Source organism: Orbicella franksi, chromosome 12, assembly GCF_964199315.1.
Source record: "Orbicella franksi chromosome 12, jaOrbFran1.1, whole genome shotgun sequence".
In the NCBI taxonomy this organism is placed as follows: Eukaryota; Metazoa; Cnidaria; class Anthozoa; order Scleractinia; family Merulinidae; genus Orbicella; species Orbicella franksi.
Window position 1 is genome coordinate 2435523 of NC_138156.1, and position 72089 is coordinate 2507611.

General features: G+C 38.1%; 3 protein-coding genes and 1 long non-coding RNA gene across 7 annotated transcripts in view; 1 reads left to right on the forward strand and 3 right to left on the reverse strand.

Annotated features, from left to right (window-relative positions):
* Positions 1-16629: 16629 nt before the first annotated feature.
* LOC145463136 (uncharacterized) lies at positions 16630-19179 on the reverse strand. Its single transcript, XR_014041294.1, has 3 exons — positions 18878-19179; positions 18472-18546; positions 16630-17853 (listed from the first exon to the last, which is right to left on the reverse strand). It is a non-coding gene; the product is annotated as an uncharacterized LOC145463136 (long non-coding RNA).
* Positions 19180-26596: 7417 nt separating this feature from the next.
* LOC145464216 (uncharacterized) lies at positions 26597-55145 on the reverse strand. Of its 4 annotated transcripts, XM_081448029.1 has the most exons (9): positions 54843-55145; positions 54158-54400; positions 38555-38702; positions 32266-36962; positions 31561-31798; positions 31330-31406; positions 30673-30889; positions 28368-29810; positions 26597-27976 (listed from the first exon to the last, which is right to left on the reverse strand). In XM_081448029.1, exons 1-8 carry the CDS (start codon positions 54873-54875, stop codon positions 28369-28371), a joined length of 7095 nt encoding a protein of 2364 aa, XP_081304155.1. In that variant the 5' UTR covers positions 54876-55145; the 3' UTR covers positions 26597-27976; position 28368. The 4 variants fall into 4 exon arrangements, with proteins under 4 accessions (XP_081304155.1, XP_081304157.1, XP_081304156.1 ...); XM_081448031.1 differs by lacking the exons at positions 54158-54400; positions 54843-55145 and adding an exon at positions 47509-49932; XM_081448030.1 differs by lacking the exons at positions 54158-54400; positions 54843-55145 and adding an exon at positions 41940-47499.
* Positions 55146-61787: 6642 nt separating this feature from the next.
* Positions 61788-71352, forward strand: LOC145463039 (lysophospholipase D GDPD1-like). Its single transcript, XM_081446742.1, has 11 exons — positions 61788-62293; positions 64038-64080; positions 64627-64687; positions 65035-65109; positions 65440-65485; positions 65601-65725; positions 65831-65920; positions 66164-66297; positions 68574-68624; positions 69249-69300; positions 69879-71352. The coding sequence occupies exons 1-11, from the start codon at positions 62158-62160 to the stop codon at positions 70062-70064; spliced, it is 999 nt and encodes a 332-aa protein (XP_081302868.1). The 5' UTR covers positions 61788-62157; the 3' UTR covers positions 70065-71352.
* A 77-nt stretch (positions 71353-71429) lies between these two features.
* The window catches only part of LOC145463038 (uncharacterized), a 2706-nt gene continuing 2046 nt past the window's right edge, over positions 71430-72089 (reverse strand). Inside the window, exon 1 of the mRNA XM_081446741.1 lies at positions 71430-72089. This exon is cut by the window's right edge and continues 2046 nt beyond it. The gene's annotated coding sequence lies outside the window, so the exon portion shown is untranslated.

Below are 72089 nucleotides of genomic sequence, written 5' to 3' on the forward strand. Positions count from 1 at the left end.
GAATTTGTCCGAAACTTTATTCAAGTTAATTTTGAATATTTGAAACATTTGTTGACATGATCACAACATGTTCTCAGAATTTCACGCTTTCTTCATTGTTTCGCTCGTGTGTTTTTTTTTCGTTTTGCTCGCCGTAGTAAAAAGCGCTACCATTTTTTGTCGTTTGTTGTATATTGACATGCAGAGCCACCTTGAAACTGAATAAATAAATTTAGAAGAGGATATTGGGTTTTTGGATTGATCTTCGTTTCCTGAAAACACTAGAGTTATATTCTTTTATACATTTCTGTACGGAAAACGTTCGGCTTACATTCAGTTTTTTCGTAAGGGGAATAAGCGCAGTAAGGTCAATCAGAACCGAATATATCCTCTTGGTTAACTTTCAGCGAGGCTGTAATGAATTATGTCTGGTATCAAGCAACTCTTTTATTATCGCTTTTTAAAAATGTAGGTCTAACTGTCTGATTTTTCAAATTGATATACTTGGCTTTCATTTGTACTATCTGATATTTTGAGTTTAAGAAATGTAACTTAAATTGTCAGAATATTCTAAAATGTTGAAGCTGCTATCTGGACTGATTAACATTTTACCGAAAATACTCACGAATAGATTTTTTGCTTTTCGAAAATTTGTAGCTCCAATTGTTTGATTGTCCTGAAATAACATTGCTTTCGTCCGCAACTGACAGACAGTATTCACTATTACATCTTTGATTTTCAAAACTTTGCTCCAATTGTCTGATTCATTCAAAATTTTATCGCCATCGTTTTTATTCACTATTACTTATCAAGAACGTAACTCTAATTCATATAGGCTTTTGTTCTTGGGCCATCGTAGTTTAACGAGGAATAAAACACAAATAGCGGTGATAAACATATTAAACTTACGCATTTTAATAACTTGACGTTTCGTATGCTACGCAACATACATTTTTACATTTCATATATAGTTTTCAAAAATTGTAACGGTCTTTATTCTACTTTTGAAAATGTATGTTGCGTAGCATACGAAACGTCAAGTTATTAAAATGCGTAAGTTTAATATGTTTATCACCGCTATTTGTGTTTTATTCCTCGTGTAACTCTAATTGTCTCATTCTTCTAAAACTATATCGTTATCGTTTGAAACGGACAAAAATTTTCTCAACTTCACCGTTCACTTAGGGGCCAAACCACCCCCCTAATGTTTCATGAAGGCTATATTTGCTTGGTTTATATATTTCTGAACCAAGTTTGGCAGATGAGCTTTCTTTGTCCTCCAGTTTATTTTAATTTCGAAGTTGTGACAAAATGTCAGATTACGACGTCATAATTGATGACGTCACCAAAACGTGCTATAATTTTTTGTAAAATATGATAAAAAGATTATGTCATTGGAATGGCCTTGACTTGAGGAGTAAAATGCCGGAAACCGTTTTTTGCTATGATGATTATTTTTTGAGATATGGTAAATGAAATATTTTTTTGCTGTCCCCCCCCCCCCGGAATTTGCTTAACCATACTGTCCTTAAGTCAGTCTCTTTGGTTTATTTTTTTTTCAGTTTTATTCTAGGAAGGCTAATAATCTAGAAAAATAGAAAGCTTGATGGTCTCAAAAATCGTATGGTTTTAGAAATTTGATTTTCGGCTCAGTTAAGATCGTATTAACAGTAAAAAACGGGTGACGTCACAGGTTATGACGTAACAAAACTAATTTTAACGCAATAGTACTAGAGGATATTTTTTAATTCCGATTTTCTTCTTTATTTTTGCTTTAGTCATCTGGCACATCACATGTGCAGCATAGCTGCATTTGCTGGAACAAAATTACGGCTCCAATTTGGGGATTTTTCTCAAGGGGGGGACCCCATATTTTGCAGAGTTATTTTTCATATATTTTTTCATTGTAAAAAAAATGTATATTAAAAACTTCAAAAGTGGCAAAAACATGACGTCATCACTGTGACGTCACAATTTTGACATTTACTGACATTTTTCACGTAAACATAACCGGCAATAGGTCTCCTGCTCATCTGCCAAGTTTGGTGTAGAAAGAGTCAATACTTTTTAAGTAATGCGAAATAAATAGAGGATATTACACGGTGGCGAGAAGATATGAATTTTATGTTCGAGTGGCAAGAACAATATAGATATTGTTCTTGCCACGAGAACATAAAATTCATATCTTCGAGCCAACGTGTAATGTTCTTTTTATTATATGGAGAAACCAATTCAACAAAAGCAAAAGGCGGGAATCGTGACTTCATTGAACGATACGACACTCACAAAGGTGACATACGGAAAATACGCCACTCGGGTCCCGGATGAAGTGGCGTATGGAATCTACGAGTGGTTTAGTTCCCGGTAAAACACTCTTCTCCATATAATAATGTGAAATATCCAAGAACGGACGAAACATTTTGGGGGTGGTTTGGTGGCCCCTACGTGTTGCTGTTGTTTCTCAAAGATGTTAGTTCAATTGTCTGATTCTTCTAAAATTTTATTTCTTTCTGACAGATAGTTTTACTAAAAGCCATGGGATATGTATAGTGATACATTTCGATGCTTGATAACCAGACATTAACCTTTAACACCTCGCTGGAAGTAATTTCTAGAAGACAACGAAGCAAGACATAAACAGTTTTTTTTAAATTGGCCTGTAATTTGTCAAGTTTTGCTTTTGCATCACGGCTAAAAGCGGCGGAAGTTCTAAACTTTTTCAAACGCTAGGACTAGATTGAAGTTTTCGCGCTTTTTTTTTATTATTTCGTAGGAGTAATCGGGTTCATGGCTTGCCTTTGCTATCTCCTTGAAGTATATTGCGTGATGATACCCCGTTGAATAGTTAAGCTGTGAATGACGGGCAGCTGGAAATCTTTTTACAGAAGTGAGACGAGCCAGTTAACATGTCTAACACTGATATTTCTGCACAACATTGAGAAAGCGGCGACATTTTAGAATCGCTATAGTTTAGAGAATTTATAGTTTGGGTTCAAATTACCCAGTTATATCTACTTTCTTAAATATTTCGATTTAGAAATGTTTTCACCCTCTCATTGTTGTATAGAAACGTTGCGGTTGTAAGAATTTTAACTTGCTCTTCTTATTTTTGTAAATAGGTTTCTAGCTGCTCGTCGTTTTACGGCTGACTATTCCACAAGATATCATCATGGAATATACCATCTTGGACACAAACAAATATTTACTGGATTCAAACTTTTTTTGTTAGTTTGTGTTCAGGATGCTATATGCTGAATGTTTTTGGCCCGAAAACTTCAATGTGGTATCCCCTTAAAATTTTTGTCAAAAAAGTTGTCAGGGGAAACGCTGTGCAAATTTTTTCCAATTTCCCGCAAAAAGTCTTATTATATATATAGGGCAATTTTTTTATGACACCTCTGTAATTAATTCAATCGAAATTCAATTGATTAATTAAGTTTTGTATTAGAACAATAAAAGAAAATAAAAGAATTGAAAGGAAACACTTGTTCTTTATTGATATAAAGATTACAAAAGAACTTCACTCTTTATTTAAGTATTGCATTTATTAGACTACAAACACATATTAAAATTAAGGATGAAAAATGATTTAAATATCATCCTTAACGAATTTTTAAAAAATGGGCGCATGCGTATTTTGGGCGCCGTAAGTTTTTTGGCGGGAAAATTAAAAATTTTGAAAACGAGTAAATTAAGTATGGAATAATTTTTTTGAAAAAAAAAATTGGTGCAGGTGTATTTTAAGCGCCCGCATTTTTTCTAAGTTTTTTGGCGGGAAAATTAAAATTTTCAACAAGGGTCACCTTGTTGAGCATTTCGAGACAAACATTTACTGAATATCGTAATAAAGCCTTGAACACAACACTAATCAGAGAAAATTTAACAACAACTTGGAAAATTTTTCTATGCCAGCTATTCTTGGTAAAAAAGTTTTCACGAAAACACTTAATTTGAAAATAGCTATACCAAACATTTTCATAAACGAAACGACGACAGGAAAATATTGTCAAAAAAACGCACTGTATAGCTGAAATAAACAAGTTGACAAAATAAACTTGATTTGTCAAAATTTTGTTGTGAAATTGAAGCGTTAATACGAAGAATTTTCGCAATTACGGCTGCAGTTTCTTTCTGAAGCACCCCCTGTCCTGAAGAAACAAACTCCGCAATTATGCAAGGTCTTTTAAAAAACGCTTCAAAATCAGGACAAAATTAAGATGAATCAGTGTTTTTACCATCTTGTTTATTACAGCTATACAATGCGTGAGTTACCTGACAAGAAAGTTCTACTACCCAAATGCCTTAAAACATTTACGAGGTTTTAAAGTTAAACATTCAAAACTAAATTCGTAAACTGGTCGCTTGAAACTCCGCTCGACATCAATATGCTCAAAATATAGGGACGAGCCACGCACGAAACATTTCTCTTCCTCATTTCCGTCCCTAAAGATCAATTTAATTTAAGCGTTTAATGTTCAAGAAGTTAATAATTCTTTCGCGTACCTTGATAAAAGTGCGTACCTTGACAAAGATTCAAAAGCCATTTACTGACGATAGTCGGCGACATCTTGATTTCTCCAAAGCACGTGCTCACAGAATTTGCCGGAAGCAAAGTTCTTGTGCCAGGTTTTTGTGTTTCGTCACAGCTCCAAGCGTAAAGACCATCTTAAAGTGAAGCTTGGTACTTTTATGAAGCAATAGGCCAAACCAAAGGCAGATTTCTACAAGTTTAAGTTTTAGCGTGGACAATTAACGTACAAACGAATTGAACGCAAGAGGAAAATTCACCACATACATAATTTGCAATTTAAATTTTGTGCCATCTTGCGCCAGATTGTGCCCCATTGTGGCGCAAGGTGGTACGCAGTGGCGCAATGTGGCACAATGTGGCGCAATGTGGCGCAATGTGGCACAATGTGGTGCAATGGGGCTCAATGTGTTGCAAGGTGGCACAATAGGGCGCAATGTAGTGCAATGTAGCACAATGTGGCGCAATGTTGCACAATGTTGCGCAATGTGGTACAATGTGGCGCAATGGGGCTCAATGTGTTGCAAGGTGGCACAATAGGGCGCAATGTGGCACAATGTAGCGCAATGTGGCACAATGTAGCGCAATGTGGCACAATGTGGCGCAATGTAACTCAATGTAGCGGAATGTGGCACAAGATGGCGCAATGTGGTGCAATGTGGCGCAATATTAATGTGGCACAATGTGGCGCAATCAGGCGCAATGTGGCACAATGTGGCACAATGTGGCGCAGTGTGGAACAATGTGGCGAAATGTTCCGCAATCTGGCACAATGAGGCGCAATGTAGCACAATGTAGCGATATGTGGCGCAATGTGGCACAATGTTACGCAATGTGGCACAATATGGCGCAATGTAGCACAATGTGGCGCAATGTGGCACAATGTAGCGATATGTGGTGCAATGTGGCACAATGTTACGCAATGTGGCGCAATGTGGCGCAATGTGGCAAAATATGGTGCAATGTGACACAATGTGGCGCAATGGGGCTCAATGTGTTGCAAGGTGGCATAATAGGGCGCAATGTGGCGTAATGTGGCACAATGTGGCGCAATGTAACTCAATGTAGCGGAATGTGGCACAAGATGGCGCAATGTGGCACAATTTGGCGCAATGTGGTGCAATGTGGCGCAATATTAATGTGGCACAATGTGGCGCAATCAGGCACAATGTGGCGCAATGTGGCACAATGTGGCGCAGTGTGGAACAATGTGGCGCAATGTTGCGCAATCTGGCACAATGAGGCGCAATGTAGCACAATGTGGCGCAATGTGGCAAATGTAGTGATATGTGGCGCAAGTGGCACAATGTTACGCAATGTGGTACAATGTGGCACGATGTGGCGCAATAGGGCGAAATGTGGCGCAATCAGGCACAATGTCGCGCAATGTGGCGTAATGTGGCACAATGTGGCGTAATCTGGCACAATTTGGCGCTATGTGGTGCAATGTGGCGCAATATTAATGTGGCACAATGTGGCGCAATCAGGCACAATGTGGCGCAATGTGGCACAGTGTTACGCAATGTTGCGCAATGTTGCGCAATGTGGCTCAATGTGGCGGATTGTGGCACAATGTGGCGCAATTGGCACAATGTGGCGCAATGGGGTACAATATGATGCAAGGTGGCACAATAGGGCGCAATGTGGCGCAATGTGGCACAGTATGGCGCAATGTAGCACAATGTGGCGCAATGTGGCACAATGTAGCGCAATGTGGCACAATGTTACGCAATGTTACGCAATGTGGCGCAATGTGGCTCAATGTGGCGGAATCAGGTACAATGTGGCGCAATGTGGCGCAATGGGGCACAATATGGTGAAGGTGGCACAATAGGCCGCAATGTGGCGCAATGTGGTGCAATGTGGCACAATGTGGCACAATGTGGCGCAATAAGGCACAATGTGGCGCAATGTGGCGCAATGTCCTAACGAGCCAGACGTTTTTGGGAACCAAAAAACAGACCTGGGATCCCGTGGAGATGTAGAACTTTTAGTCCTACATCTCCAAGGGATATCCAGTGGCTTAACACATTCCAGTGTAATCATATGCCTTTCGGTGATCGTTTATGTTCCGCTGGCGCAATGTGGCACAATGTAGCGCAATGTGGCGCAATGTGGCACAATGTTACGCAATGTTACGCAATGTGGCGCAATGTGGCTCAATGTGGCGGATTGTGGCACAATGTGGCGGAATCAGGTACAATGTGGTGCAATGTGGCGCAATAGGGCACAATATGGTGAAGGTGGCACAATAGGCCGCAATGTGGCACAATGTGGCGCAATCAGGCACAATGTGGCGCAATGTGGCGCAATGTCCTAACGAGCCGGACGTTTTTAGGAACCAAAAAACAGACCTGGGATCCCGTGGAGATGTAGAACTTTTAGTCCTACATCTCTAAGGGATATCCAGTGGCTTAACACATTCCAGTGTAATCATATCCCTTTCGGTGATCGTTTATGTTCCGCTGGCGCAATGTGGCACAATGTGGCGCAATGTGAGCGCGGGAAATTCAAATTGTCCTCTTGGAAATTTTATTAAGTTTTGAAGTGTGAAATGTTTTTAAAAGACTACAAAGCTAACTATGACTTATTTTGTCTGAAATTAATCTTCTTTACAGCACACGGAAAGAGTAGTTATTAGCCTTCATAGATTTTCTTGGGGGTGGGTGGGGCGAGCACACGGAAAGAGTAGTTATTAGCCTTCATAGATTTTCTTGGGGGTGGGTGGGGCGGGTAGGGTTCGATAAAGAGGAGGCTTGAAGATGGAAAGAAGCGCTTGCTTTGATTCTTAAATCAGCCAGCTAATTTGAAAAACATAGGCACGCAAGGCGTGCAAAAGTTATTTTTTTGTGAACTATAAGTCTCGGAGATAGGAGCATTCATGGAACTGTTTACAGTAATGATTTGGTTGATTTGACAAGTTTTTTTGGTTGCGATGTACAGCAAGAAAGAAACTGGGAGTTTATGATGTACATACGATGTTACATCGGTAATGGTAAGATAACTAAATAGTAAGCCATAAAATGTTTGACTGAACAAACTACAGTAATCTGACACGTCTCCAGATTGATGTAGATACCATCTTATTTTCTAACAGGCAATTTTATTCGTTCTTTGATACAACCCACACTGTGATTGGTCTGACACGCGCACATGCATAACTCCCTCACTCACTGATCACGTAGCCCTTCCCCCGGGGAAGGACTACGTGATCTTATATGGACTATATAGGTCTGTACGGCACCGAAGGGTATGGTTTTTCAGCTGTTTTGGTCATAAATAGGGTATCGATTTTAGCTGATTTTGGCCATTTTGGTCATAAATAGGGTACGGTTTTTGCACTCTAGCCTTGATATGGGTATGCTTTAAGAAGAAGCCACTTTTTCATCATTATCGAAAAGAAAATCAACAAAAGCCCTTCACAAATTTATATGTTTGCGGTAATTTAACATTGGTTTGAACTAGGGAGCTAATTATAACGCAGGTCTGAAACAGGGTTTTGATTTGAGGGTCAGGTCGTAAATAGGGTTTCGAATTTTTGGTCAGGTCGTAAATAGGGTAAGGAATATCGCAGATTTTGGTCATAAACAGGGTAAGGGTTTTGGGAAGCGGGCCGCACACCCCCAACCAATTTTTCTGGGAGTACCCCCTCGGGAAGCCTTCCAGCCCCCAAGAGGAATTTTCGCTCAAAAATACTCAAGTTAAGAGAACTTTTCGCATTTTATACGAGTAGTAAGTTTACCCTTTTTACACAACACAACGCAACAACGCTACTTCGCCGAAAATTTAAAGAAAGAGAAAAAAACCTCTTTGACATGTTGAAAGTCTGATTTAATTAAATTGCACTTTAACTTGGTGCCACACAGTCTTTAGAAATATCGGACTGGAAAGAATGTCATAAAATGCCCATCAAATAAAAATATTAAACTGCTACTGCAGAGACGTAAAAACACTCTAGAAAGGAAAGCTTCTTTTTTGTTTAATATCCTGGGAACAATAGCCGATAAGCTTCTTTTTTGTTTAATATCCTGGGAACAATAGCCGATAACTTGTAAGCTCTAATTAAATTTACTCCCATACATATGAAAAACAAAAGTGTCGAGTTACCATTTGTAACTAAAAATAGCAAACATCTCGTGGGAACAAGTCGCGACGATTCGTCAGCTCTAATTGAATTTACTACCTGTGAAAAACAAGAGTGCCAAATTACCCATTGTAACTAAAAAATAAAAAATATCTCGTTATATTTGCATGCAATAAGAACAAACCAATCGTTACCTGCACTTACTATTGTACGCGTTAGAACTGCTTCAAATCTAAATAGTCTCGTCTCCTCTAAAACATGTCCTAAGAACTAGAACCGACGATTCGTGAAAACAAAAGTATCAAGTTACCCTTTGTAATTAAAAATAAAAATAACTCGTGCCATTTGCCTACTACTCATGAACTGCTTCAAAACTCAAGACTCATCTCGTTCATAACTAGCCACCATTGTACTGAAAATTATGCACTCTAAAACAACCCAATGTACGTATGTAACTGTCACACTCCCCTCCAAACCGGACTAAAAATCACAAACCGGCAACATACAGGTCACTCTTTATTTTTCAATTACCAAAGTTCTTGTGTTTATAAATTTGATTGGCTGTTCATAGTAGATCCAATCTGATTGGTGTGACATACATACATCTCTCACTCACTCACTCACCCATTGACCCGTCCATAACATACCCGACGCGCCGACTAAGAGGTATTTTTTTTTACAAAAAAATAACTCAATAAAGGAAACATTATGTCTGATAGGAATTTTGCTAAGTTAAGAGGGGAAGGGATGAGGCTAGACCACCCTTCCCCCACTCCTCAAATATTTACACCGCAGCAGTTCTTTATAATGCGACTCATGCATTGCAGGTAATAATAAAACATAGGCACGCAAGGCGTGCAAGAGTTATTTTTTTGTGAAGTCTCGGAGGTAGCAGCATTCATGGAACTGTTTACAATAATGATTGGGTTAATTTGACAAGTTTTTTCGGTTGCGATGTACGGCAAGAAAGAAACTGGGAATTTATGCTGTACATACGATGTTACATGGGTAATGGTAAGATAACTAAATAGTGAGCCATAAAATGTTTGACTGAACAAACTACAGCAATCTTGCACGTCTCCAGATTAATATAGATACCATCTTATTTTCTAACAGGCAATTTGATTCGTTCTTGGATACAAACCACACTGTGATTTGTGTGACACGCGCAAATGCATAACTCACTCACCGACCACATAGCTCTTCCAACCCCCAAGAGTAATTTTTGTTAAAAAATACTCAAGTTAAGAGAACTTTTCGCATTTTATACAAGTCGTAAGTTTACCCTTTTTAGACAACACAACACAACACAACAACACTACTTCACCGAAAATAGAGAGAAAGAGAAAAAAAATCTCTCTACCACTTTAACTTGGTGCCACGCAGTCTTCCAAAAAACATTTGAACAGTTCTCATAATTCTACCTTTAAAAGAATGTCATAAAATGACCATCAAATAAAAATATTAAACTGCTACCGCAAAGACGTAAAAACCGTCCAGAAATGAGAGCTTTTTCGTTTAATTTCCTGGGAACAATTAACTGATAACTTGTCACCTCTAATTGAATTTACTCCCATATAAAAAACAAAAGTGTTAAGTTAAGGTAGCAAACATCTCGTGGGAACAAGTGGTGACGATTCGTCAGCTCTAATTGAATTTACTGCCTTGTGAAAAGCAAGAGTGTCAAATCACCCATTGTTACTAAAAAATGAAAATATGTCGTTATATTTGCATGCAACAAGAACAAAACAATCGTTACCTGCACTTACTATTGTAAACATTAGAACTGTTTCAAATCTAAATAGTCTCATCTCCTCTAAAACATGTCTTAAGAACTAGAAGCGACGATTCGTGACCTCTAATTGAATTTACTCCTTGTGAAAACCAAAAGTATCAAGTTACCTTTGTAACTAAAAATAAAAATATCTCGTTCCATTTGCATACTACTAGCTCATGAACTGTTTCAAAACTCAAGGCTGATCTCGTTCATAACTAAACTCCTCAGCCTAACCCAGAGAAAATGTCGAAGCCCAATATATGAATACGTCTTCCTCTTTGATAGAAGAATAAATATGGCCGTTCTAAACTGTATCGGGATCAAATCTTCTCACATACCATTTACCTTTACAACAAGAAATTTGATCGGCTGTTTATAGTAGATCCAATCTGGTTGGTGTGACATACATACATCTCTCACTCACTCACTCACTCACTCACTCACTCACTCACTCACTCACTCACTCACTCACTCACTCACTCACTCACTCACTCACTCACTCACTCACTCAAAAACAGGACGACAGGAGCGAGGCTAAGCGAATCGAGCGACTCCTGAAAACATGATTACGAGGCTGAACAAGGATGTAAAAATAACGCGGGTGGAGTCCTTTTTAGTGCAAAGTGCACTATTGGGATGGTTTGGGGGTTGACGTCGCTAAAGCACTATGGCAATATGGCCATAAGATGTAAACTTTAATGTTTGTTTAATTAATTTATTTCAATTGATTAATTAGATTAGTCTTGTTACATATTATTAGATACCAGTCTTTTTCTTTTTAATTAATTAGGCTTGCAGCAAGGGGGCTAGGATGGGGTAGGTACTTGTGAGCACTACGAAAATGGGTAGTGCATGTTTACCTACCTTTCTTCTTCTTTAGTTGTTTGTTATTTTTCACCATAGGAAGTATTGTGACCAGGTATCCCTTAATTTGTGATATCGTTGCAATATGAATGAACGAATGTTTTATTTCTCATTTTCGGGAACAAGGAACGCGCGAGGAATACACGCGGGGAACGCACTAGGAAATGCAACCTCGATTTCAGGCATCGGGAAGACCACAGCAAATGCACGAGTAAGGTAATTTCTCTCTTATCTTTCCCGTGTAACCGTTGTGAGTTCCCATACGTTTGCCGTCAATCGTTTTACCCGTGCGTTTTATTGTGTTTGCGGTGCGTTTTACCGCGGGTATGCCGTAATCGCGTAAGACCGCATCGTGTGTTTCATCGTGGGTACCTCCTGGGCTGACTGCCCCCTCCCCCATACAATCGCTGTAGTTTCTGCTATCCCTGAGCTCTTCTACTACACTCTACGTTCGCTGCGCGTTCCCTTCTTTTTACCCCGAGTTCCTTCCGGGCGTGTCCTTCCCCCACCCCTGGTGGGTTCCCAACTAAGTTCATTCCAGCATTCTAAATTTCATAATTTGCCAGGTAAGTGCCCTGATGTGTCAGCTTGTTAGTTTCTCTGACAGTTAAGCAGAAATGCCACCCCTTTGGTCTTCTTAACGCCCCTTAATTTATTTAAGCCAGTGACCAATATGTGAAAACGTTAAGCAGGTGTAGATGACTTTGTACAGACAGGAGAAAATTGAGCACGAATCTTCGCGAAGATCGAGTCAACAATGGACTTAATAAAAAACTTTATTTAAGATACAAGATTAATAAAAAAATTTAATTTGGCCCAAAATTATTCGTCGTAGCGTTTAGTGTGGTACAAGGAGAATCGTGTGATAAAAAAAATGTAACCGTAAGTTAATGTATGTTTGAATGTTTAAATGAACGCTTCAGAACTCATTTTAAAAACGAAGGAAAGGCTTAAACATTGATCAAAAACTGTAAAAATGTGAATAATTTTTGGAAAATTATGTATTGTGTTTAGCTAGCTCATACAGGTTCACGTGAGCTCCCTATGAACAAAGAAAATGCAAAACTTTCTCAGAGTAAAGCGTGCAAGGGGTGTTTGTCATTAAAACTCGTGACGTATCTGTTAGCTGATTGGTCTAATTTTATTTTCCATATTCATGATGACTATTGCTGACCTAAGGTGCCCGTTTGTCATTTTAAGGTGTTTGCCGTTGGGGTAAGATGTGAACTACTCCCTTCTACACGAGAAGCAATTTTTTTCTTTAAAGGAGAAACGGCGTCCACATTTGGGGAAGGATAGTCGATTGATACCCATTTCTGTCAATGGTTAGTATCAATTTTTCCAATTCTACCTTTCGTAAGAAATATGTCAACCAAAAATACCGGCTTCAAGTCCTACCACGTGCGCTTGCCGGACTCGGTTTACGTTTCGTGTCGAACGTCAGAACAACCTCATGGCTTAAGTAACGGAGTAAAACGTACGTTAGAAGTTAGTTCAGGAACCATACCAGACGCTAAAGTCTGTAGCTGTTATTTTTACGAGAGTTTGGCTTTCTTCAAGAAATTGGCGTTTCTTTGTCAAAGCGCACTCGTGTTGAACAATTCACTGTGGATTCTTTTATTCCTCGTTTACTCTTTTCAGTTTCTACACTCACGTTTGTTCCTTACCCAATTTTCATCTCTTCTATTTTCAGGGATTGTCAGCAAGACAGGAGTAGATCAAAAGGATTTAAGCAGGAAGGATCAAGACGAAGTTGAGAATATCACTTTAGAATTTTGTTCAATTGAAATCTTTCCAAATAAGAAATGGCAGTCTTGTAACTAGAAAAGTTATATTCGAGTTCAAAACTTCATAGTCTAAAATCATTTTCGTTGTTTAATGTTTTATTTTTTTGCTCGGCTGAAATGTCTTCATTCGAGTGACATTCGGGGGGGGGGGGGAATCTTTCAGTTCGGTAGTAATTGTTAATTACTTCTGCCATTTTTGCCGGAAAGGTTTCAACCGCTTTCGAGTTATCATTTAGAACAAGTTTTCAAATTGTGGGGAGTTTTATTTCTTGGATCGAGCGATCATCAGTTTGATTGAAGTAAATTTTATCGGTCGGTATTTGCATGCTTACATTATTTATCTTGTCAGATTCGAGCATTGTTCTTTTTTTCCTTTAAAAATTCCAAATTGTTTTACAATCGCTCAACTCTCCTAAGTTTGAAAACAAGTACTTCGAGATGACGTTTGTTGAATATTTCAAGGTGGCACTGCATGTTAAAATCAAACCGAGATATCAATTGGACGTTTGTAACTATTAGTTACGTGATCATGTCAATCATAACAAATTCTGTTGATATAAATTGGGCAAACAATTCAACGTCGAATTTTAATTTTTCTTGTTCTCCAAAATCGTATAAAGCACTGAAGTTTTACGAAGGCCTAGTTACAATTTAGAATGCGAATTGTCTGTTGGAGGGCAGTGCCCTTGCTCAAAAACAATATCGCATGACTGTTCAATAAAAATTTTTTCATTTTGGAAGCTTATCTTACTCTGTTTAGCTATCAAACGCTTTAAGTAATCGAAGAATTATTTCTACTTCTCAAATCTTGGCATTTTCAGACAGGAAATTAAAACGTCTGTCTCAATATTCTTCGCTTTGTAGACCAATTTTTAATATTTAGAATTTCCTTTTTCTCCCAAAAGGGTCAACGAGCTTCTAAAAAAGAAACAAACACACTACTATTAATTTATGATGTGAATTGTAAATGTTGAAAGAGCAGCTTCCTTGCTCAAAATTTATTAATCAACCAATTCCTTTGAAAATACTGCAGCTTGAAGCTCATTAAAAGTGCTCAATACAAGTATCAAACAATTTCTGTCGTTTCATTTATAATTTTGAAACATCAACTTAATCAAGGAGTAGTTAACTATTCGTTAGTACATTTGATTTTTCTGAATTTCTGCAAAATTTGTTGACATGATCACAACTTATTAAACACTTTTTTCCTTATTTCACTCGACTTTTTTTAGTTGTTTTTTTTCGGTTTTTTATGCACTTGCAGTAAAATGAGTGAACATTTCTTTTGACGTTTATTGTGTATTGACATGCAGAGCCACCCTGAATAAGTAATTTTAGTAGAGGCTATTTGGTTTCTGCATTGATCTTCGTATCAAGAAAGTACTTGATTTATCGGCAAATATTGTTGTATACATTTCCGTACGGAAAACGGTCGGTTTAAATTATTTCTTCGGAAGGGAACTAAACGTATAAAAATCAACCAGAAACCAAATATATCCTCTTGTTTAACTTCCAGCGAGGCTGTAATGAATTATATCTGGTATCAAGCAACTCTTTCCATTAGCACTTTTCGAGATATGTAGGTCTAATTGTCTGATTTTCCAAATTCTTTGCTTTTATGACTATCAGATCTATTACATTTTTGAAATGTAGCTTTAATTGTCGGAATATTTTAAAGCTATCATTTGGACTGCCAAACATTTTACTGAAAATTTTCACGATTTGATCTGGTGCTTTTCAAAAATGCAGCTCCAATTGTTTGATTGTTCTAAAACGTTATTGCCTTCGTCCGCAACTGGCAGACATTTTTACTAAAAGTATTCGCTATTTCATCTTTGATTTTCTAAACTTGGTCCTAATTGTTTGATTCTTTAAAAATTTTATCGCTAATACATTTATCATCACGAACGTAGCTCCAATTATCTGATGCTTCTAAAATTTTATCGCTATCGTTTGCTACGGACAACATTTTTTCAAGCACTTGCTATTAGCTCTATTGATTCTCAAAACTGGCTTTAATTGTCTGATTGTTCTAAAATGTTATTGCTTTCGTCCGCAACTGACAGACATTTTTACTAAAAATATTCACAATTTCATCTTTGATTTTCTAAACTTGGTTCCAATTGTCTTATTCTTCTAAAATTTTACTTCTATCGTTTGCTACGGACAAAAGTTTTCCAAACACTTGCTATTAGCTCTATTGCAGTTTCAAAGCTGTAGTTTAATTTTCTGATTCATCTAAAATGTTATTGCTTCCGTTCGCAAATGACAAAGTTTTACAACAGAAGCCATGGGATATGTAGAGATACATTTTAAAGCTTGATAACCAGCTTTTAACCTTTAACACCTCGCTGGAAGTAATTTTAAGAAGATAGCGAAGCAAGCCATGAACAGTTTATCTTAAATTGGCCTATAATTTTTCGGGTATTGGTTTTTCATCTCGGAAGTTCTAAACATTTTCAAATACTAGGACCAGATTGAAGTTTTCGCGTTTTTTTATAATTTCGTCGGAGTAATCGGATTCATGGCTTGCCTTTGCTATCTTCAAATCTATTGCATGATGATATCACGTTAAATAGATACGCTGTGGATGACGGGCAGCTGGAAATCTATTTACAGAAACGGGAATAGCAAGTTAAAATTTGTACAACTGCAACGTTTCCACACAACATTGAGAAGGTGGCGACATTTTGGAATCGCTATAGTTAAGAGAGTTTATGTAGTTGGGGCTCAATTTACCCGGCTATATAAGTTTTCTTAATTATTTCGATTTAGAAATGTTTTCACGCTCTCGATGTTGTGTAGAAACTTCGCTGTCGTACAAATTTTAACTTGCTCTTCTCATTTCTGTAAATAGGTTTTTAGCTGCTCGTCGTCTTACGGCTGACTATTTAACAAGATGTCATCATGGAATATACCATCTTGAACACAAACAAATGTTCACTGGATTCAAAATCTTTTTTTTTTTGAAAAACTGGAATGATTAGAATCAAAATTTTTCCGTTAGTTTGTGTTTAAGATGGTGTATGTTAATTTTTTTGGCGGAAAAATTCAAGGGGGTACTCCCCTTAAAATTTTTGAAAAAAAAGTTGTCAGGGGAAACGCTGTGCAAATTTTGTCCAATTTTCCCGCCAAAAGTCTTAGTATATAAAGGGCAAATTTTTTGATGACACCTTTGTAATTAATTTAATTGATTTCACTTAACTAATTAACCATTGTAAGTAGAAAATTAAAGATGAATAAAACAATTGAAATGATACACTTGTTGTGAGTACTTTAATGTTTGAAATGTTTTATTTACTTAATAAAGATTTCAAAAGAAATACACATTGGAATAAAAGATTACATTTACTGACTATTAAATTAAGTCTAGATTTAGAGTTATATTACATTTTTTTAAAAAATAATTAGCGCATGCGTATTTTAGGCGCCGTATATACTTTTGGCGGGAAAATTAAAAAATTTTAAACAGATGTTAACAAGAAGTAATTTTTTTTTTAAAAAAAAATTGGCGCATGCGTATTATAAGCGCCCGTATTTTTTCCAAGTTTTTTGGCGGGAAAATTAAAAATTTTGACAAGGGTTACCATGAAGGCAAATCTCAACACAATTTTGCAAAAACAATTTTAATCTTGTATACAGCTAAATAAAAAATTTTTCTAGAAGAGTAATCATTGGCTTCTCACACAAATTTGAGCATTTCAAGACAATTTTTGATCATCTTAGTTTAAAAAACGTTTAGAAACACGAAGAATTAAACGAACGAGATTACGGAAAAGCGTTGACGCTATACTACAGAAAAGGTTCCTGGTATTATTTCTGTGAAAAGCAACCACGAACGTAAATTTGAGCTTCAAGACAATGTTTACTCTTCTTAGCAAAACGTTCGAAAACAACGCGAGACGAGAGTGTATGTGAACTGCAAAAAACTTTGAAGCAATACTTGAATAAATTGTGACTTTCAAAAATAGCATTTTGGAAAAATTTAAAGCTTATCTCCCTCGTAAATGACTCTGTGAGCTCGAAAATTGTACGTACTCTATTAAAATTCTCTGAAATTCATTTTTGGTCGCGATATTTTGACAGATACAATTCATTCCTGTAAAGTTATGTGGCAGAATAAAGAGAACAACATGGAAAATATATACGTCCTTGAGTTATCTTTGTCGAAAAAAATAAGCTTTTGGTGAATAAGCACGGAGGCGTGCTACAAAAATATAGTTACCTCGTCGAATTTGGACGTTAATTTCAATTTTGTAAACAAGACAATTAGAATTAGTGAACAGCCCAGTATAAAACACACGCGTACATATGTAATTTGCCTATAGAAATAGTTTCTGGTTGCGATGTTTTGGCAAACAGAGAATCAATCCGCTTAATTAATTACACTAGTAAAATAATAAAAAAATTGCTTTCGAAAACGCGAGCTCACAGACTCTGTTTAGCGAGAGATAAACACGAAGAATCGCTCCAAAAATTATTTTTCCAAGTCAAATTAGGGCCACGGCTTGATAATTTTGTAAACAAGACAATCAGAATTGGAGAACAGCCCTACATTTAAACAAGCGAGTAACTTTGGCCTTGTAGATAGCACCTAATAAGTTGAATCTTGTCTTTTGAATCTTGTCTTTCGAATTTCCATGATTCTGCCGCTCGGATTTAATCTAATAGTCTATCTTACTTTGCTCCCTTGTGTATTATTCCCAGCTCCAATATATTGTATCCAAAGTTTTGCCTTCTTTAATTCTTCCTCTCATATCTTGCCTCGAATGCCTGGGCATTGGTCCTTTTCTTCAATGCATTGCTTTCACAGAGTGTATTCACTTCAGAAATCCTGCAAAAAAATAAAAAAAATTTTAAAAAATCGATTTAATAAACAAGTTCTGTAGATGTCAACAAGCTGGTTCGCTTTACAATTTGATTGCCGATTCATCAAGCACTAAAACATGCATAAATGTATTAACTTCAACTAATTACCAAATGTTTACCCCTTGCAAATATCAAATATCCAATATCAAACGTGATTTATTGTCACTGTTCATATGTGTGCAACAAATAAATATATTTTGATGTCTATGCAAAAATGCATGCTTCACAACCATAAAATTACAAAAGCGACTTGTTTACTTCTTTGCGTAGGAGTACGCGGCCAATATTATCCGAAAGCCCGGCCTGAAAGATTGTGTTGTTATAATATTTTCAGCAAAAGAAAATTTTTAAAATTTTTTTTACTATGATTGACCTTGGCTGCGGTCCAACGATATTTTCATTATCTATGTTATTAAAACGAAACAAAGTTAAATTAAATGAAGAGTTATAGAGTTTCCAGGGTACAACACTTTGATACCACGAAATTGCATTGAAAATGGGCTGCCCAAAAGATATCAAAGATTTCAGTTGTATGACTACTTATTTAAGTTAAACAAAATGTGAATTGAGAGCATTACCGTACCACTGTCCCTTAATATCAAGTTATGTTCCAACTCGACAGGCATGCAGACATATCAGCTCAGTAATTCCGTAGCATCTACAAAATAATCAAGAAAACAGTATGAGACATTATCTACGAAATAGAAAAAGCGCTATATTCTCCTGATACCATTTTGTGATTTTAATTCTACAATTGATTAATAGTTTTTCATACCAATTCATACCAAGTGGCGGAAAATTAGACCCATATAATATATTCTTTAGAGCATCTCTAGTGCCTAGTAGAGCGCTAAAAGTTATTAATTTAACCCACAAATATATCTACAAACAATTGTCACTTGACTATTTCCTAAAGCTTTTTGTGCAAAGTTTTCGTGAGCTACGTTACCTCTACAAAATACAGGATTACTTTCGTGGATACTTCATACCTTGAGGACGACTTAGCGAAGAAAGTTGTCATCCATTTAGGTTGAAGCACGTGCTTTCCAAGTTTGCTTGAAGTACAGTTCTTGTTGCACGTATTTATGCCTCACAACAGCTCTGAACACTCAAAGACAATCCCGAACTGAAGTTTGATACATTTTTCGTAGTAACAGACGAAGCCAAAGTTGAAGCTGTACGGGTTTAAATTTTAAACATGGCCGCTAAAAGTTCGACACGAAGAGTGCAAATCGACAAATTTGAATAATTTGCAATTTAGATTTCCAAGAGTTTGCGACCACGCACTGAACAATTGTTGTCACCATTTGACTGGCTAGAATTCTCATTGTAATTACGGGCGGGTTATTTAAAATATCTAAAATGTCCTTTTTACCATCGTTCGAGCTAGGAAAGGAAAAGGAATTTTCGAAACAAGAAAATTGACCATTTTGGCTTTTAGTAGAATCGTTTACTGAATAGAGTGAGAACTTAAGGGGCTATTTAAGAATTTTCTCAATGGCGGAAATGTTTTCATTGCATTTCCATGGCGGGTATCAAGGTTTTCCAATTTCATTAAATGAAGTTAAGGCACCTAAGGCCTTGATCAGGAATTTGGAAACGGAAGTTTCACTGTGAAAACGCATTAAATGTTTTCCGTCCACACTACGCCGGAGGAATTCAAAAACGCAACAATCACCGGTCATTTTGGATTTATGTTTGAGGAAAACTCAGTCAGGGAAACCGCGTGATTACCGCGATGTCATCGTTTTCGAAACGCTTCGTTTTCAAAATGTTTTCGGTCCACGACACGAAAACGCAAAGCAGGCGTTTTCAAATTCCTCCGATTTGAAAAGCGTTTTCGAAAAGCTCCGTTTTCGTGACGGATTAGTGTGGACGGTAGGCCTAACCGTAGAACTAAAGTCCTCTCGCCTATTGTGGACGGGGCCTAACTCGAGACTGCTGGAAATGCTTATCTTAGTTGAATTCCGGGGCTAACATTTGAAAGCTAACGGTTGACAACACTAAGGGTGTTCTTTGTCGTCAATTAAAGACCTTGCAGTTTCTTTTAGGGTGTAAGGAAAATACATGTATACCCAGTTCCTACGGCGAAAAAAATTTGGAGTAATACTGAGCCCATTTCCGAGTTGCCTTAATCCTTTCTATAAAAGCGAGGCCTGGTGCTCAACCATTCAAATGAAAATGAGTTTGACTTGCATGAGAATGAAGTCATTTTTATATGAAAGGATGGGCACCAAGACTCGCTTTGGGGAAGAGGCTAAAGGTAATTCGGAAATGCCCTATTGACTGCGTTGTGACTGTTTAACTATGAAATCAAAATGGCTGGAAGAATTAGGAAGCTTTATCTATCCACAATGCTACGGTCACTGACCATACCTTGAAATTTTTGCGCGCAATATTTCAAAGAGTAGATGCACTTTGACATTGTTTGGCGCAATGTTTTAGAGATATATTTGCGCGCAATGTTTTAGACAGAAGACGCAAAAATTGTTAAGCATGTTTTACATGATTGAAAAAATAAAAATTGTTGCGCGCATATTTTAGAGTAGACACACTTTGACATTGTCTGGCGCAAAGTTTTAGAAATTATTGAGCGCAATGTTTTGGATAGTAGACACAAGTTGAAATTACTGAGTGCAATATTGGGCATTGTGGGCAACGTAAAAATTGTTGCGCGCATATATCAGAGAGAAGACACAGGTTAACATGGGCACGCAAGGCATTTTTTTGTGAACTATAAGTCTCGGAGATAGGAGCATTCACGGAACTGTTTACAGCAATGATTTGGGTGATTTGACAAGTATTTTTGGTTGCGATGTACAGCAAGAAAGAAACTGGGAATTTATGATGTACATACGATGTTACATCCGTAATGGTAAGATAACTAAATAGAAAGCCATAAAATGTTTGACTGAACAAACTACAGTGGGTCACACTTGGAAAAAAAGGGTCCCCCTTGAAAAAAAAAAAGGTGTTCAAGCTTGGAAATATTGGTCACACTTGTGAAAAAAGGTCACACATGGATTAAAGGGGTCACATTCTGAAACGTGGGTCACACTTGGAAATAAGGGGTACACTTGGAAAAACGGGTCACACTTGGAAAAAAGAGTTATAATTGGAAAAATGGGTCACACTTGAAACACTGGGTCACACTTGCGGTTAAGATAGTTGCCGTTTCTAAATGCCAAATACGGTCTTTTCAAACTAATTGTCAAGGTAACACGGAAGCAAAGGAGTTGCCTTACGGACAAATATCAGTTTTACGACCACCAAGCAAAGTAAAGTTGAATAGTTCAAAGAAAAAACGGGCACATATAAGATAACATTGTTTTAGCAGTTCTCATTCCAACATGTAGACAGTTTTTTTCTTGCACTTTTTTAAAACGTAATCGGAGTATAACTTGAAGAAAGAAAAGATTTGACTTGCTGATAATGATCAGTTTATTTGCTGTAATTGTGACGCCACTTTGGATATTTAACAGAAACCAGATGCCTTCTTGTTAGGATTATGTGTTTACCGAGAGACGCTGATAAAGCCTGCTTTCTACCCTGCTTCCTCTATTTCTGTTCCGTTTCTGCTTAGTTTGGACAAGGAAAATGTCGACCTTTCAGCAATGAAATATTTTTGATTTGGATGGGGACAACTAGCAGGGGTTGGAATAGAGCGGGTTGGGAAAAAGAGAGCGCCGAGGCTGATTTCAAACTTATGTCCAATAATGTCCAATATATAATGGTTAAAATACTAAAAATTATCGTGGGATACATTTCTATATTAGATCATTTTATCGTTGTTTGATGCTTCCATGGCAACCATGTTTTCAAAGGCTTCTCTGTGGAATCTGGATGTTTCAGAAGTGTTTCTTTACTATCCCACAAACGATAGCGTTTAATTCGGCCAACATAAAGACACTTAAACACGAAGACATCGCATGTTGTTTTCCATGTCGGACAAAATGGGCGAACAGAGGTAATGATGAATTCAAGGTTATTAATAGTACTGCTTATCAAACCGTTTGTTTGGCGATATTTTTGTTCTTTTTTACACTGTAATAAAGGTAATAAAGGTCACATTTGTTACCTGATGTTGCTACGAAAAATTCGCTCATTTTCACGACTGTTGAAAATTAAGCACTAAGAGAATTTCTCGAAGATTAAATGCAAACTTCAGAGAATTTCTTGTAAGAAATTTACTTCTGCATCAACTTTCGATTAATAAATACTCAGCTTTATTACCAGAAGTAGTTTTTCGATTGCCTACTCTAGGATGAAATTGTTTGCTCATTTCTTTCACTAATTAAACCAGGTTGGAAAATTTTCAATTTTCCCGCCAAAAGTCCAGAAAAAATACAGGCGCTTAACATGCGCATGCGCCAAATTTTTTAATAAATTACTTCTTGTTAACATCTGTTTCAAAATTCTTAATTTTCCCGCCAAAAGACAAAGGAAAAAATGCGGGTGACTGAAATACGCATGCGCCATTTTTTGAAAAAAAAACAAAATCTTATTAAATTCTAAGTTATTGCTTACACCAGGAGCCATAATCGGGAACGGAGACCGTAAGTCTCGGGATTCGCGCGTACCTATGATATGGGACAATTTTTCTATTTTTAGAACAAATTACGCCATCCTGACGTCATATATCCGCGCGGATTCACGCACATGTCGGGGCTCTCGCGTGGATGTTGTCACGTTGCGTGATCAAATGGTGAGAGTTGAGAGATTCTCTTGCGTATTTTTCATAGCGATGGCAGGGAATAAGGCAGGGAATACGAACCAGGGCGCTTATATGTAGTTTTATGCTCTGAGCTAACGGAAAAGGTGGGTTTTCAGGGTCGAAAACAAGACTTCAATCTCGCGCTGGGAATGAATAATAAGATCTGCTCACGCTAGTTGTAAGCTTACTTGTATGTTTTTGCGTCTGTTCTGCCTTAAGAATATAGCAAGAAAACTCTCTACTCTGGTATCGAGTTAATTTGTGAGTTTCTCAGACAATGGTTCATCATAACCAAAACCTGTTTTGACGGTTTCTTATTGTTTCTGCTTGTTTGGTGAGTTTGCAAAAGTTTTTGAAAGGAAAGTCTGACGCGTACAATTAGCTCATTTGCATAGTGCAGTTCGTGCACTTTCAAGTCCGAGTCGGTGTTTTCAATTGTCAACAAATCTTGACAAAGATTTCTTTCGTTATCTTTTGTGCTGAGCTGCTGTAACAAATTCAACGAACGCAAAAAAGGCTACTAACATCATGTGTCTTTCTTCAACACAAGCATAGTGAAGTTTTACACTGCGAAAATGAAAATATACAAGGAGTTTTGATAACTCGATCAACAAAATCGAAACCGTTATTCCAAGTTGATTAAAGAAAGAGTCATCGTAACTTTGCTGATTATTTCTGCTTTATTCACATATTTTCTGTTTAGCTTTTAATATGTTCTCATTTATCATAAACATATTTAAAAACTATAGAGTTATTGTTTGAGTTCGATGTACGTTTTCACACGAAAGTGCTGTGGAAGCACAATTTGTCATGTTTACTGACTGTACAAAACACGCATCGGCGGGCGCTCTCATTCATCGACAACGGAGAATTTACTGGATTTTTACACGGATAAAACTGAGCAGTATCTACGGACGAAAAGTTATTGGGCCTTGATGAAACATCAAGCGTTGCTTACAATTCAAGCGAAACTCAAACTAGCAATTATTTTGTTTTACTTTTCGGTCGCGATAGACTGACAAATTCCTTGCAAGCGTGTGGCAAGAGGAGCTAGGAAACTATGAAGTCCTGAAGCTCTGCTATATCTAAATATATCCTGCTAGTTTTTCGCTGTGTAATGGAAAAGCTGTTAATCTTCAACATATGTGAAATTTAAAGTGGAGTAATGTACAGCTCATGTAAAAGAAGCATCCGTCAGAACACAACTTGGTCAGCGATATATGTAAGCTTACAGCGGAACATACCTAAATTCGACACTGTCTTACTTCACTCAGACTGGAGCAGCTTACGACGAAAATACTTAAGCAAAATTCCAACAGACGTGAACGCGTTGAGTTGTGGGCCAAAAACTGATGAAAAATTTCGGGAATTTCGGAAGCCATTTCCCCCGCGCGACATCCGCAAAAATCCTCGCAGCATGTACGCGCGTGTGCCGTAGGCGATGGCGCAATTTGTTCTAAAAATAGAATTATTGTCCCATATCATGGGGACAACCCCAATACTAGAAATGGCGCGCGCTTACGGTCTCCGTCCCCGATTATGGCTCATGCTTACACTTAACTTAATAGTCATTAAATGCAATATTTTATTCAGACGTGTATTTCATTTGTAATCGTTATTGAGAAAAAAAAATATTTCAAACAATAAATTACCCACAACTACTCTTTCATTTCAATTTTCTACTTACAATAGTTAATTAGTTAAGTGAAATTCAATTAATTTAATTAGAAAGGTGTCATCAAAAAGATTGCCCTATATATACACTAAGAATTTTGGCGGGAAAATTGGAAAAAAATTGCACAACTTTTTTGACAACCACTTTAAGGGGGTACCCCCTTCAATTTTTCCCGCCAAAAAAATGTACCCTCTGACACGCTGAAAGTCTGATTTAATTAAATTGCACTTTAACTTGGTGCCACGCAGTCTTCAAAGAACATTTGAACAGTTTTCATACTTTTACCTTTAAAAGTATCGGACTGAAATGAATATCATGAAATAAAACTATTAAGGTGGTATGGTACCCTCAATATGGACCAAAAAGTTTGTTTAAATATGGTAAAGAAAGATCAATTGTGTGCTATTGCACTCAAGAAGAGAAATTAAATTTCTAGAGTTTTACTCAAAATGGTTGCTATGGAAACCAGCCACAGCCATTTGAAGTAGTGTTTTATAGTATTGACGCCAACACTTCCTCCTCTTTTACAAAACAAGAATTGACTGTCAAATAAGCATGTTATGTAAGTTTCTGTTTTGTTCTGTGATGTGAACCTAAGTTTTGACAGTTAACTCTTATTTTCAGTGCTTTTTACAGCTTTATTTGGAAATAACCTTATTTTTTACTACACCCAGTGGACAAATCATCTCATGTCACGTGACAGACCTTAAAATGTTACGATTTTTTTGGTTTATATCATCACGACACTATTGGTCTTTGATGAGCCCAAGTTTCAGAAATTCTACTTAAAAACCTTGCAAAGTAGAAATGTTGGCGCGAAGTCAGTCGGTACAAAAGTAAACTTTTGAGAAAAATGCACTTTAAGTTTCTTACACGAAGTATTAAGCATTTAACGAGCCACAAATAGTGGGGAGGGTGCATGGGAAATGAATGAGCCTGTGATGGCAATTTGAGGCAAAGCTTTTCACAAATAATTATACCAATCGAGTTGTGCATGTCTTAAAAGTTTTTTCTAAATAGTTTCGTTCATATAAGTTAAAAATAATCTATATTTTTGGTCACGTTCTTATAGTAAACAGTCGTTGCTATGGCCGTTGCCACGTGAAAAAACTTATACCACTGTGTACTTTCCTTAAATTTCACACTCATCTGGAAGGAAATTCGGCAAGATCGTTTCAAAATGTTTTTGACAATTCCTCAAGGGTCTTAAGTCTTGTATTTCCAAGAAATTGAATTTTTCACGAACATCGCCATATTTTAGGGTACCATACCACCTTAAACTGCTACTGCAGAGACGTAAAAACCGCCCAGAAATGAAAGCTTCTTTATTGTTTAATATCCTGCAAACAATAGCCGATAACTTGTCAGCTCTAATTGAATTTAATCCATATAAAAAACAAAAGTGTTAAGTTACCATTTGTTACTAAAGATTGCAAACATCTCGTGGGAAAGAGTGATGACGATTCGTCCGCTCTAATTGAATTTACTCCCTTGTGAAAAACAAGAGTGTCAAATTACACTTTGTGACTAAAAAACAAAAATATCTCGTTATATTTGCATGCAACAAGAACAAAACAATCGTTACCCGCAATTACTGTTGTAAACGTTAGAACTGTTTCAAATCTAAAGTCTCGTCCCTTCTAAAACATGTCCTAAGAACTAGACGCGACGATTCGTGACCTCTAATTGAATTTACTCCTTGTGAAAAACAAAAGTATCAAGTTACCTTTGTAACTAAAAATAAAAATATCTCGTTGCATTTGCATACTACTAACTCACGAACTGTTTCAAACCTCAAGGCTCATCTCGTTCATTTAACTAAAATCCTCAGCCTAACCCACAGAAAATGTCGAAGTAAACCCAATATATGAATACTTTCTCCTCTTTTATAGAATAAATATGGCCGTTCTGAACTCTATCGGGATCAAATCTTCTCACATACCATTTACCTTTACAACAAGAAATTTGATTGGCTGTTTATAGTAGATCCAATCTGATTGGTGTGACATACATACATCTCTCACTCACTCACTCACTCACTCACTCACTCACTCACTCACCCATTGATCCGTCCATAACATACCCGACGCGCCGACTAAGAGGTATTTAAAAAAAAAAAAAAAAAACTCAAAAAGAAACAAGATATTTGTCACGACATTGGTAGTTAGTTGGCGGTATATGGTCTGGCTTTTGGGACCCATTTTCGGCACACTGTATCATGCAGGGGCGTGGAAAGCACGTACATATCCCCAGAAATCCCGGAAAAAAGAAACTGAACGGCGAAAACGCATGGGAGCACACCATCGAGAGACAACTGTCTGAAAACCTCGAGCTTTATTGATTGCAATAGAAAATATTTGCAAGGAGGTGTAATATATACAACGCTTTACTGTGTCTGTCCATTAAATATATATTATAAACCTCCTATCTTATAAATCTGGAATTACAAAGATTTATGTACACGATTTAGACTACAAAAATTTATAAATAACACCTCTACAATATGCCACACAAGCCGGGACGGAACGGATTTAAATGAGGCTTTAATTTGTGCAAAGCCTCTGGAGAAAATAAGAACGCGAGTTGACTTTTCAAGTGAAAGACCCTGTACCTAGACTCCTTTTGAAATATCCAACAGACAGCGAAAAAATAACAAAATTGAGCTCAATCCAATGTTAAGGCCCGCGCACACAGTAAAACACCTGAAAAAATTATTGCTTTGTGTAATGTTGCACAGTGTGTCCAGGCCTTAACAGTGCGAGCGACCGACAATACGCCAAAGGATAATATTTATCAGACGCTATTCAGAATTCTTCTATTGAAATACACAGAGTAACTAAACTAAAAGGCGACAAGGGTTTCCTTCACTGATTTCACACTCGATTTTCGACAATATTTGTTGAAAATTTGTTTACATGAAAGCTTGCTGCTTTTTAGTTTCAACTCAAATATTCACAAACCGATAGTGCTGCAGAGAGAGCAGCAATACTTTTTGGATATATCCGCGCTGCGTATTTCACTAAAAGATGAAACACATTGTCCCTGCCTACAAACAAATATACTGTTCAGACTATCTTTACATCCAAGCTGTTTCTTTCCGCTCTACCCCAGGTGCAAGAGGAGAACAAACAGGTACTGACTGCGTGTATGCTGGGTAATGTAACAAACTCAAAAAAGTAGCTCTAAGGCGCCATTGCATCTAAAGACCACTATGTCAAAAAGTACGCGTATGAATTGAAGTAAAGGATATTTTTACCGGCATATAAAACTGGACATCTAGAAAATTTTGAATGTTGGGGGGCGGAAAACAAGCAGAGGATAATACGCTTCATTCGTTGCTTGATAAATCTTGGTCTCAGTTTTCACTACTGCTATTTGTTTTCGTACGAAATCGACCATAAAGTAGCTTCTCACACATATTTACCTTTACTCGCCAACTTACGAGACGAAATCTTTTTACAGATGGGCGAGTTATTTCGAAACACGAATACCAAAATAGATCGATACAGAGGACTTCACAAACGAGTAAATAATTATTCGTTTTCTACACTGAAATCTGTCTTCCAATATGATTATTATTTCAATTTGATTTTCTAATGTTGGAACCTATGTGGTCCAGAATATTTATGAAAATAGATTCTTTTAAAACACACAATACTCTCTGATCGCCTTCAGCCAAATGCGATAACTCCAGGCCATCTGCATGAAACAAAAAAATAAATTAATATACAGTAAGAGTCAGTCCCTCACTGGATCTTTGAGGACCTGTAGGACCACCGCACTATGCCCACTCGCCTATTAAACTATGATTGACTTGTGACATCTTTCAGTCGGTTTTCCAAACGTCTCAGCCAATCAAAACGCAAACAACACCACGTGGACAGCACGTGTCATTTGCCGACTACGAGTTCTCTAAGAGGTGCGTGCTTCCTCATAGGGTAAGAAACGGAATAAGAAAAACAAAATCAAGATCGTGCTCTTGATTCCCGTTTCAACGGCAATCTTAGTGAGACCATTCAGCAACAACTAATACAAAACAACAAATACTGCTATATAAGTATCAGAAGCAAATCTTGTTTTGTATTCTTACCCTAGCAGGAGGAGGACTGGAGATGAGCCAAGTTTGCCAGATGTTCTCGCCTCAGCCTCCTGGTGTCCACAGTCATGTCTTTCATCTCAAAAGGTTGCGGAGTTGTCCGCTTGCTGGTCAGCGGTTGCGCCGGCGGCACGTGCGTCACGTGATTACTCATTAATGCAGCCGCTGCCCTCTCTGCCGCAGTCTGTCGTGACTCATAATCGGTACTATCTTGAGAAGACTGTGAATCGTCACGAAACTTTGGTAAGGACTGTCTCCTTCCTTGGAGCGAATCTCTCCTTCCCATTTCAGCTGCAAGTTGATCGGCGTGATTTACTTTGTATTCACCATTTCTCAACGGTGCAGGTCTATTACTAGATGAACTTGCAGGTAAATCAACATTGGAAACTCTCAACTGTGCTTGATCAGTTAATCTATCATTGTGCGTTCTATCTACTGCAGTAATCACACGATTAGTTCTTAAGTTTGTACTACTTTTCAACCTTCGTCTTTCTCTGACATGAGCAGCGTCCTCCTCATCACTAGATCCATTCTCCCTTAACCTCGGTATGGACTTTGATCGGTTATACCCAACAGACCGGGAGCCATTTTGAAGGGCTGGATCCTGGCTCTCACTCCGGCTCCTTCTCTGAGGCCGTCCTCGCGAAGTGCCATCCTCGTTCAGGGAGCTCCCTCGCTGTAACCCGTCTCCATTGATATTAGAATGATTGGTACCGTTTATAACAGGCTCGTAGCTTTGTTTCGGTGTACTTGTTGAAATCTGCTTTGGAGTCCTTGCTGCATCTTCAATGACTCGACGTTGCTGAACAGGGAAGGTAATGGCACTGCCCGCTGGGTTGGAACTGGACGCCCATGAGCGCGGATAACCATTTGGAACGGCTTGTCTAGAATTTGAGCTGGTCACCGAGAGATCCACACTCTGGTGACTAACCGGGTCTTTCCATGAACGTTGCCCAACAATGTCCGAGTAGCTATCGATGTCCGAATCTGATGGATCGGGTAGCGAAGAATTCCTCGAGTGATCCACGACGGATGAAGTTTTAGATTGTGTCTTAGAACTGCGAACATGTCCGTTGAAACTGGAATATGCGCTGGTTGTGTTTGAATGATTTCTACTTGCAAGTAAAGGCTGTGATTTGGAAAGAGCTCGTAAGCTTCTTCTTTCGGCTTCTTGAACTCTCGTTAAATTATACAACTCACTCGAAGGTTGGGCCTCAGATTTCACTGGCCTTGCGGTGATACTGTTCTTGGCCCTCATACTAGAGCCCCCTATACTCTTCACATCACGAGAAGGAACCTCTGTGTCATTAGTCATGGCATCAAGGTCTGACTCCATTGAAGCTGACTTGAGAGACAGGTTGGAGATGACAGTTGAAGCTGAGTGAACCTTGGACAGTTTAAATGTTGGGTCTTCCTTTTCAGCTGGGTTCTCTGAATCTGAGGGGAAAAAAAGCCACAGGTCATGTAACACGTGCAATGCTGAATCATTCACACTAGTGACTTAGTCACACAATCCTCAGCTACTGCGAGTAAAGTAACATTGCGTGACCACCAAAAGATATGTTACCTATAACTATCTTTCACATTCTTTAAAGGACTATTTCAGTTTTCAAATCACAGATTATAGAAGCCAAGTGTTTAGACATGTGACGATAACTCGAGGCAAGCAAGGAACTATTTATCACAAATCTTTGCCTCCAAACTCCCTAGATTCGAGGTACACAGTACAAAAATTCACTAGATCAATCTTTCAGTGCTAGTCTTCAATCTAAGGTAATTTTGCACATCGTAAACCACGGTACAATTGCTTTAATGTAAGATCTCAGAATGTCATAGTACATTACGACAATCATCAACCTAAATGACGAATTTTCTTCTTTTTTGCTGTTGGATGCTGCTGCCAAGAACTTGCACTAAAAACACGGAAAATTTGATTGCTTCCCAGACTTTCCATTCCGCACTTGACTGGCCAAAATATGAACACCATTCCGTTGGTTAGCTTTAGTGCTTTGCAAGAGGTGTGTAAACACAGACATTTTTTAGCCATGGACGTCAACCGTACTTCTGGCGCGTTTTCACCCTCCCTTCCTCCAATCCCCGCCTCAACTAATTAGTTGGAAAGCTCTCATTTTCAATAAAATTTACAACTTGACGTCGATAATTCCGCGACGAAGAAGAGAAAATTCGACCTCCGATTCACGAACGTCTCTCAAAAGAGTATGTGCTTAAGCGCTCTGATCATCAGACCAAACGCATCAATACTCCCTACTCATTGAAGGCTTATAACTGACGTGCTTACCAGTCAAAGCACACAAAGCTTGTACTGTGCACTGCACAGCTCGTCTACTGTTGGTCTTGCCGGATCGCAGCATTACTTCATCTTTACCGACACCGATCAGATCAAAGCCGAGAGAAGCAAGCAGCTCGTGACAGCCTGATGTCCGCCATAACTTGAGATTTAATGGCACCTGGACATTGTTCATGCCCTGTGTGAAGCACGACAACACTTGGCTAAACTGTAACACAAGAAAACGGGATTAATAGCATAAAAAAACGACAACCATACTGTGCTAACTATTCTTGTTTGACGGTAGCTTTGTGTTTCGTCTTTATAGCTACAGTCAAAGGATAGTCAAGATACAGTCAGGATATCATGATCGCAGTCAAATAACAAGGTAACCGAACCTTGCAATATTCAACTTTTCGAAACGAACATTCAGTAAATTGGAAAATTTATTGCTTTCAAATAACGAACGTAGCTTTTTCTTTCAATTCTGATACACTGATTTGTAACATCTACCTGGATAAGGAGTTTACACAAAATTCGACATCAGTACACTTAGCTTCAGCAGGCACAGGGGTATCAGCTTGTCTAATCTATGGTTTTCACAAGGAAACTTAATCAATTCTTTTCACTGTTTGTTACACGCCATCTTACAAATGATGAATGACATACCAGAGCCACTAAAGCTGTGTTCACTGCGTGCGCATTCACAAGTTTGGCCAGCGCCTGCAGGGTGGTGGGACTTAGACCTGAGGGAAAAGTCATGCAATTGAAAACATTAGACATACAAGCCACGATCAACTGTCCTACCAATGCACTAAATGAACAAGCATATTTTCAGAGAGGTGCCACCGTACAGAATTTACTGAGATCATAGTTTTCGCCAGGAGGTAGACAACTTACCTAGTAAAGCATGCAGATGATCACTTGCAGCAGCCAGTTTCTCTACCACTCCACTGGTAACTGACGGAAAGAAAACCGAATCTGGAAGTCCGTTGGCAGCCTTTTGAAACCGAAAGCCGAGAAGCTTGAGCAAGTCCCGCCATCCACTAGCTCCTTTGACTTTAGCGTTAATGCTCGCGTCTGCTGTGTACATAGATGACCGCTGACCTTGACGAATACGTTGCTGAGCCTTGTCCACCTAAAGTGAATCCATGAGACAGTTAGCACCAACTTGACCAAGGCGTATCACAAATGCAACATTTCGAACGAAACCTGTTGAACTGCCCAAAATTGGAATGAACTACATCTTAGATATTCTATTCCTGTAAAGGTGTTGTTCATTTGTTTGTTTGAATCTTGTTGTTTTTGTTGTTGTTGCGAGGTCAGAGGACTCTCTCTAAGGAGACTTGAATCGTTATACGTTTCAGCAAAGCAACGAACAGGCTTTATACTTTAAACTAGCAATGTTTGGGTTTTAACCTTTGCTTATCAGAATCCACCAGAAATTAAGTCAAAATAAGAGGAAATGGATTTTATCTTCTATTGACAAAATCGAGCCCAAAAAATCGGGCATAAAATATATGTACTGTTGTCGGGCTCGTTGAAAATAAGAACCTCGCGCGCGCGTACACAACTGAACACTGCAAAGATAATAGTTGAACATACCAGATGAACGAGGACTTTGAGCGCATCTCTACAGTTGACAGGATTATCCAACAATTTGGAGATGGCACTGCTCATCAGAGCTTCCTTGTTCGTCAGAGCAGTGTCTCCACCCACCAGAATAAAGCCAGCCCAGTTGGATGGATGTGAAAACTGCTTCGTACTCTGAACAACTTGCATCGCCTGACAAAGGGCTTGACTGGCTAGCATTCCTTGAAGAAGACCGCCGTAAAACGCTTTCAGTAGTAACTTGCAAGCTAAGTCGGGTACGGGCCACAAGGCGACCAATAAACTCTGCGTGCCGGCAGACAGAAACGATCTTGTTAATCCGATCACACCATCCGAAGTTATCCGATTGCGCGACGAGTGGTTGTGCGCAGCGCCAATAACTACGAGTTTAGCAGACAACTTCTGGTCCAAAATGTCAGCTGCGGTGAGAAGGAATTCAGACAGCGCTGGTGCTTCATCAGGGCTCATGTCACCAAGGAAGTCCAGACTCGCTCTTTCGGGTGATCCTGCGGGCGTCACAAGCTTCTCGTCGGAATTCTGAGGTGCAAGAATAAGAGACGAAAGTTTCCACGAGACATGCGTAGCAAAATGAACGCATTCCGCCTTCGGTAAATTTCGGACAACTTCGCTCTTAGTCGCAACACTGCCGAGTAGTGGTCTGGTGTTGAACAGCTCAGCCACGATCTTAGCTTCGTGTTCTGCGCTCGGGTTTGACTCCCATTGGCCAAACGTCGTCGGGACCTTCGGGTTTCCGATCACCATGACCGACGACGTATCCAAACCAGTCCTCCTCGTTGCCAGTGTTCTAATGTTGGTAGCGAGCGACTGCAGTGAAGGAACAACAATTAGTCTAAACCTTCGGAAGAGATACTCTTTGGAAAGGCTTCCCTTCAAGACAGGGAAAGGCACCAGGTACAAGTCTCCTTGGAGAACTAACGCAAGCTCCGAATCGTCGCCGTCGAACGATGAAGAAGCCGGTAAAGCGTCTTCCATAGGAGCAATTAACAGCTCGTACAAAGCTCGAAGTGGTGGCTTGCCAGACCAGCCAAGTTTCTTGCTACTAGTTCGCACACCGTTCAACTTTCGAACGTTTTTCTTTGACAAAAAGTTATTCCTCGTAGTCGAGCGGAAACTTTGACCAAGCGACAATGACGACACGCTTATAGTATCATCGTCATCTGCTGACATGTACGACAGTGGGCTCGCACTGAGTAAACTCTCTCGTTCCCAGGCGTCTTCAACTTCACTCTCAGACATGCTAGTTGTACGGTTCAAGTTTAAATGAGGTTCAACGCCAAGCGCGTCTCGTACTTGAGTGATGTACGAGTCTAGTAGAGAGGAAGTGTGAGAGTAAGTAGCACTGCTACTCTGATCCAAATCAACTGTCATTTCATTGTCATGGTCGCCGTCAGACAGCAGGGAGTCATGAAACTTTACAATGCCTTTGGTCGGAGTAATAAGCCAGCTGTACAAGTGTCCTGCAGCAATAGAATAGTACAAGATACTAGCTTTCTGGCTCTTCACTAAGTCTGTGATTTGTTCAGGTGTTGTCAAGGGATTCTCCAAGTACTTCGAAATACCGTTCTCTGATCGATTACTTCCTTGTCGTTCTTGGAGCAAATCGATAAAGTCTCGGGTCCGGCTCCGCTCGGCGACTGCTAACGCTTCCTTATGGTTACCCATAGTGACTAAAACACGCTGTAATACTTGGTAGGTCGCAGCCTGGAGCTCATACAAAGAGAGCTTGTAGTCGCCACTATGAATTCCGTCTTCACGCAACTTCTCCAACAGTTCTGCTGCACGGAAAAGATGAGCCTGCGATGGTTCCAGCTGATTATCAGCCAAGTGCGACAAGCCTAGCCGATGACGTATTCGCGCTTCGTCCTCGCTCCTACCGAGAGCTTCTACAATGGCAAGTCCTTGCTTGAGATAAGAGATGGCCTGGAGATAGTTGGCCAAAGCGTGATGTGTTCTTCCCAAGGAACTGTACGCTTGGGCTTTAGAAGCTTGATCGTTCATCTGCGAGGCAATGTTGAGGTGCTGTTCTTGGTAGATCACAGCTTGTTCGTAGTTTCCGAGAACTTCATGCGTCATGCCGAGATGGAAGGAAGCGCGCCCACGACGCCCAAGATTTTTCTGTTTGTCGGCGACAGCCATTTCTTCCTCGTGGAGTTTCAACGCCTTCTCGTACTCCCCCATCTTCTGATTAACCAGTCCCAGTCCACAAAGAGCGTCACCTTCATTGACTGCATCATTATTCTCCCTTGCCAAGGACAGCTGCTGCTGGAAACAAGCAAGCGCTTGTTCGTAGTTGCCGAGAATCTTGTGCATGTTTCCCAGCTCGCAATAAGCTGTTCCTTTGGAGCGGAAATCAGTCAACTCGTGAGCCACGACAAGCCTTTTCTCGAAACAGACCAGAGCTTGTTGGAGATTTCCCATGGTCCTGTGCGTGTTTCCAAGCCCACGATACGCCTTGTCCTGGTCAGTGGCGCTCTCCAGTTGTTGCCCAGCAGCGAGATATTTCTCGTAGTATTTCACAGCCTCCTCGTGATCACCTAACATGTGATAACACTCGCCCAAATTCCCGTACGCACGACCGCTTTCCAGCACGGCGCCAGCCACTTGTTCTAACGTGGCAATCTGCTGCTCAAAGAATCCAAGTGCTTCTTGATAATCTTCAGCGTTCATTTTTGTAATGCCCAGATTGCCGCAGGCTTCCGCTTGGAGAATGCAGTCATCTAGTTCATTAGCGAGACCAAGCTGCTCAGAATAGCATTTGAACGCATCGTTGTACTGACGTAAGCCCGTGTGAACCGAGCCGAGATTACTCAACGCCTTACAAGTACCGACAGAGTCGTGAGCAGCTCTTCTCAGTTCTAACTCTTCTTGGAAGCAGGACATAGCTCTTTCAAAATCGCCTGCAGTTCTGAAAGCGCTTCCTAACGCTCTATGGGCCTCGCTCTCCAGGGTAATGTCTTGCACTTTCTTGGCGACTTGAAGTTGCTCCTGGAAAAACCGGATTCCCTGATTGGTATTTCCTAACGATACGTAAATATCACCGATGTTGCCACAAGCTTTGAATTCGCCTTGAACATCCATTGCTTCTTGTGACACAGTCAAGAATTCCTTCTGGCACTCAAGAGCTTTATCCTGTTTACTGAGAGCACTGTAGGCCAGTCCAAGATTACAGAAGGCGCGACCGAGACTCGCTCTGTCCTCCAAATCTTTTGCAATCTCAACGTTCCTCTCATAATACGGCACCGCATCCAAGTGATTCCCCAACGAGTAATGAGCGAAACCGAGATTGTGGCAAGCTTTGCACTCTCCCGCCCGATCACGCAAATGTCTTGCAAGGGATAAAAAGTTTTCATAATAGGGAATGGCTTTGGAGAAGTTCCCACACGAGCTGTAAAAATTGCCCAGATTACTCAGCGCGATAGCTTCATTTGACTGATCACCGAGTTCCTGTGAAATTGCTAAGTGTTGTTGATAATGTTTGAGTGATTTGTCAAGGCTTCCGATAGCTTGATAAGCCACAGCTAAGTTGCCATGTGTACAGGCCTCTGAGGGCCGATCGTTCACCTCTTTGGAAATCATGAGTTCCTGCTTGTGAAATTTAATAGCCTGGTCATACCGCGCACATGCGCTGTAAGCGCAGCCCATGTTGCCATAGGCTCGACCCTGTCCCGCTCGGTCGTCCAACTCCTTACAAATGGCCAAGTGTCTTTTGTGCAGTTTCAGAGCCTGTCCGAAGAGTCCTTTCTGCTGAAAAATAATTCCTAAGTTGGAGAGAGCACGCCCCTCGGTCGCACGATCTTTGAGTTTGATTGACAGTGCCAGTTGAAACTCGTGGAAAGATTTGGCCTGGTCTACGTCACCTTTACACCTCAGCGCATGTCCAAGACCGGCATAAGCGCGCGCTTCCATGAAAGAATCTTTGGTCTTCTTTGCCACTTCCAGCACCTGTCTGTGAAACTGAATCGCTTTATCAAAATCTCTCTTGTAATGAAATGCACTTCCCAAATTGCTGTACGCTCGGCCTTCCTCAGCTTTGTCTCCAAGCTCAATGGCGATTTTCAAGTGTTCTTGATGGTATTTGATGGCGTTGTCGTAATCTGATAACAAGACATGCACAGCTCCGATATTGCCAAGTTCTCTGGCTTCACCTTGCTTATCCTTCAACTCTTTGTAAATCTGCATGGACTGCTTATGACTCGAGATAGCGTTTGTATAATCCGTTATTGAGACATAAGTGTGTCCTAGAGAGCTCAACGCGCTGGCGGCAGTTTTCCGATCCTTTAGCTTCATAGCGATACCCAGTTGGTTCTTCTGATGATCAATGGCTTCTTTGTACATCCGCTGTGAATAATAAGCTCCAGCTAGATTGCCATGCGCTCTGCACTCGCCCGCTTTATCGTTCAAAGACTGTGCAGTTTCTAGATCTTGTGTCATGTACTCCATGGCCTTCTTGACATTTCCTAGTTTCCAGTACGCCGTGCTTAGCGCGGATATGACTGAGCCGCGGAGACGTAAGCCGCAGGTCCCAACCTTTAAAGCTGCTTCAAGACAATCTACAGCCGCTGATAAATGTCCAACTGACAGCAACTCCTGGCCGATAACTGAGATCATGACAAAAGGACTCTTGTCGAGTTTCATCTTGTTCAGTTGGCTGTAGATTGGCTCCAAGGTAGCTGCGAAAGTAAGTGAACACATAAGTAACCCACATCATCATCATCAAACGGAAAGGGATAGTTTCACTAAATTCTCATAACTAGGATTTACGACAACCAGTACAGAGAATTCCTGCTTTGATGTCTTACCATAGTTAATGTAGAGGGAATAGTTATGAATCCCTACAAAGTTCTTGCTGTACGTTTTTGTTCGTGTTTTTGGCCTTGACCGTGCACAAAACACAAAAGTTGTTTATTGATGACTGAGGAACTAACCATTAGAAACGTTCAGGTTAAGAAATTCACGAATAGCGTATGAGCGAAAAACAAAATTGTGTACGACAGAGTACCTTCCAACGTAATAGTAGCCGTCTTTGTTTACTTCTTTGAAGTTTGCCGGCTTTATGATCATTTCCAGAGACATCGTTAAGTTAAAGCAATGCGAAATAGCCCATTTCCGAGTTGCCTTGAGCCTCTCTATCAAAACGAGGCCTGGTGCACAACCATTGATACGAAAATGAGTTTAATTTGCATGTGAATAAATATCATTTTCATACGAAAGGATGGGCACCAAAACACGCTTTAAGAAAGTGGCTTAATGTAATTCGGGAATAGACTATTTCAGTACGTAAAACATTCAGGTTACTTTATGATTGCAATGAATGTTTACGACTTAAGCAGATGTAGCTATTTTTAGTACCGCGGCAAAATCAAACACAATTTACAAACTGGCGAGGTCAAGTAAAACCACTGAATCCATTTCATAGTTATCTCGGTTCTTTTCATACCAGACCCCAATCAAAACGATATCTATAAATACTCTTGAAAAACAAGGGTACTGTGTCAGGGAGTAAGATCAGATATACTGGGAAAACACTGACTATTTAAAACCAGACTGTCTCAGCACCATTTAATGTCAAATTAATATATATCACTATGTATCGAATGTAAGTGAGTCGCATATCACCTTCCTCTTTTCTTTAAACTACTTATCTTCCCCTGCTGACAAAGGAATGTAAAAGGAAACGGAAACATCGGAGATAAAGAAACCCCTTTTACCTTAGTCAATAACACCGAACTAAAAGCTACGATAGAGTCTTGTGAAGCAGCGTCTACTCAAAACGGTTTAAGTAATCTCTTTTCAATGAGATCTGCGTATTGACTGAGAATGAAAATGGCGTTCTCTGTTTTGTCTTCTACCCTCAATCCGCCCTGGTTTGTATTCCAGGGCCTCCTTATTCAAATGGGATTAACCTAATCCAAGATTAGCCTTCACTTTCAGTCTCGATATCTGTTAGACAATTTTGCGACTCGGTTTTTATTTTTTTCCCCTCAAACAAGAGAATATATTGACACTTAAATAAGTTGTAATCAAAGAATTAATCCGATCATAGTCCAGCAAACATTTCGTCTTGTTGAAGGGAATACACGAGATACAAACTTAATAATAAACACATCCATGCTCAACATTCTGAAAAATTTTGTCCGTCTGTGCTCCTGCCATTGATAATCATATTAACGGATACAACTGATAAGAATCAGTCTACGACTTGCACACGCTGAGTACTTAATTGGAACCTTAACAGGAAACACAAATAAGCACCAATCTTTACCTCTGAGTGGGGACTTCATCGCGGCCTCAGTCAGCGAGGTCAGCAGTTGAGGGCTTTTGTCATCCTGCGCAAGCGCAGAGGCGAAGGCTCCCAGGGCATCCGCATGTCGACCCAGGCACTGCAGCGCCACACCTTGGCGGTAATAGGCCTGGAAACGACAACATTGCATTAGACATGTAAACAAAAAGCCCAAAGAAAACTTCTTGTCTCCAACGAAATAAATCAGATTTAGCTTACATGCTGATGCTACAACCAACGTTCTTCTAAAAGTATTATTATGTCTTTCTATAACATTTGATGCACAATAAGATGTGTAATATGCACATAACTTAAGGTTATGTCAGAAACACGTCTAGTATTTCCGTTGTAAATAATTCGTTCTTCTAGGACTCTTCTAGAAACATGTATATATGCCTCGAGAACAGTGCATTAAATCAATTTACGTCAACAAAATCAACACTTCTGTATGGGAAGTTGAATTAGACTTTACAAGACCAACCTTTGGAACCATTTTAAAGGCCGCTACCAATGCTGCTATAACGTTTCACTCCATTGCCTTGCTACACTTAACAAGTGTTAGTGCGCAACTGATCACTGAATGAACACACTGTGATTTAAGCCGCGACCAATATCACATCACGAAAATTGACACCAGTATTTAAGAGTTCTTGGAATATTACATAACATCCCACCACCCAAACAGTCTCAAGAGAACGGGGAATTTTAATTAAATTTGTGACTGTTTTGACACCCAGCTAACAGTGGAATAAAAAGCACACAGGACAAATAGATAAGTTGCTGTAATTTCTTCGTGTGGGTAAAATTATTTCGTAACGTATTTGGTTTGATCCTGGTTTGTATTTCCTGTTGACGAAACCTCACTACGCAACTGGACACCAAAGCGAACTTGTGACTCCTTAATCTCTGTTGTGAAAGACAATTTCGGAAGATATAGAACTGAAAAAAAAAAACCTTAAAGAAACCCTCTCCTACAACTAAATAATCTTAACAGACTTCCACAATAAAAAATAACTGAGTATTAAACAACACTACATGTTAAAACATTAGATGTCGCATGATCAGGAAACCGAAGAGGTTTGTAATGTTATTATTTCAGAGACAGGAAACACGACGAAAGGATTCTGCCGGACTAAGCTCACACACAAACATCGCACGGATCATGTATCAAAACATTACAACGATATACGCATATGTGTTTATAGTGCAACCTCTATCCAGAAGCTCGCTCAAACCAATTCATACTGCGATCTCTTAGTGTTATTTTTTGCTCAAAACCGTACACGCCAGCGCTCATTTGCTTATTATGCCAATCAACGGTACAAAGGGACAATGGACGCTCGCATTTTTTAGGAAGACGTAGAAAATAAAACAGATTGCTTCCCATCAAGAGCTCATTATCGTTGGGTTATTTCTGATAAAAACAATTTGTAATTGTAAGCAATCTGAGTGTAATGAATCAATTAACCCTAGTTATCGCACTAATGTCGTCAAAGAGCTTAGAAAAGCTCAGAAAACCTAACAACATGTAATAGAGCCTTAAATGTTTCGAAGCAGAAACAATTTCCCCGAGTGGGGGCCATGAATCTTAAACTCCACAAGTCCAGTCCTTATTCTTACCTTCAACACCGCGAGCAAAGAATTCTTATTCATGGCAGCAAGAATTTCTCGATCACATTCACAAAGCACATCCTGTGATAGCGTATTTCATGGCTACTGATAAGCTGGACAAACCAAATTAACCTTATACATATACACTCGTAACATCCGAGCGTGTAATAATTCATGAAGATAGAAATCTGGCGCAAAAAAAAAATAACACCAATATTTTAATGATCACAATCATTGCTAATTTTGTATTCTGATAGCGTCCGAGTTTACCTGTCTGAAAACACTGAGACGATGTTGGGTCGCGAAAACGAAACGGCGCCAAAATTCTGATATTGTGGTTGCTTATAGTGATCGTTGTATTAGTTAAAATCCAATATACACGAACAAAAATAACAATCCATAACAACAAAACTGGGCGGTCTTTTAGCATAATAACGTAATAAAAAAGCATTTTTGAAAATAAACGTAACATTGGCCACATAAAACACAGCTCATGAAAGACTGGGTGTGTTTTATAACTTTCATGATGAAACGTACGAGCTTTTACAATGTGTTTGATTATCACTTGATATTGCCTACACGAAAAACAACAAAAACATGAAAGTTACTACCTGACTTGAATCTGTTATTGAAAGATATCTTTACATTATACTACATTTAACCTCACAGGGCATGATCGAGCTCTGTTGTGATGAGATAAGGTTCGGACTTTCATTCTTCAGTTGGTATCTAAGCTAGGTAGCACGGAAAAAAAGTGTTTATTTTACAGACCACCTTCTCAAACAAACTGTCTTTCAGTTACAAATTTGTAATTGTTTTAAAATTTTCGCGGAGTTCAAATCAGATTAGAAATGTCCCAAACCCTTCCTTACTTTTTGGTCATTTAAAATCCTCACTGATTCCAGCAAGCAGCAGTATGAAAAAACAAGAAAAAGGATTGAAAAGTGCCCCATTATTTTCCCCGTCTAAAATATGTCTACGTATTTACTTCACTTTATTCCGGAAGACAATTAATAAGCATGTCATTCACTGCGACGGAAATTACGGTAAGAAGGAACCACTTACAAAGAATAGTATTATAATAGTATTATTGAACGACAACAATAAAATGTACAACAGGCTTACTGAAGTAACAATTTCCATAATTAAAAAAGTTTAGAATTATTACAGCCACAATATTGCACAGCTTTGAGAATACATTTTACTCGCTCTGAAAACGAGAGCGTGGCGTTATGATTGAATCTAAAAAATTTATAGGTTTTTGAGACCTCGTCGGTCAAAAGAATACTAAACACTTGAATATATACTGTAGTTACAAAACTGACATGTCTTCAGTTTTGGTTGGGCATTGCAGGATAAAGTTACTAAAAAAGTGATAAAAGTTTGGAATGGTGGCGACATACTATAGAGCGGATTCCAAAATTAGACTGATTTTTAACCATTTTCTGACAAGAAACGCGCTGGTCACACAGACATCACGGGAAAACAATTTTTGAATAATTCAGCGGGTAAATGACACCGCTATTTAATTGAATAACGATGAACCTAAGAAACAAAAGTGTACTATAACATGGTTTACAATATCACAAACTGATAACAGAGTTCCACAAGAATTAACGCTACAATGTATCAGTATCGAACTGAACTTTTCTGCGTTTTTCTTCGCTGTACATTTGCATTTTACCTCTTTTAAACTGGCTGCTGCGCAAATTAAAAGCATCATCCATTACAATTACATGCTTTTGTTTTGACTTACCCAACTGTTAACGCCGAACACATATCCCCGTTCGAGTTTAGGCGAAGGAACTTTGTTCTTCTTGACGAAAGCATGGCGTTTCATCCTAAAGCCATGGCGATTACTCGAAAGAACGGCGACTCATTCAGTAGCTACATGTGTTCTTTTATGCGGACTTCTCTTGTCTAAGAGCCTACAGATCCCAAACAATACGGCAAGCGGGCACTCTGTCGACGCGTCGCTAAGCAAAAATCGTCAAGGAGTAACTAATATTTGTAATGTTATCTCTCCAGGAAGGTAACTTCGCCGTAACAACCTTGAAATGTTCACAGCTGTCCACCTTTTATAGCTCGTTCCACTTGTGAACCCACTATTGACTTCACAGGAGCTAGCGCCGTGTACTAAATCACCGTATAGAGAACGAAGAGGAAATACCTCTCAGGAAATTCGCTACTGTGAGGAACTAAATGATAACGGTACAGGTCACTGTGATTTCCAACATTTGCGCGTCGAGAAATTGGAATGAACAACGCCATGACTTCTAAACTTAGAGCTTGTGTTTACATGTCTCTCGACCGTCGACACGAACACTCGGTTATCACAAGAAACATTACAAATTCAATGTCGATTTTCCTTTCAACGCGTTGCTCTAAACACAGCCAGGTACTTCATAACATTGAAAGTGATCGTACAGGATACACGCTTTCGTCGAGAGACCCAGCGAGACTTAATTTGAATACTGTCTAAATTAAACAACGAAAATCCGCATGGACTCCAGCTCATAGAATGAAATGCTATAGGCCAGTTTACCTGTAGGCAAACAACCAAAGCAAATAGCCGAAATTTGATATTAATTTCTCATGTAATAGTTTCCTCCGCGGAGAAAAATGTTGACCCGAAAGAGGTACTTAAACTTCGTAAAAGGTAAAAGAGCTTGAAGACAGAAAATATATTCTAGCGCGATTAAGGAGGTATTTATAGCCGCTTGTCACATTTTTATTTGAACTTCGCAGGCAGCCAAAAAATTGTCAATAGTAGTCGCCAATGAACCAATGATGAGGCAAGGGTGAAAAATTGTCAAAAATGATAATGAACTTCATCCTAAACGTTCATTCTCAAAAGAAAACTAAATAAACATTGTGTCCAGCAGTCTTGTTAACAATAAAGCACAGACAAAAGCAAATAATAGAAAATTTCCTGTTAGACTGGAAGAAAAAAAAACGTTCGCTATAGAAAAAACAATACTAATATTTTTCACACTACGGACAACTTTCAACGTCGGTTCAATTACTATAATCCGAATTTACTGTGTTCCTATCTTATTTTCTTTGTGCAGCTGCTCCACAATACAAAGATAATCGAGTATTAGATGCCCTTTTGTTCGTAGTTTCTTTTCAAGCTACCTTTTTATTTGCTTTTTTTCTCCCAGCGTGAAACCTCGGGAAAAAACTGACAGAAAACGGCTGCCTTTAATAAATTTACATTTCTTTTTATCAAGAGCGACCGTTACACAGTAATTAAGAAATAGTCTCTCTCTTCCCGCTAAAATAATTCCACGCAATTATACTTGAAAATATTCCTGGGAAAGACCACACAGGAGTTTAAATATTGAAAAGAAAATTACATTTTGTTCTTTTTCAATATTTGAGAGAGCTGGCTGCTCAGGTGTCGCTGCAATATTCATGTAAAACCACACTTTATTTCACAATAGTTTTGTTATAATCATATATAGTAACGGCAGCTGGTATTTTATTTAAGCTGAAATTCACCACGCACGCAAACCTCGTCTGGTTCAAGTTTGATCCAGTTTACAATCAAAACAAATACAAGCAACTTATTCTCGAGACTATTTGTGCAAATTCGAGGAGACACAACGCTAAAACAACACAAAAAAACACATCGGCATCTTTGTTCTGTCCACTTTCACATGTACAATATTCCCCGGATGAAAAATATCACGTAATTAAGCTTTCAAAAGCCTGCCAAAACAAATACCTGTAGCTGCAGCAAATTTAGCTACAGGTCCTACAGGTACTTCAAGCTCGTGCCGTTAACAACTGCGTTCTCACGAAATAAACGAAAGATAAATGATGGATGAAAACTCAACGTAATTCGTTCCGAGTATGTGGCGTGGTGCAATTATCTCTTCCTTGCTGGGTTAATTTTACGAAGAATTAAGGTAATGATATTCACCTATAGCAACTCTAAAACTTGCACCAATTTCTTTTTTTTTTATTTCACCTACTGATAAAAGAAACATCATATAGCACATTTAATATATCGCCGGGGTCACTCGTATAGTTAAGTATGTATAGAAAAATTTATTAGTTTTGAATGCAAGTTTCCTACACGACAAGCAGCTCTTCTTTTCTCTTTGTCGGCTGAGCGTGACATGAGAGAAGACGAAGAGAAGGGAGTCTTGTAATCTATGTTCCCACACAACCCTTGTATTATGACTGTTTTTTAACTGAAAACAGCTCGACAAAAGGACAGCTGAGCACGAAAAGCTTTTTCCTTAAGCTTGTGTTAAGGACACGCTTTCTCTCACTTGACAACCCATCCATTTCTCTGTACATAATACGTCCCGCTTGGTTGGCCCTCTATCAATGACTGATCAATTCTAATACCCACGGACATAATTGCTAACAGATGTCGAAATATCAACAGTTCTCAAAAGAATCTATTTTTAAGCGACAATTTCCTGTAGGTTTACCAGCTATCACAATGCATGTCAATCAATTCAGTTATTCAGGCATTATATGCAACCCCAGGGAGCATCAAATCAAGACCTATTGTGTACCATTCATCTTTGTCCACCCCTCCAAACGAGGAATGGTCAGTCCCCAGAACAAACCCGGGAATAAAATAGCTGACTTTAAAACGCAAGTACTGTAAGTAGTGACCTGTGCTGGCAGGGGAGCGGAGGGGTACGGTGGGTGGTTCAGGGGGGGGGGGGGGGTAGCCAAATTGAGGAGTACCCTAAGGCTTAAAATACACGTTCAAGGTAATACAATATACAACTGTACTAAGGTATAGTCTTTGATTGTCTGCAAGCTTAGAGTCTGAAAATGTGTTTCTCTGTTTCAATGTGCCCAAGGTTTGTTTGACCAAGGAAACAACTATTTGTTATTTCCTGTAAATTGAATCTACTATTTGCACATAGCTGAATTAATCACTTGAGAAAGCCTGATTAAACTTTGCGTAAATTCAAGAGGTCTGTTACTTGAATCATTTCGGCGAGAGTATAGATATTTATAGCAACACAAATGAAGCAATTTATCATTATGTTAGCATTGCCTTATCACTGAGTCGACTCTTTCCAAAAGGCGCATTTTGCTGGAATACAAAGTAGATCATCTCACGGCACTAGAACAGATGAACAGTTTACAAGCCTGCATGTCATAAATACTCAATCAAAACGGCTCCAAAATTAATCATAAGATAACTACAACCTAAAATTCTGATAACAATGTTTACTTTGCAGTTTTTAATTTAAAAAACCGACATATGATTGATACGTGTTATTACCTTTATCAGTGCAATATAAACTGAGTGTGCTACAAAAAAAAAAACATCAATTTGCCAAACACATCTTTAGTTATATAGCTGAAGTTTCATGTTATCTACCACACACTTGTATTGGTTGATCGATGGTCACGTGGCAATGATGATAAATCGATGATGTCTCAAGCACAGTTGGAACCTGAACAAGATGAAACGTATACTTGTACTCCCCTGTGCGGCAGCGAAAATGACATAACCCAGGGATCGGTCATCACTTTCACGTTTTTTATATGGAACTGCAGCATATGATAACATCGTGACACAAGCTGCCGTGATATTTTCATCACACTTGCGTGTCCCAAGTTTTCCTAGGGAAACAGATAGTTTTGTTTTTACTCCAATCTCGCTGTTGAGTTCCTGTTGGTTTCAATCTCGAGAAACGTCGGGATTCTCAGTGAAACAAAGCTGTATCCCAAGAAACTAGTGTATTAAAGTGTATAATGTCGAATCTTCGAGAGTTGTCAGCAAACTTTGTTCTTCAGGAAAGATACATTTGCGGATATTTTGTGAATACACAGCTTAGAGCTAAGAATAGCAAAACCTACTGATTAACTTATAAAGTTTTTTTGATCAAAATAAAGCCCTGTTAACAAACTATGTACAAAGAATTCAAATCTTAATTCGCACAAACTACAGAATGTACATGTAACAGTGAATTAAAACTCTACAAGCTTACAGTACTGTTGAAAATTTATAAATAGGAGGAAAGCGACTCAATTAAATGAAGTTAGTGCTTGTTCACTAACATCAACAGGAAATTGAGCTAAAAGCAACTCTGTTTTTAAAAGAAAGAAAGAACATTACCAAGTGACAGACATCTACAATCCTTCTGTAAGAAAAATATTGAGAGAGGATGCACACCTTAGAAGGATTTAAAAGAAACTCAGGCTTAAAACATCGCAAGTTTACCAGACTGAAGGTTGAAAAGGTAACGAGGCGAGAACACAGGTTTATAAAGAACAGAGCCAGAACTTTCGCTGTCTTATCACTTCAAATCTTCAGAAAAAGAGTTGAAAGTCACTCGGATCATGCCCACACACAATGATTTAAAGCTCGACTTGCGCATTCATTATTTAGACAAGTTGCAAAAGAGGAAGTAGGCTAAAAGAACTTACAAAACCATCAATGTTGGGATAAGGGATTAAGAGAGCCTCAAACGCTAAGACAGACAACCAGGAATCAAAGAAATAACGGTACACATTACGACTTTTAAGGAGAGCTTAATTCAAGAGCGAATTGCTCCGTAATTACCGTATGGAGTTAATTAAAAGATAGGCAGCATCTGCAATTGTTATTGCTTGCACTGCGTCACTGAAGCAGCACATGATAACACAGATGTTTTTTCGATGATGATGACTATGGGACAGGTATGAACACACATACACAGTCTCCACATGACATTATGTGCATAAGTGCACGTATAAAGCCAGTAGCTTGAAGACACCAAAGAAATTCCTTTCCTAAAGCTCCATATAGATCCAAACACTGCTACTTAAAAATTTTGACAAAGAGCTTAGTTTACGGGGCCTGATATAGTTTAATGTCTAATATATCATGGCAAACCTATCAGTCCCTGTGAAAGGTGTTCTACATGTATAAACACTTGTAAGAAGTCAAAAACTAACATGGGTGTTTGAAACGATATGGACAAAACGATGCTAAAAGAAGGCCACAATGCCAGCAAAGTTCAGCCATTTGCAAATATCCTTACTATGGTGTCTGGGTAGTATTACAAAATCAAGACCTATGTACATTATCCATAGCTAAAGGTCATTTATTTACCAGCATCTTAAGTCTATTACTGGCTTCTCTTCATACTACTGTAGTTACTCACTACTACACGAGATTCTAAAACCTGTACAAAAGACATAAAAAGCAGACAAAGCTCTTTATGCTAGCTTCATACAGTGCAGAGCTATCAAGGCTTTATGGACTCAAAATGTTGCTCTACAGACCATCATGCATGACATGACATCAAGTCGTGGATTACTGTTAGGATATGCGTTGAGCAGACAATTAGTCTTACCTTCGATGAAATGGCCACAGAATTACTCAAATCCATCACAGAAGTCATCAAAACTACAGAAGTCATTAATTCCCTGCCCAAATTATGATTTGTAGTTGACTGTTACGTGCAGCTGTATCACGAGTTAAAATTTCTTTTACAAGGGGGAAATCTTTCAGATCTTGAAAGGAAAAGTTAAAGCAGCAAAGTTCATGTCTCCAGTTGTGGCCCATTCAATGACCACAAAATGACAGACGACTCCTAGCTTTCTTCCCTTATAGCATATTAAAAGTTATCACTAATGGGTCAGGATACAAGCTGTCAATTTGACGAAAACTTGTACACAGAAGAATGTTTTCACTGTCAGCAAACATTCATGTTAAAAAAAACACTAAGCAGGAAGGTGAGATGGCTAAACCTCAGGAAAAATATTAAAAAATTCCTGCATGTATTGCAAATAGTCAGAATCAAAAGATTATCGTAAATTTATCACCCAAGACACATGTGCAAACTTTCCAATTTGGAGACTAAACAGAAGTGAAAACAAACCTACATCTAGATAAAGTTTGCCGTTCAGTCAAAAAAAAAAGGAACTTTGGGATCAAACTGAGACACCAATACAAACAAGACATACCTAGTTGAACTGATTCTTTGTTGTCAAGTAGTCAAGGTCAAATAGTTTTTGTTGTCATTTGGGTTCAACGTTCCATTTTCAAGATCAAAATATACAAAGAGTGTTAATTAATACCTCAAACTCGTTGAACGCTCGACTATCAATGGCATTTGAGGAATTGCATCTGAATATATGTTTCTGAATGCACAAGGAAACGACAGCTTAATAACTCAATTGATAATTTAAAAATAACTCACAAATGTTGAATTTCGAATCTTTGTACAATTCCCCAAAAGTCTCCCTAAACATCTTTCCAAGCGTCGAAGTCAGTATAAAAATGTTTGAAAAAACCTGTCACGCTTGTTATCAAAGTTCAGAACTGAAAATGTTCCTAAGCCCTTGACTAATTATCCTGTTTTGGCCTTTTCATTGCACGCATCATCACTACTCCATGTTCCAAGGTATAACTTAAAATTTACTGTTAGTATAAATAAATCATGCTAATTGTTCCTGGTAGATGACCTCCATAAAGCTTAGATCTAGACAGTATGTAATTTGCAAGCACCTAATTAGTTTGTTCCTGCCCCACTGATAGCAAATAGCTGTTAATCAGCATTGATAGCAATGGATTGAAGAAGTATTTCAGACCTTTTTGTAATTGATAAACAAACTCCCATATAATGAACAACTGGCTGTACAGTAACATCCAAACTCAAATTACTAAATATGGTCACAACCACTTGACCAGTAAAAGAAATTTGGTAGATCTTTCTCACATATTTATAAATTAAGGAGTGTTAACTACATCATTCAGGGTACAATAGATCAAATTTAGAGATTCAATTAAAATATGATAAATATAGCAAGTAGAGTATAGCATTGTCTAGTAGCGTAAGTATCCCACATTGTAAGTAAGTAATGTGAGTGTTTGTGTTGTAAGTAGCGTGCTGTTGTAGTGGCATAAGTAGCTTGTAATTGAAAGTGATGTAAATAAAATAAATAAATAAATAAATATGGTCAATACACTAGGGTTGATTACACTGTTAACGTTACATGTATAATAAATGTAAATCTTATTGCTGTTACTGTTAGTGTTTTTGTTGTTGTTGTTGTTGTTGTTGTCTGGTACGTATAAGAAAGCTTACCATATGGCTTACTGATTTCAAAGATAATGATGCATACCCTAGAAAAGCCCTGCTCTTAACATTGCAGTTCTGTTACATTTGTAGATACTGCTGTATTGTACTGATGGTACATGTTTCAAAATCTAAATGTCATTACTGAAAATAATGTCAGTTGCATTACTACAGGCCTAAACATTATGAACAGGCCATGAAGCTGTCAAATCTAACCTAAACTGCTATGAACAAATAGACTAATAATTACGCCACAGTGATGTTCTAGTTACACATGAATCTAGTGACTGACTCATTTATGGTTGCAGAGTGTTTGACGGCCAGAGTGTTGGTAAGGGTAATTAAAGCAAATTCATCAGTGTAAAAGGGTTCACAAGGTAGATTCATAAACACAAAGTGACTGATATAGGATCACATAATTAACATCTGCAAAAGCACAACTAGTATGAGAACAGAATAATACAACAACAGCAATAATAATAATAATAATAATAATAATAATAATAATAATAATAATAATAATAATAATAGTAATACCAATAATAATAAATTAACATTTTAAGAGGAGGCCTCCAATCACCTAGAGATGTTTTTCAGGAGTGTCCTATAAAAAATAAAAGTCTAAAATATTCATAAAATGTCTAAAATACAGAATTAATAAAAGCTAAAAACTATTTAACTATTTATCAACCGTGCACCCCCCCCCCCCCACCCCAGGTTAGTATGGTACAGTAGCAATAATCCTAGGCATGCGCTCACAAATCTGCCATAAGGCAGATGACAGAGTGCAAATTATACACAATTATTGGATTAGGTTTTCATGATATCCCGAATAATCAAGGTTGAGGTAAGTGTTACCAGCCAAAGCCGAAGGCTTCGGCTGATAACACTAACGGAGACCTCGATTATTTCGGATGTCACAAAAACCGAATCTAATAATTGTTTTATTATACATTGTTTTAAAGAATTAACGACAAACACATTATTGCACCGAACACAGTTTGTTTTCAACAAGCCATGTTCTTACTTTCCTGTCCGAGACCTTGACTTTGCTCTTTGAAATCATGCATTGCGCACGCAACCTACAGATTATTCACTAATCTGCTAGCAGATTAGTGAATAATCTGTAGGTTGTGCTGTTTCCCAGAATTAACTGTAGGCTTTTAGCCAATGAGGAGACAGATGGTGACTACAAAGTATAATAATATTAATGTTCTGAGCTTATAACAAAGGAAGGGAGGGGAATTGGAGGTATTAACAACAGAGTAAATCCTGGAAAAAAATAATGCTGACATGGGGTCAAGGAATTACTGGTGTATAGTATTAAATTGTCTATAGTACTTCCAAAGACTAGATTACTATTGTCTAATGATGACAGAGCGTCTGAATTTGTAGAAAATAGCGACACTGCCCATGGGGTGCAATGGAAGCATTGTTGACAGGGTTGGACGAACTTTTTAGGGTATCATAATTGATGGAAAGTTTCTATGGCGATGTATTTATCAACACAATGTATGTATGAGAATTGAGACAGGCAGACAAAAACAGGGCCATTTACCAGTTATCAGCCAGTACACTCATCATAATAGCTGTCTCATTATTGGCTTATCAGTTTCTAAGGAAGTCAAAGTAACTGGAATCACAGGATTTTACATGTCTTTGTAGTCAAATAAAGGTGTAAACATTTTTGAGAGGAAAGGAATTTTTAGAGGTTTTAGTGGAATGTTTTAGACTCTGTAATATGCTTTGTAAATGACAGATAATAATAAATATTATAAATATTGCATCATGACTGATCTTGTCAAACCATAATCATATTAACCCGTTATTTGCAAATTAAGATGCTTTGCAGCAATTAAATGCCAATCACTTTCTTATTAACAACATTAGTTTATAAAATTACCAAAGAAATTGCTCTCAGTTTACAGTCAAAATCATCACAAGATTCATGCATTTGGCTCACATGTGACTTGAGAAAAGACTGACTTCAAATAACAAACACAACGGGGGAAAAAAAAAAAAACAGGTGTAAATTTTGCTCTTGGGCAAGTGAAAATAGAAGTTTGGTGCCCTGGTAGGCAAGTTAAATAGTAGTGTTGTGAGTCTGAGTGAAGATGTCAGCTTAACAAATGATAATGTCCAGTCAGAAACTGTTTCAAAACTTATGACTGCAAGATGAGCAAAACTGAATATGGATTAATTTAAAATCTAAGCATACTTTTTTTTGCGTTGATGACTTAATTGATTTTTATACAGAGATGTTACTCAGTCATATTGATCCAGTAGATACGTGTTTCTATTAAAGCAAATTAACATTAGACATGATATTAGTGCCCGCTGGTCGACTGAAAACAATAACAAGAAAAAAAAAAAAAAAGTTCTCAATAAAATGGAGTAAAAAGCCCATTATTATTGGGAGTCCATGAAACATTGCCATGCATGTCATCCATCTCGTTCCCTCATTTTTTATCTCTATGAGTATAATAATAATATTATTTGTCATAAGAAAGGATGTTCCACTTTACTTCCACTTTACCTCAATCAAAACAGAACAACAATATAGGACACCATTGTTGCAGTTATTGCCCTCAGGGGAATATTTCACCCAAAAAAAATACTTCAAGGAATTCATTTACAACATACATACTGAGTTACTGAATTTAGTTTCACTTCTGGCAAATTGTTGCAAATTGAAAATCGTTCTATAAATTAACTAGCACTTGACAAAACAGCATGTGTAAATCAATCAGTCAAAATTTATCTACAATACTTGGGGAATGATATCTGAGCCAAACAAGATTGAGTAGAGCTGGAATATCCCACCTTAACATTTCATAAAACATGTTATGCTATATCTTACTATGAGTTAATTAATCATGATCCAGTGGCAAGAAAGCCGACACTGACATTGGTGACAGTGTTTTTCCTATTCTGAACCTTTGCTAACATATACATTACCCAACACCAAGCATTTGACTCACTACTCTTGAGTTAAAAAATAGCTTGTACCTGATCAGTTTGAAGTGTTCTTAGCATACACTGACCTCTGTACATGACAAATGATGAAAATGGACAGGTAAATTTAACATGCCTAAAATAGCTTGAGTGTTGACTGCGTGAAACATGATAAGATTGATATTGTGCCACCATTCAACCTGACACAACATGAAAACACTTCACTGAACAAAACAGCATGACCTAGTAGTTTTTGGGCTAATGGGTTCGACCAATACAAAATTCATGAAACTTAGAAAAACGCTTATTTTGATCAGAATGTCACTCACTCAATTATGCCTTTAAAAAATAGAGTTAAAACAAGCCCAAAACAGCTAGTTACTTATTTTTACCATTATAGCCAATAGCAAGTAGATGTAGATCCTTGATGTAATGCATGCTAAAAGATTTATAAAAAGCAGAATGGTTGCTAAGATATTATTTTTCCTGTGTTTATATTTTCTCATTTAACATCCCTGGAACAAGTAATTTTCTGTGATTACTCACTGATTAGTTCTAAATGCAAGGTATCTCAGAGAATACTCAAATCCAGCAAGGTGAAATGAGTTAACTGGAGACAACATCAGTTAACTGCACCTTGAACCAGATTTCACAACTTATTTCAAAAGACAAAAAAATATTTTGATAACCTACTCTCAAGTTTAGAAAATCCACTTTTAAGGAAAAAGTTGTCAGTGGCTGTTTTGAGTTCATAACCTCGCATGGCTTATCAACAATGATTGAAATAGACATCCTTGTCCATTACTATGATCGTAACACGTCGGGGTGTTTATGATAATGCAATTCTAATCACATTTCTAACTACACAGTTTCTAACTACACTTCAAATTTACTTGGCTATTATGAAGTTATGATGGACGCAAATAGCACAGCTTCTCGACTGAAATATGTTCTCAACAAAACCTCTTCATAAATATTTGCGCATTTCTAAAACTTCCAAACAATTTGACTGCATGTCAGACAGCCAGGTTATCAAGATCAATCCAATTTATTGCAATCACGAAACTTCATTTAAACTTACAGGGAATAAAATCAAAACCGCAAAACGAGCTTTCAAGGCCATTCAACAATTAATACCACATGGGGGCTGCCTAATGGAGTACAATTTTTCCAACATAAACATGTACAGTGCTGAAAAATGCAACAGCGGAAATAGATGTTTACCAAACGACCTACTTATTGAGAGCGATATAATTCTTCGTAGATCACGAATGGAACCGTAATCTTATTAACACTGGAAGTGTAAGGCACTTCTTTAGAACCTTTGTTGGATAATTTACCATGTTTGATTTCGAAAGTACCGATTAATTAATCCACAAGAAGAACAAAAACTAAACAGTGGTCGCATCGCGTGTTACAATTTCTGTTTACATCTCCCCAAGATTATTGCGGAAAGAGCGCTGAAAGAAAGCTGTTTTTAATACTTGAAGAACAAGATGAAATAACAAGAATGGGCATGCTATAACAAAATCATGCAAAATACAGACAACTATTTGCGTCCTGCAAGGTGCATCGCATATGTAAGACTCAAATTTCGTCGAGAGGAAACTTGAAAAGTACAAACATGCACTCATTCCTTAGAGCTAAAAACAAGCAAACTTGAAACATCTGTAAAAGCGATTCTTTCCCAAAGTATATTTGGTTTTCCTTTTCATGTAAAAGCCGAAATTATTACCATTTTTGATTGTTTGCTCAAGGCTATTCAAAACACCACTATCAGTTGTAAATTCGGCAGGTCGAAGGCAAAAGCTAACAAACATTCGAACTATGCCAATCGTCTTGACACAGCTAATGCAATTGTCGAATGTACTAGGTTCCTTTGCAGCTTGGGACTAATCTTATCATGGTTTTAAAAGCTTGCACATGCATACGTGTCGTTAATTCCATTTCCTTACTAGCTCGTTACCTTTGACCAGTTGGGTTGGAGTTGTACTGCGTATCTGCCGTCTTCCAGCGCTCGTTCGAATTGCCGCGTTCGAATGAATGCCGCCGATCTGTTCCCATACAGTACATGATTCTGTGGATCTAGGTTGATCGCATCTGTATACAGCTCAACAGCGTGATCAAACTGTCCCCGCGAGCAAGCTTCCCCGGCTAACCTAGCTTTCTCCAAAAACACCGACCGGGCTTCGTCTGTTGCGGCTTGCGTCTGAAACCATCAAACGTAAATAAAGTAAAATTAAGACCGCCTACTTCAAAGAAACACTCGACTTGACTACCAAACATTTACCATGGAAAATAGGAAAAGTCCATTAACGATAAAACTGGCCAGTAATTTAGCGGCCTGCAAAACGACCTACCAATATCATACCACTTATTGCGGTGAATTATAAATTCCCGCTATCAATCTTAACGTGAAGTTACGTATGAAATTTCAGAGCAGTCCAATTTTCACGACAACATGGGCACAACAAAAAACAAAGACCAGGTTAAATTTTCATCATTGTCACCACGTTGGAAGTATAGGAGTTGTTGACAAGACATGTGCGAAGACTTAGAGGAAACTCAGTGCAAATTTAGCCGTAATGATCCGTTAAAGTCAGCTCCTCGGGAGACCAACAAATATGCACAGAATTGCGAGTTTGTCAAACCTGCAATTTGTCGTCCTTTGAGGCTTTAGCCATCTAGCTCACTGGGGAGCACGGCAGAAGCTTTGAAGTATTTCCTGTTGTGTATAACATTCGCTCTAACCGAAAATACAATCCAAAATAGGTGCTCCATTACGTTACGTCGTGGGACAAGCGCCGTGAGTCATCCATTTTGGAGACGATTTCGGTAAAGAACTCGGCCCAGCCTCCGGTGACGTCACAGCAAGTAACTGACAGCTTCACACTTCAATTGTTTCAAATAGGACAAGTTACTTAGCAAAGTGCAATAACAATTATACAAGCCTACAAATCCTTCCTTTATGAGGAGGGAAATGAAAAATATCTTCAATTTCCTATCAAATAAAAAAAGAAATACTTATGTTAGGCGCTTTGTGCTGTAAACAACCAAGAAATATCTCAAAAGCAGGAAAAACTGGCGAGCCACTCATTTGCATGTAATTGTGTGATGAATTTGTGGTATTTTCTAATAGCATAATTATTTTAATGTCGCATTTTACTGTATATAATTTGAACAGGATTCCATTAATCCAGACAAGAAGGAGATAAATGTCGTAACTCAGTTTCCTAACTGAATCTTGGAAATTTTGTATTTGCAAACGTGCTTTGATCTAAAAGTTGACTTGAAGTTGCTGCATATCTGCAGCTTCTTCGAAACATGAGTTAGTCTTAAAAGCAACAGCTGGCTAGAGGCTATGCTTAAAAGTCAAAACAATGGAGGTAGTGTTAATGATTTTAGATCAGAACAATACGTTAAACGAATCAAACGGAAACACGGTTCAAAGAACGGAAACGTTGTTTTTGTGCTCAGAATTCTAATTATCTTATTTTCAATTTCTTAACAGTTTCAGTCTGTTAAGACAGTCCGTTATCACCTCTGTTAATTAGATTCTAGCCACATCGCCGTAAGACAACACAGAATGCGATATTGTTTCTAGAGCGTGTCAGTCTTCAACCTAAACAATCGAAATGAATAAGATAAGTTTAAAAAACAAATATACATTGTTTGAATTTCATCCATGCGTTAACAACTTCGAACCACAGGAAGAGCTGTGATTATTCTTTCTTGTAGGTGTTGATGCCATTCTGCAACATGAACTTTATAAAGGTTATAACTTTGTGGGCGAGTCGCTGCCGGTCTTTACAGTATTTGTAATTGTACTTAAGCCCTTTAACATTTCCTCATTCCTTAAAAAAAGCAACTAATCAATATATAAATGTATTTTAAATTATTGGCTGTTGCGCAAAGCTACTTCTAAGATATTAAACTGGCGTTCCACTTGACCTTCAGTAGAAATTTCACAAAATTATAACAAAAAGAAAGTTAGAATATAAAGGTAAAATTAAGTTCTACAGTTCGAATGAACCACTAAATTTTGAATGCATTTTTGCTTAACACGAGACTGCGCTTCTCCTCAAGCCTCCTTCCTTACAGTTGTTCTGAGATTGACCAGCCTGTGCATTTTTGCGAGATTTGCTTTGTCAATATAAAGTAAAGAAAAAAAAAAACATTCACCTGACATACCCACCCTTGATTACATCAAAATTGTACGTGAAAGTAGTGGATTAATTCTCACAGGGAAGGAGTTTGAGACCTGATATCGACAAATAAATTGCACTTTTCCATGCATTCACTGTAGCCCTGAAGTAGGCATTTTTTTTGTCAACACTGAGCTTTTTTGAGGAGTAGCAGCACAATTTTTGGGTCAAAGCTGTTTTCCCATGATGAGCGTTAACGTCCATCACATTTGAGATGCGTGGTTTACGAGCTAACATAAAATAAACTCACGGCAGCAGAAAAACGTCGGATTTCTATTCTCTTGGCAGTCTACCGAAGTGGCAATTTACCTGAATCTAGCCCATTTTCACTTGTCTGACAATGCGCGCACGCACTCTCAGTCGGACCTCTAAACGTCATACCGACTATTTATGCTAGGGGATTTCAGGGTGGTTGAGCGGTAAAAGTGGCCCGCAACGGATACAGCGGATCGTGGGTTCGAATCACACTGCTGCACAGAGGTCATTCTCAAACTGGCTTGGGGGTCACATAACCTCTCCCTGGGTACGTGGAGAATTGCTCTCGCCCCGGGAAACTCGTGTCAAGATTTTTGTTTTTATTTTGCTTGCCTTGATTTTTAATCTTTATTTTCCTTCTCTGAATTCCTTAATCGTTTTCCTTTTCTCTGTTTTCGGTATTTTTGTAACTTTCTATCTCGCGGAAAAGGACGGGAGCAATACTGTGGCATTCTGGCTCAAGATTTCCAATTAATTAGCCCGGGGTTATTATTATTTTTTTTTTTATTCTCGGCTTTAACTTGTTTCTACCTACAGAGTTGACATTTAATTAAAGGTGTTTTACTTTCTTTCAACTTGCTTTAATTTCTCTTTGCCTTGCATATCGGCCGGAACAAATCCGAGGGATTTGAAACTCGACACTGTCTCCAGGAATTTGCACAGAATTTTGACATCTCACTCATTATTTCTTTGCAAACTTTGAATTTCAACTAATATCACTTGATTGTAAAATAATACTTCAATGACCAACTGTTACATCAAAACGCAACAGGCCAGTGCACGATTTCTTTGGCATTCGAGATCAGTCTGGTTCAGGGCTATCTCTGTACAACAGTGTTTGAACTCGACGAGGGTGTTCACATCTTATCTAGAAACCGAACAGTATCATTTAGCTTCAGCTTGTACGTAGCACATATTATTAAGCTCCACCTGACGTTCGAATTAGCCTCTTTTTCAAATCTTGTTTACTTTGCTAATTAACTTTGTCACTTTCATTAACAGTCACTGTTAGTAGTGTTTTGGGGTCAAATTCTTGGTGCTTTGGAAAGACCACCTCAGCGCCCGGCTCAACGCTCTCGGAGCTCCACGCCATTTGACGTCAGTTAAACAATTTTAAGACAATATCCTACCCTCGCCTGTATAAATATAGTGTGATGACATCGCAAGAATTAAAGAGCCTTTCGGCCATCAAAACTATAACTGAAAATGTCCAATCAACTGTAAAAGTGTTTTCATTTTAAAATAACTTCATTTTATATTTAGGAAGTTTCTGTGGTTTACATCGTGGCCAGGCCCAGAAATTTCTCGTCTAAAAGCATTGAAAAGTACATCAATGGCCACTTTGTTTTACATTAACACCTTCTAGGCGAGTTGCCTTACACTATAGCGAGATGACCTGCTCTTTTCTGCCGTTTTCAGACACAGTTATTCGTGTCGCGTTTTCTTGTTGCCGTCTCACGTGACCCTTGAGTCACATGATCTAAGCAAATGGAAAGAGTGAAATCTTTTCTGATCAGTATCATTCTAACCCAGAGTAACGAAACTTAAATGAGTTTGGACGTAGTTTTTCTTCTTCCCTTGACCCACATGGACAATGCAACTTAAAAAGCTTTCAAAAATATCACAATTTATCCGTTAAGGAGGCCATTAAGATAGTCATCGGGGTTAAAACATTAACATTCTTGAAGTGATCACAGTGTTGTTGATTCATGAATAGGTTCGTCTCTAAACTGAACAAAACATTCGATGAAAACTCGTTAAGTTCAAACTACATGTAGTAACTACACCTCAGACCAACTCGTTTTATAACATAGCCTTAGAGAAGCGCGCGTTTACCATTTCTTAATGGGTCAGGAGATTCCGAAATGAAATGGAGAAACGCATTTCTGTTTCAATTACGTTAAATTTGCTCTTGAGTGCAAGCCTAACACCTGCCATGGCCCCTTGCCAAACTGATCCTTGCTGAAGTCGAAATCCCATTTCCAATTACTCGATAACGCGAAAACAATGGCTTTAATGGCCGAATGCCATTTTAACGACTAGCGGTGGAGATCCTTTCCTCGTACTCTTCAACAAATACCGAGTGTCGTTTAGGCAAGATCCAGTCACCTTTTGAAAAACAGAGTAACTTTTTCAGCCTCAGTTAAATTCATTCAAATTAACTTTCATCTATACATGCAGACAAACCCTTCCGTGCACCACTGAAGTACTACTTAATGTAAGTACGGTGTTGCAATTGTTTGCTTGTCAATATTTCAGTGGAATTGATTACCTTTTTGGTTTTGCTTTTCAAGTGCATGAATTTCGATCTTTAACACTCGTGGGATTATGTCTGACTATGTTATGTTTCTCCTCATTCCTCAGGTTTCAGTTGCTGATGAGCGAATGTTAGACATGCATGGCCCTTTAACGAGTACCATGGAAATAGAAATGCTGTGTAGGAAGGTATTAAAACGGATACAGTACAGAACCTACAAAATACTCCTTCCAACAAGCGTGTCTCTCTCGCAATTAAACGCCCCTAATCCCTTAGTTTTTGAGATGCTGAAGCAACCCCCAGTAGTGCTATGACCCAAGGGATCCTGGTACTCCCAAGGAACCCCCCCCCCCCCCTCCAAAAAAAGAAGCATCCCGTCCCGTTCCGTTCCGAATGAGCAGGGGATTTTCAAAATACAACCAGTCTCTCTAGGCTCGAGTTACCAAGGTGAGGGGGATGAAGTCGACGAAACGAGGATCGAATTTTTTTGGCAACTGTTTGTTTTTGGTTGTTATTTGTCTTGGTGGGAGGGGGGAGTTTAAAACTTAAGTGAGGCTGATGGAGTTGTTGGGTATCAAACGAATTGTATATCCAGTGATATATCATAGCTAGCTTCCCAATTCTTATTCCTTTATTGATAAAAGGCTAAGGAAAAAACTAATACAATGACACAGATTTGTAAAATCAGGGGGAAACGTAAGTAGTGACAATGAACAAAATTAACTGCATGGCTGTGATAACATATTCATAACACTTCATTTAACGACGGTGGTGGGAGCATTTCACAGTTTTAGCGTTTCAGGAAATAGCTAATTTTTCGTGTAATAAATATCAAACTAAGAAACAAAAGATGCTAGGCATCAACAGCGAATACATATCATCTTAACTGTTTTGAAAAATGTAAAATTCTTTTGAAATGAAAATAAAATGGTTTACTGTAAACTATTTTCATATACATGTAATAAGAGAGGATGTTTCATCCTTTTCTACAATAATCGAATTTCTGGTCGCACTTATGAGACAATGAAATTAATTACTGAATATTCATAGAACAAGATAGAAGGAATCATTGGGAAAAGGGCATACAACAATTTTAAACTAAGTAAATCGAACAATCTAAATGATTTTGCCTTGTTTAACTCTAAGTGTATGTCTGCACGGTGGTGCTGTAATCTCGGCAATCAGTTAAAATTTCACTGAGTCTATTTATCATCTCTCAGAAAAATTTGCAGAGCTCGGATCTTAGCTAGTTACTGTCATTACTCAGCTGACAGTTAAAGTTTTTACCAATTCAGTCTCGGCTAAATGAAATATTAATAAATACACTTTTTCGCCAAACAGTTTGCCTGAAAACCGCTTTCAAATACAGGCATAGAAACATGGCTGTTACATTTTTGCTGCGTTAAGGCTGTCCGATTTTAGCTCTAAAAGCGTTTGCCGAGGACTCGGGCAAATGTGCGCTGTTCTCGAGCGCTGTCTGTTACTAGGCATACTCCTTTTCGTCTTCCTCTACATTGGTTTTTTGCTTCACAGTCCTCCTGTCTTCCCGGTCGGTTCTTCTTACTTCTTTTAAACTGGAGAGGTCTGTCGTTTAACGGCTGTATTGGTGGTAGTCTTGTTTCTCTCATATTCAATTCTTTGTGGCTACCTTGAGGCGAGTTGGCCTCATTTCGCTGCATGTATACATACAAGCTGCTGGTTCCACGGCATGTCTGGCGCCTCTCAATATTCTCTAGATCTTGGCAATGTCGTGAATAGCCCCGCGGAGCGTTCGCTCGGAGGCGCAGTAGATACTCCAAACTATTTGTGACATGGCGGAACGGATCATGGTGGTAGCGAGGACGGCTTTGCCTGTTCGCTTGACTATGTGAATAGCCCTGAGTATCCGCTTGGTTCTGGAAGTAGCCTTGACGCTGTTCGCTAACTACCCTTAGTGGAAAGCTTTTAGTGTTTTCCAGAACTCGATGCCTTATTTTCCTGAAACTTTCTCGTTCTTCTCTCTGTCGTTGACTTTTCAGTTCATCGTAGAATCTGGCGGCCTGAGGATTATTTGCCGAAACGTATCCATTTCTTACCTGGAACTGGCCGGCTAGGGTGTCACAATCCTCCTCCGAAGAACTCTCTGTATCAGAATCATAGCTGTCATGAAACACCAGACTCGAAAGAGTTTCAGCAGTGGAAAATCGCAGTTCGTTTCTGTTTCCAACATAGGGAAAGAACTTTTGCCTCATCTCCGGTGAAACGTTTGATTCGTAAACCTCAGCGGGATAGGCCTGTCCAGAGCGCAATCCCCTGAAAGCAGGACCCTTTTTCGATTCTAAACAGTCTCTCAGGTTGGAAGTGACCTTTTGATCTCTCCTCTTGTTGTGTCGATGACACAGCTCAAGTACTGATGGTGTTTCTCTTCGAACATTCATCTTCAACGCTAAATGTTCATTACTGTCTAACTGTACGTGCTTGCAGATTTACTGATAAAAAATAAAGAACGATGTCTTGCTAATTACATTCTCATCTGACGTAATACGATGTAATTAGGCTCAATTAGGAAAATAATGTCGGCGTTCTTTGTGATGTACCGCCAGAGAAGATCACTATTTCCTAGTATGGAACGATGTATTACTTTCTTGTGGTTCTGAAAATGATGAAAATTTTCTGCTTTTAATTGCACATTGCGAGGTTTGTTAAGGTCATAGATAAAAAAAAAAAACCTCGCGAACTAGACTAATAGGTGATGTTATTTTGCCGTGTGTCATCAGATCTCTGACATAAAAGAACTGTATGGTAATTAGGAGGAGTTTTTGGGACCTCCCTCTTCCCCCCTCCCCCCGACCCCCACAAATTTTCCTCCCACTAATCGTCCCGCGCTATACGGCAAACGCCTTTATAATTTAAGCGACTACAGGAGCCATTTTAAAATGGGCTCCGGGCAAATCAGTCTATTGTTTGTCTTCAAAACAAAGTTCCTGTGAAGGAGAGTCTTCAATTGGAGACAAAAGGAGAAAGGATTTAGTTGCTGGGTTGCTTTGTGGCACACAAGTCAACATATGACAGAAGAAGGCAAGGATAAAAATCCCCCAAATCGGTCGGTTCGGAATTCATATCCATTTCGTGCCACAGGAACGTAGATGTCTGACGCCCTGTGACCAAGCTGTTGTTCGCTGTCATCGTGACTAAGACTGCGCGGTTACTTAGCAGGAGGCAAAGAACAACTTTAGGGAGTATTCGAATTTTGCGGCTCGTAGATCTGAGATGTTGGGCTGGGCAATAGCGTTGCCAATAGTCGGAACTTACATTATTACTTCTGTGGTTCTCTTAAACTTCCCATGGCTAGTACATAAGAAGAAAAAGCTGAAGTTTCGTTGTCGACACATCAGCCACAGAGGAGGCAAGTAACCGACTAATTTAAACTTGTTTTTAACTTTAAGTTTAAGTCCTTGTTCAAGCTTATTACAGTTAAGCTTAATGGTTGGACGGGTCTTTGATCACGACCAATAAGTAGAAATAACAGGAGATGCTATGAACTTTATGTTTTTGATAATTTCTGATAATTTGCCTTGATCTTCCACTACCATGAAAAGATGTTGCCAGCAGGTACCTTTTCTTGACCCAGAAAAGGTGACCAAAAATTGCAAAAATAATTGTGAGCTACTAACTCAATGTATTTTCCTAGTTTCTTGGACAACATTTTCCAAGAGACTAGAAGATATTATGGGACAATGACATATTTACTTGTTCCCTGCATTACATCAACTAAACATTTAGGTCAGACCCCCACCCTCCCTCCCAACTTCACATGGAATTTTGCTGTCCCAAGAGTCACTGCATTCCAGTCGCTAATGTGGGCATTACTGACATTTATGATATGGCTGTGTCTCACAAGGACTGGGAACTACCAAATTCGCGAATTTGATTGGCTGAAATTGATAGTGAAAGCAGTCTAGATTTTCCCATCTAGACTGGCATCTAGATTGGTTACATTTTGCTGAGAAAACTAAAATGCAAAACTTTCGACTATTTTCTTCCAGCAATATTTATTTATGGAGGTGCCAAAAAGCCTGATGAGAAAAAAGTAAAGACAACAAGCAAACTTTGGCAGAATTATTTCAACTTCAGCTCATCGCTGTTCGCAAGCAAACTGTCAGCTAGTACAAACCAGTTACATTAAACGAATTAGTTTTTCTTGTTTGCCATATAATAAACATCTTATTAACCAAGCTTAGTCGGTCTGTATGGGAGAATCTTGACCTCGGTCATTTGTACAGATCTCGGTCAAGATTCCCTCATACAGACCTCCTGCCCGGTTAATAAGAGCTAAGTGAAGATGTCAACATGATCTACAAAGCTTTCTCCAATCCGTTCTATGGAAGCATCCAGATGTCTTCTGTGTTCTATTTACAGTTTTGATTTCCAGTGAAAGTAATTTGGTAAGAGAGAACCAGAATCATCAGTAGAAGGCCTCAAAAGGGGGCCATATTTTGCAACACTTTTACCCGCTGGCCTTTGCCTGCCTACTTCACAAATGTGTTACTCTTTCTCTAATGTTGAGTGTTTCAACTGTGGTGCAATCTCTCATCCAAGTGAAAACTACATGTATCTGTTTTTGGTGTTTGCTGTTTGCAACATAAAGTACTAAACTTTATTAAAATAGAGTACTTTGCTTTTAGTCAAATACCCCCTGCACTGACATCCAAAAATGGACTTGTCTTACCCTCTCCCACCCTAAACATCTAGTTGATAACAATTCGGGAACAAGTGAATGTGTTGACAGCCCCTCAATCTGCATCTTAATCAAAGTGCAGTCGATGTGAAGTTTATGCTGAACATATGCCGAATCAGGATTATTCCCAAAAAAAGCAAACATGTTGTGTAAACATGTTCAGAGTAGCCTGCACAAAATGCACCCTGGCTGTAATCTAGTTGAGACACTCCCATACAACCCAGGAGAGTTGAAAAGTGTACATGTATATAACATGCCCAGGCTCCAAGCTCAATCTCAGACCTTTAGAATTCCAATACACCAACAGCAATTAACCCACCAGCCCTAACACTATCTCTCTTATTATAGATTACTAGGTTGATGGACAATTTAAGTAATCATTTTTGTATCCCTCTTTATCTGTTTATTTCAGGAGCTGCTGAAAATTTAGAAAACACAATGACAGCTTATCATCAGTAAGAAATATCTTGCGGCACATTATGTATAAAGCAACATTTTTCTCTCCAACAGTTCTGCATCTCAGTATACTGTTGGCCTGGGAAGGGGGGGGGGGGGTACTCCCTATAATGGCCTTTATAGGAAGGCTCGTCCTGAAAGGGAACCTTTTTCAGGCTTCAGGTATTTCACAAGTTGATGTATATGAAAGGGTAGGGAAATCTGTCATTTAGTTATTTAAAGGAGCCTTAAATCAAAATATTTTGCACAGATACCTTTTGGCTGTATCTGGTAATGTGTGATGTTCTCCCATAAAATTGTTCGTTAACTTCAGGAAAGGATGCAGTGTTCTTAAGTAGATATGTGGAAGGGGTAACTTTTTTCAATAAAAGGTATACAAAAGGGGTAATTTTTTTATCTAAATGGTTTGCAAAAGGGTAAGGGATTGGACCCCGGGGTAGAGCCTCCATGTATAAAACTTTGTAGAGTACTGTGCCCCCCAACCCAGGATTGTTGGTGTCTAAACTGTAACTGTTATATATAATATTGCATTTTTCATCCTATAGTGCATTAAATATGGGAACAGAAATGCTTGAACTAGACGTCCGCTTGACAGCCGATAAACAGGTACTAGCAGGGACTGATTTAAAGGGACACCGTCGCCATTTTGAGCGTGATTTTGGAAATCTCAAAAACATATATCTATCTTTGGAAGCTGAACAATTAAATGGTTTTATTTTTTAAAGAAAATCCTTTGATGAGCTGAAGCAGCAATGTTGTCAGTCCCTATTCATTGCACAATAAACTTATTTAAAAGACTCAGCTTTCAGGATCATTCATAGGTTAATGTGCTCAATTGAGACCTTATTATGTTCTCTGGAGAATTTGTCCTCTACCAATTTAGAAATTGTCTTTCCTTTGGTAATCTGTATATTTATTTCCAGATGTATACATGTTTGTTATTGTGTACGCAGGTTGTTGTGTGTCATGATGACGACCTTTCCCGTGTTACAGACACAGAACACAATATTTCTGATTTCAATTACAAGGTATGTCATCTTTCACAAATCTTGACGTATAATTAAATTGCTAAATTTATACATTTTAGCTATTTACTGACACGATCATGTTATCTCAAGATGATCAATATGAAGAGATACATGTATATTTTGCTAATATCATGAAAAGTAAATAATTATTAAAAGCAATTCTGTCAATTATCTTTCTTAACTGTTTATAAATAAAATAAATTCATTGACCTCAGTATATATTATTAAGTTTATGAGGTAAATTAATCAAAGAACATGATCAAAACTGATGAGGTACTTTTAGAGCCATTATTTATGACCAATATTAATAGCAAAAATTTCCTCTTTTAGGACCTGCCACCTCTAATGAAAAGGCTCAATGTTCAGTTTCAGCCAGGTAATTGTACAATTTATTCTGACTAGTAGACTGCAAAAAGTATAAATTTAAGTTAAACATATGTGCTTACTAGCTGTTATGAGTTGCTCTGAGCTTCAATTTTTTATTCCAATAGGTGTTACATGTGATGTAAAGAATGACGACTGTCGTATTCCGTTACTAGAAAGTGTTTTTGAAGCATTTCCTAATATTCCTATAAATGTAGACATAAAAACCAACTCTGATGTGCTTATAGACAAGGTAAGTGGTATAATTGTAAATGTGTAGTTTTAACAGTTCCTGTTGTGGTGCACATCCAATTTTTATTTGAGAACTCATGTGCTTTCTTTCTTTCTCTCTTGCTAGACACATGAACTTATCTGCAAGTACAACAGAAAGGATTTAACAGTGTGGGGGAACTTTTCAAAAGAAGTTACTGACAAGTGTTACAAGAAGGTTAGCTTGACAGCGATCTACAAAGTTAATCATCTGAGCTCTTAAAATGATTATTGCTAAAATGCTGGAAACTGCTTATTACATGTACATGATGTATGTCTGGGGATCAGTCTCCAGTAGAACATGCAATTTTCTTTTCCAAAATCAGTCAAAAACTTTTAAAAGTCAAATGGACATTGTATAATTGTCTCAGGCAATGACAGTGCTGCATGTACCGGTTCTTACTGGTTCTTTTTCTTGTAGGATCCAGAAATCCCAATAATGTTTTCAATGAAGCGTTGTGCTGCACTTGTGTTGCTGTTTTATACTGGTCTACTGCCATTTATTCCCATCAAGGAGTCATTCCTGGAGATCATGTTACCAGTCACAATGATTAGGTAAAGATGTTACCATATAATTGAGTTCAAACATTATTCTTTAAATAACATGAATAAGTAATAAATATTAATGGTTAGGAGCCCGGACGTGCAGACAAGGGATCTTTCTAAATGTAACAATAATAATAAATATAGTAATAATGATAATGATAATGATAATGACAATGATAATGATAATGGTAATGACAATAGTAATAATAATAATAATAATAATAATAATTCATTTATACAGCGCACACATCCATTATTTGCCCAAGGTGCTTTACAAAATTATCCCTAAAATCTACAATTTTACTCTAAGAAAATTGGAAACTAAAAAACTAGCAAAATACTGAAAAAAAACTAGAATCGAAAAAAAAATTAAAAGTATTATGAAGAGTTACTCTTAATAAATTTAGTAAAAAGGAAGGTCTTGAGTTTTTTCTTAAATAATAAAACTGTACTGGATTGTCGTATTTCCAAAGGAACAGTGTTCCAGACCAAATCTTCGGAGCGCATATGGAAAAAGCTCTATCACCATATGTTCTGGTTTTACAAGTTGGCTGCATTAACAGGTCTTGAAAGTTCACGTGAAGAAACCTTGTTGATTTCCAACATTCCAGGAGTTCTGTTAGATATTGTGGGCAGAGACCATTCAATGTTTAAGGAGTGATGGAATGGTGTGCTAATAAGGCAATACTCTAAAGATATTACAAAGAATATTGCATTATGGGGCAGAAGGAGAGGGAATAAATTTAGGTATAAATACAAATTATTAGTACAATTTTTTTTTTCAGAAAGGTAGGGAAGTGAGATCTTCATTGTAGAAATGATAATAATTAATATATGTTGTTGGAACAAAAGATTTTTTAGGTAACTGTAGCTAAATTGTATTACAATGAATTGGGCAAATTCTCAAATAGTAAATTTAAGTATCAGTTTACTAAAATTTCTGTCAGAAATGCAAATTTTCAATTTTTTTTATCACTGGCTAGAAAATTTAGTGGTCTTTCTTTTCAAAAAAGTTCGGAATGATAAGCTCTAAAGTGGTGTTAGAGATGCAGAGGATAAGCTATTTTTAACTTGTAATTACCACAGCGTGTTGACAAATTCCTGTCATCGCTGAGGAATTCATCCTCTGTCATGTGTACGTGTACATTGTTCAACAGATCCAGAGTTGACCAGAATTATTATCCTTTGTGCGATTGTGCTTCATTTCTCCGGTTCTTTAAAGTTGTCCATAGTTTCTTCATTTGACTATTTTGCTTGCTGTTTCTACATTCTGAATTTTTGATGTCTTCAAAGAAACAAACCATTGTGCCCTTTTGGGTTGGGAAAGAAGCTGAAATTGTGAGAGAACAAGCCATTTTCTGTTTCAAAGGTTGCCAATTTTGCTGCAAGTGATCACAGCGATGTGACCTAATTTTGTTAAGCATCTGCTCGCTTGAATTTTCTGCCGGACTTTCATGGCATAATCAGCTTGTTACAATTTGTTTTCTTGCAGTTTGATTTACGGTGATCTACGGCTGGTTCACGATATTCTTTGCATCTTTATAGCCATTTTGGCATTCAAATCACCAACTTTCCTGACTAAATTGAGTACCGAACAAGAATCTCACTGCATGTCGCCATTTCTCATACCACCATAGTATACGTGAAGTTTTCCTAAAGTTTCTATAATTATTGTGATGTCTGTTAAATGCAGACTGTCATCAACACCATAGTTATGGTAAGCGGATCCTTGGACTCGTTTATCAGCACATGGTTAAATCCAACAGTTTGTGTGTCATCAATCACTTAGAACAAACCAAGTTGGAAATTAAAGCTTTTTTTTCATCAGTGTATCTCAAAACCTTAAATTCCATACAGGAATGTACATTTTAAGTTCATTTACAGCCACCTTTCGACAGATTTAGCTGAAATTTGGCTGAAATGTTCTCACTCCAGATAGATGCTCTACAAGACTGTGTCTCCAATTAGTTAATTTTAGTCCGGTTTAAAAGTTATGGTTTTGTTTATCAAAGGATACCCCATGCATTCCAACGTTGTAGAATAGTATAAAAAGAAAACAAAGTGATCTTTCAGAAATTGGAGACACACGTTTGAAGGGCATTGTGTAATCAATCAATTCCAATATTGAGACGGTCAAATATATTTGAGGTATACTCTGATACTTTCAATTTAATTTACTTTTTACTTAAAAATTTTAAAAAAGTTTGATTCTCTGACTAATTCCCCACTATAGAAACATACCTTAACTTGCTTACTACCTACCGGATTCTTCTGTTCCTTTGTAGGCGTTTTGAAGTGCCTCGAACAATGAAAGTCTTATGTCACATAGTTGACTGGTGAGTTATATGTGAATGACAAAATGTATCTGTCAGTGACAGCAAAACATCTGGGCAAAAAGTTTCTTCAATAACACTCCCACAAAGAAAAAATGTAACGAGCTGTCAACATCATATCTTTCTGATTGATCTGACAATGTACTTGCCGACGTGGTGGCCAGTATGGCAATCAGAGGACAAACACAAACAAAGTATACTTGGATTCCTAACGTAAAGTCCATGCTTTCAACTACATACATTTATTGAAGCTCCCGCATGGGGGCTTTTCAGCCATAATGTAAAAAAATAGTCATGAATAACTCAGTGGTTAACTAATCTTGCAGTCTTAAGTTTTGAAATAGCATGTGACTGGAAATTATCATTTATCAAGCTGACATTTTCATTCAGACTCACAAGACTATCACTTGCTCACTGGGCCATTGAACTTCTATTTTCACTTGCCCAAGAGCAAAATTTACTTGCCTCAGGCAATCTAGCCTGCGAATACAGCCGCCTCTCATTCGCTCCCACTACTACGTGCGAAACGCGAGTATTCGCAGGCTACAGGCAATCGGACCTGGGTTTTTTCCTGCCCTGTAATAGTTGTGTGGAAATTAAATGTTAATTTTCATATGTTTTTGGTAGGTTTTTAATCAGCCCAATACTTTTTAAGCATTTGGATAAGAGAGGAATTCAGGTACTGATAACTTTTTTGGTACTGACAAATGTAAATTTAGCTGTTTGTTGTAGGATGATGAGTGTTTTCCAAAAAAATATATGTTAAAATATGCAGTCTTTAGTTTCAATAGCTGTAATACTTTCCTAAATAGTTGCCTGTTAATGTCACTCAGGTCGTATGAACTCTTTATTTTGGAGGTATGTAGTAACTACTTGTAAAACCTCTTACTATAAACTTCTTTTTTTTCTAAAATACCCCCCGTCTGTAATTTTGAAAAAAAAATGTAACTTGGGAACAAATGAGCCCTTTTGGGAAAGCGGAGGTGGAGGTAGGTATATCATAACTCATACAGAACTTTACCTAGTGTTTTGCAAAGAAAATCAAATCAGCTACTGACCAGACTTTTAGCCAAACTTATCAGTAACTCTGAGTTATGACATATTACAATAATGATGTAGAGTTACCTCTAATTATTAGAAATACATCTGCCTGCTGCAAAAAAATCATTCATTCAAACAGAATTGATGTTCTTGCATTGTTGTATGTACTGCAACAAATCTGACATGAATATATGTAACTTGTTTCTTGATCTACAGACTTATCTTTGGGTGCTAAATGATGACAGTGAGTTTGACTTTGCCTTCAACAAGCTTAAGGTTGCTGGCGTTATGACAGACTATCCTACAAGACTGCAAAATTATCTTAATGGTAGCAATATCCCTCGAGAGCCTGTAAACACTACCAGTGGAAGTGAAAGGAGTGAGCTGATTAAAAAAGAGTGACAGATTAGTCTTCTCCTGCCGAGTGCAAACTGAAAGCACTCATGGCAGCAACAATGATAGTGCACCAGTTATAGAGCTGGAAGTTTCTTTTTAGTTTTTTTTTAAAAACTAGACTCATTAAGTGTCATATTTTAGTGAAACATCGTACTGTTTAGTGTGTATTTTCATTCAGGGTTCTCTTTAATTTAGGGAATAGAGGGCTTGATTCATAAGTAGACAGCTGACCCTAATAGTTTTTGAGTGCCCAAGGGACAAGCCTCTCAGGAGGTTTGGGGTCATCTTCCCCCAGAACATTTTGAAATTTAGATGCTCTGAAATGCTATTTTACGCATTCTTTTATAGATATTTCCTAAAAAGAAAATCAATTTTGGAAAAGTTCAAAATGCCAACAAAATCAAGGGATTACAAAGAATTCAACCTTTTTCATACAGTGCTAGCATAATTGAAAATGTGCAAGACACCCTGATCCCATGCCCCTTCTCTAGCTACAGCCTTGATTGTCCTGAGACAAGGACAGTCAAGGTTCAGTCACATTCCAAACAACCTGTATTTTCCCTAAATTACTCTTTACAACTTACATACATATTATTTCACGAATAGTGGGTGGCTCAGAAATTGAAGTAGCTGGCTTTTCAGCCATCAGCCGGCACTTAATGAAAACCCTGATCCATTTGAGTGCAAAAAGCAGTTCTTCGAAGTAACATAATTACACAATCTGTTATAGAGCATCAGGTATGAATCAAGCTCAAAATTGTCAAGTAGCTTGGTATCCAGGCACTCCAGTTCATTCCTAGACCTTTGTAAACAGCGTCAATAACCAAACAAAGCACATCTATATTGTAATGTAGGTAATTAGTATTATGTTAGCAAAAATAGTTCATACAATGTATCACTGTTTTTGCAAGGTGATAAACATGTTGTATTCAATATTTAATTTATGTCCAACTGTAGAATATTTCCTTGTTTTAAAGATATAGCATGTCAAAAATCATGAAAATCACGATCAGACTGTGTACTGGCTATCAAAGGATTACCTACCTTTTGATTGAAAAGTGACTGATGATATCAAATTTTATTTCCTATTTTGTTCACTTTCTGTGATTATATTTACTTCCACTGATTGTTTATGTTTGGGTCACAACCAGATGGCATGGAATCCAGACCTCTGACCAATGTCGATGTATTTAGTTTTTAGCGCAAGACAGTTTGCTATTACAGTACCAAAGGTGTAATATCTTCATAAGCTCAACAATAATATTAGAATTAGAAATATTTATTATTAGAGACAATTACTGTAATTTCCGGTAGTATCCACCCATTTTCACACTGTTCAGGTTTTAATCATGAACTTTTCTTCCAAAAATGTAATGGAAATAAATAGAAACTGATTTATTAAATAATGTATCTACATATATTAGTAGTGCATTCCAACCATAGCATTGAAAAACAAATTGATTTCATTGTATTTGTGATTCCTTCAACGAAAAAGTCTATAATTCTGTAAATATTAAATATTTTTGTTAGTGTAAAGTTCATGTCTGCAATAAGAATTCTTTCTTTCAAGTAAATTAAACCAAAACCACAAAACACTTAAGACTGCTGCACCCCAGTGGTGTGGAAAACATACCCTTCCCTAAAGAGATTTCATATTTTTTGTTACCAGTGATGATTTTCCCAATGTCGTTTTAATCAGATTGATTATTATAAGAAAAAGTAATTACCTCTTCTTTAGCCATGGCTATGAGAAGCAACCTCGCATATTTTCTGAAAATGCAAGGAGCAAATGGCTCTTTTCTCAGGAAATAACCTGAAATCCTGGAGCAATATTTTCTGCTCACTGAAAGGTCTCAAGTTCAGTATATTTACACTTTAGTAGTGACATTTGTGATAAATCCTATTAGATTGCCGATTTCTTATTGCCTTATCACAAATGACTCAAACACTCTGTAAATTGTCACATCATGTAACCAAGCTGTAGTTAACATCTCTGCTAAAAGCTAAACGTAACTCCACAATCAAAATTCT

Excerpts from the sequence above, each read along its gene's own strand:
- LOC145463039 (XM_081446742.1), top strand. The coding sequence starts at position 62,158 with ATGTTGGGCTGGGCAATAGCGTTGCCAATAGTCGGAACTTACATTATT. Across the intron at positions 65,726-65,830 it reads CTGATGTGCTTATAGACAAG|ACACATGAACTTATCTGCAA; the intron begins GTAAGTGGTATA and ends CTCTCTTGCTAG. Across the intron at positions 66,298-68,573 it reads TTACCAGTCACAATGATTAG|GCGTTTTGAAGTGCCTCGAA; the intron begins GTAAAGATGTTA and ends GTTCCTTTGTAG.
- LOC145464216 (XM_081448029.1), bottom strand. The coding sequence starts at position 54,875 with ATGGCTAAAGCCTCAAAGGACGACAAATTGCAG. Across the intron at positions 38,703-54,157 it reads TCCAACCCAACTGGTCAAAG|GCCTATTACCGCCAAGGTGT; the intron begins GTAACGAGCTAG and ends TGTCGTTTCCAG. Across the intron at positions 31,799-32,265 it reads TCAAAGTCCTCGTTCATCTG|GTGGACAAGGCTCAGCAACG; the intron begins GTATGTTCAACT and ends GATTCACTTTAG.